The sequence below is a fragment of the Heteronotia binoei genome, chromosome 15 (genome assembly GCF_032191835.1).
Source record: "Heteronotia binoei isolate CCM8104 ecotype False Entrance Well chromosome 15, APGP_CSIRO_Hbin_v1, whole genome shotgun sequence".
In the NCBI taxonomy this organism is placed as follows: domain Eukaryota; kingdom Metazoa; phylum Chordata; class Lepidosauria; order Squamata; family Gekkonidae; genus Heteronotia; species Heteronotia binoei.
In genome coordinates this window covers 51,186,682-51,258,770 of record NC_083237.1, presented here as the reverse complement: position 1 = coordinate 51,258,770, position 72,089 = coordinate 51,186,682, and the positions used below count along the sequence as shown (strand labels likewise).

The 72,089-nt window shown below is 45.9% G+C and overlaps 1 protein-coding gene across 1 annotated transcript; it reads right to left on the bottom strand.

The window, feature by feature from the left end:
* Positions 1-16,659: 16,659 nt before the first annotated feature.
* SP6 (Sp6 transcription factor) lies at positions 16,660-70,641 on the bottom strand. The gene is made up of 2 exons (XM_060256359.1): positions 70,510-70,641; positions 16,660-18,479 (listed from the first exon to the last, which is right to left on the bottom strand). The coding sequence occupies exon 2, from the start codon at positions 18,440-18,442 to the stop codon at positions 17,339-17,341; it is 1,104 nt and encodes a 367-aa protein (XP_060112342.1). The 5' UTR covers positions 18,443-18,479; positions 70,510-70,641; the 3' UTR covers positions 16,660-17,338.
* Between the last annotated feature and the right edge of the window lie 1,448 nt (positions 70,642-72,089).

Below are 72,089 nucleotides of genomic sequence, written 5' to 3'. Positions count from 1 at the left end.
TGTCTTTCTTCTCACACCTGAGTTACCCTGGACACTTAGTAGTGTCTCCAGGTGGGACTTGGGGTTCCCTGGAAATTACAGCTCATCTCCAGACTACAGAGATCAGTTCCCTTGGAGACAATGGGTGCTTTGGAGGGTGGACTCTATGGCATTGTACCTCACTGTGGTCCCTGTTCTCCCCAGGCTCCACCTCCAAATTTCCAGGAGTTTCCCAACTTGGATCTGGCAACCCTACATCCCCACACTATTCCCTGATGATGGCCGGGGCGGGAGGTGGGGGGGGGGGGATGGATGGTGACATGACAACCCTACTGGACAGCTCCCTCCAGCCCAGCACCTCTAGTCACAAGAGGTTTGTTTGAACCTCTTTCGAAAAGTACCCACAACCTTGAGAAACTGAGTCCCACTCTTCCGCCTTCCTCTATCTCTCCACACTTTCAGGTTGGTTGGACCTAGTTCTCCAAAATCCAAAAGACACAAGCAGAAAAAGTTGGAAAGCATAGTTTTATTAGGGGACAAAATGCAAAACCCACACATCCTCACCCTCACTTTACTACACAGCTAAACACAAAAAAACAAAACCCAGTGTATCCCCTACTGGGATGTGTAAGAAATGGGGTGGCCCACTCCCAGGTGGTGGCTAGAAATCTCCTGTGATTACAACAAATCTCCAGGAGACAGAGATCAGTCTGCCTACCAATAATGACTGCTTTGGAAGGTAGAGTCAATGGCACGAGCTTTTGTGTGCATGCATATTTCAGAGAAGTGTGCGTGCACACAAAAGCTCATACCTTGAATAAAACTTTGTTGGTTTTAAAGGTGTCACGGGACTCTGTTCTCTTGCTTTTTGCCACATTGAATGATCAAACCACAAGGATCAGGACTGAGAGGCCCTTATATTCGCACAAGAACGTAAGAAGAGCCCAGCTGGATCAGACCAATAGTCCATCTAGTCCAGCATCCTGTCTACACAGTGGTCAACCAGTTTCTCTGGATGGCCAGCAACAAGGCAGAGAGGCTGAGGCCTTCCCCGATAAGAACATAAGAGAAGCCCTGCTGGATCAGACCAGTGGTTCATCTGCTCCAGCATCCTGTCTCACACAGTAGCTAACCAGTTCCTGTGGAGATCCAACAACAAGACAGAGAGGCTGAGGCCTTCCCTTGAAATTGTCTATTGGTACTGGGCTTCAGAGGTTGACTGCCTCCTCCATCCTTCAGAGCGGAAACAAATTTGGCAGAAAACAATTATCCCACATAATTATTCTAGATCCGCATTTTGCAATATTCGTTGTTGACATTCAGATCTGGAATGATGCAAGTTTGAAAGTCAGGTGGATGAACGTTAAAGATGGAAGGCAAATGAATGCCGGTTTTCAGCAGGTCTTGTGGGAAAGTGACCGCAGTGAGCATGTGACCACTTGGGAAATCCCTCCCCTTTCTCTTCAGATTGTTGATTGAGTGTGAAGCGTATGGGTAAGTCTCCTTGATACCTATCTGGTGACGCTTTAGATGACCACCTTTTCAACTAGCAACATGTATACTTGAACAAGTTAACCATTTTGTAAATTGCTCTCGGTATCCTTCTAGCAAGCGTGCCTTCAACACTCACATTTTCACATATCATATCTTGGCTGCATTATGAGAGGACAAGACTCCTTGGAAAAGATAATAATGCGAGGAAAAGTCAAAAGGCAGCAGGAAAGAGGAAGACCGAACATGAGATGGATTGACTCCATCAAGGAAACCAGGGCCCTCAGTTTGCAAGACATGAGAATAGCTAATGATAGGACGCTTGGGAGGGCATTAATTCCTAAGGTTGCCATAAGTCCAAAGTGACTTGATGGCATTTAATACACACGCACAATGACACCAAGAGGAAGTGTGGGTTTTGAAACTCAACTGTATTTTTTTTTGTCTGCCCTCAGATGGCAAAACATTCCAGGAATATGCCTTGTTTCAAATTTGTAACATCCTAAGTCCTTCCCCTTAGGGTATATCTTGCTGAACAATGCCACTATTCTCCGAAGTAACTTTAGACAGGGACTAGGTCTTTTTTTCTGCTGGAACCCACAGGAGTGGAGCTCCGCCTGGGCTGGCCAGGGCTCCCAGGCCAGGTGGTGTGGCCTAATATGTAAATGAGCTCCTGCTGGGCTTTTTCCTACAAAAAAACGCACTGACAGGGACCAAATTCCCATTCCGATTCTCACCGTTCTCAACTGGCAGGCCACATTAGTTGCAAACAAAACTTTGAATTTAGAAAAGATTGGCCAGCTGATGAAGAGGTGTGCGGGGGTTCCATTTCAAGGAATGCTTTGGAGAAGAGGCAAGTGGATGCCAGGAACTACATCGGCAGGTCCCACAGTGCCCTTAGGCAACACATGAGACATTGCTGCTCTCTTGTTGCTATGATCTCCTCTTCCTCATGCTGCTGTCCACCACCTCTTTGGTATACATAAGGTTAAAATGGTGCCAATGGGCAGTTATGACCAGAGATCGGGGCAGAAGGGAACAAGACTCAAAGTCGCTTATGTCCCTCTATAAAGAGTTAGTGCACGTGTAAATGTTCAGGTCTGCAGAAGGCCATACTCTTGGACTGAGGCCTGGGCCTGATTCCTTATTGAGGCCTATTCACTCACTTTCGAGAAGTCTTCCTTGGATATGAGGTCTTACTTAGATGTTTTAGCTTCTGCTTAGCGGAGAGTTGGCTCATGGAGGGTAGGTCAATCAGTGGCTACTAACCTTGGTGACTAAATGAAATGTCCACATTATGAGGGAATGAGCCTCTCAATCATAGTGCCAGGAGCAAGCAAGAGAAGGCCTCTATGCCCTGTTGTTGAATATCCAGAGTAACTGGTTGGTCACTGTGCAAGACACAATGGTGGATGAGCTAGACTACTGGTCTGATGAGATGGACCACTGGTCTGGGAGAAAATGGCCACTTGGGAAGGTGGACTCTATAGCCTTATACCCCATTGAAGTCCCTCCCTTACATAAACCCTGTCCTCAAGCTCCATCCCTCAAAATCTCATCCCGGAGCTGGCAACCATAGATATTAGATCTTCCTTAGATTTTAGCTTCTGTTCAGTGGAGAGAAAAAAGCACTTGCCTCAGAGAGGATAGGTCAATCAGTAGCTACTAACCATGGTGACAAAACAGAACCTCCACAGCAAGCTCCTTAGCAACATTGCCAGGAGCAAGCACAAAGAAAAACTTGGGCCTCTGTGCCGTTGTCGGTCCTCCAGAGTAACTGGTTGGCCATTGTGGAAGACAGGATGCTGGATGAGATGGACCACAGGTCTGATCCAGCTGGGCTCTTCTTACGTTCTTATGAAGAAGGCCTTGGCCTCTGTGCTGTTGGCCCTCCAGAGGAACTGGTTGGCCACTGTGCAAGACTGAATGCTGGATAGGGCTCTTCTTATGACAGTCAGCTGTGTTCCTTCTGGGCTTATTTGGCTGCATGGAGTGTGTTTTGCCTCTCTGCTCTGGAGGGTGAGCCTCCCGCAGCCATAGCAGAGAGATACACAAAGTTTTAGAACTGCTCTAACCAGAAAGGTGTTTCCGGAAAATAACTCAGCAAAACCCTTCCCAAAATACCTGTCCCACGAATCAGGTCCAACAGGTTCGGATGGATGAATGGGTGGGGGAGCAGAGGAAAACGGGCTCCCCTCTGTTCTCCACCCACATTTGCAGAAGGCTCCGGCCTGCAAACTAGCCATGGCTGAATTTCAAGCTCTACATGGGAGGGAGAAGGTCTTCTACACCTCCCTCACCCCTGTTGCTCATTGGCCTCATTATTCTTTTACTGGGTTTCTGTTAAATGACAGACATACCCAGAGGTGAAAGTAAATTTCATACTGATGTTGTCTCTCTCCAAGGACTCACAGCAACAGATGGGAGGTACTGGTACAGCCACTTCCTTACCACTGCTTCCTTTCACCTCCGGGCATATCGCAGGTATGTTAAGGGACCATCTGCAAAGACATTAGCCATGGAAAGGAAAGCAGTGGTGGTAACACAGGTGCCAAAGGAAGCCTGGAGCATGTTAAAATGGAGCACAAGTGCATCGAGTGATGTGTGTTTTAAAATGCGGCAGGTTTTTATTTATGGTCCCCACCTTAAGGTTGCCAACCTACAGATGATAGCTGCGGAACCTCTGGGATTGCCTGATCTCCAGGCAATGGTGATAAGCAGGTCTTTTGTAGAAAAATAGGCGGCAGAGCTTATTAGCATAACTCACTAGCATATGCTGTCCTCCCCCAGCCAAAAGCAACCCAATGCAAGGCAGGATGCTGGACAAGATGGACCATTGCTCTGAGTGAGGGAGGCCTGCTTGGGCTGGCTAGAGATCCAGCCAGCCCAAGCAGGCCTTGCTGTCCTGGGGCTCCCCTTGGGCCAAACCCCCCCTCCCCCACAGTCAAAAGGCCAGCAAGCCACCTGCCACCCAAAATCACATAAGAAGTGGAGAAAGGGTGGTGCGGGCTTCTCCAGAGATTAATGAGGTCTGCTGGGGGCGTGCCAAAGCCCCTGGTGGCTGGCTGGCTGCCCGCTCTCCTAATCCAGGGATTGTTATGCAGCTGCACCTACTATTCAATGGACAAGATAGGTGGGGAGGGAGAGGCGGAACCCTTGAGAAACCCTTTCTGAGGGTTCCCCCTCCTCCCCCCCTACCTACCTTGTCCGTTGAGTAGTAGGTGCAGCTGCATAGCAATCCCTGGATTAGGAGACCGGGCAGCCAGCCAGCCACCAGGGGCTTTGCCACACCCCCAGCAGCCCTCATTAACCCCTGGAGAAGCCCGAGCCACCCTTTCTCCACTTCTTATGTGATTTTGGGCAGCAGGTGGCTTGCTGGCCTTTTGACTGGGGGGGGCAAGGAGAGCCCCAAATGAGCGAGGCCTGCTTGGGCTCTCCTTTCTTGTGTTGGGTTGCTTTTGGCTGGCAGGGGGGGGCATATGCTGATGAGTTATGCTAATGAGTTCCACCACCTATTTTCCTACAAAACGACCCCTGCATAACAGCCCTCTCTGTTACCCGCTCATGGAACCAGTTACTAGCTCAATGGACCCTGCTCTCCATAAACAGGACAGGAAGCTCCTCTACAGCTCCTCTACATGTTCAGCAGCTTTGCCTAGGGAGGGTTTATTTAAGTGGTGTTCTTTTGATGAAGGCTTCTTCCTGCTTTCTAGATGGGTCAAAGGTCTACCAGCTCCGGGTTGGGAAATATCTGGAGATTTTTGGGGTGTGGAGCCTGAGGAAAGCGGTGTTTGGGTGGGAGGGATTTCAGTGGGATACTATACTGCAGAGTCCGCCTTCCAAAGCAGCCATCTTCTCCAGGTGAACTGATCTCTGATGCTTGGAGATCTGTTGTAATCCCAGGAGATCTCCAGCCACCATCTGGAGGCTGGCAACCTTAGCAAGACATATACAGGCGATAAGGGGGAATTTGTGATTGCTGGGCTATTGTCCCAGAGCTATGAATCCCTGGAGACAAAAGCTACGATGTGTGTGTTTCCTAAAAGGCAGTTTCTAGCTCTCATTAAAACAAATCCTCTAATTATAACTTAAAGGCACAGCTTGACTACCCAATGCTACATACTTTTCTATTGAAACCCTTCCCCCCGCACTGCCTTCTGCCTCCTTGCCAAATCAGATCAATACATAGGGTTGCCAAGTCCAATTCAAGAAATATCTGGGGACTTTGGGGGTGGAGCCAGGAGACTTTGCAGGTGGGACCAGGAGCAAGGGTGTGACAAGCATAATTGAACTCCAAAGGGAGCTCTGGCCATCACATTTAAAGGGACCACACACCTTTTTACATGCCTTTCCTCCATTGGACATAATGGATAGGGGCACCTTTTTGGGGGGCTCATAGAATTGGACCCCCAGGTCCAATCTTTTTGAAACTTGGGGAGTATTTTGGTGAGAGGCACTGGATGCTATACTGAAAATTTGGTGCCTCTACCTCAAAAAGCAGCCCCCCCCCAGAGCCCCAGATACCCGCAAATCAATTCTCTGTTATTTCCTATGAGAAGCATTCTCCATAGGGAATAACAGTTCCCAGCAGACATTTCCCTCCCCTGCTTTCTGATGACCCTGAAGCGGGGAGAGGGCCTTCAAACCGGAGGATCCCCTCCCCCACCTTGGGATTGGCAACCATATCAAGACATGATAAAGTGCTGGATGAGGTCAGGGAGAAGTTTGTGGTTGTTATGGCAACTGCTGCAACACAACTGCCTCCTGTTTCACTCAGAAAGGTTGTAGTCCTTGATAATGCATTCTAAGTTTATGAGAAACATCTTCTTGTTGATCACATGCCATCCTTTTCTAAATCTTTAGGGCTGCCAGAAAAGAAATAGGAGCCTGACCCTATAAAGCATTCTGCTGCACGATTCATCCTAAAGGTAGAATTGCCAACCTCAGGGTGAGTATCAAAACATAGGAAACCAAGGTCTAAGTTGAGCAAACACTTAAAGGCAAACCGTGAGCAACACACTTATAAATCTAATTATGTTCCAGATCATCTTTACTGTATTAGCTTCTTAATTCATCAAACATAAACCATAATACGCAACTTCCCAGTATTCAAACTATACAATTTGTATAGAGTCTCTTGATACAACAGAAAATCCACTCCAATGGCATTGACTCCGAAGTAGACATGGCTTGTATGACAGACATGCGATGCACCGAAGTTCCAAAGAATGAATCTTGTTGTCTTCCCAAACTTAGTTAAATGTAGAGAATAATTTTGAGAATAGGTTCCGCAAAAAGTCGAGTGGCAGGAAGAATTTTCCTTTGAAACATGCATTAATCCAGGAGAGCATGTTGCCATATCTAACCACGTTTGTGTCAAGATAACAAGATTCATTCTGTGGAAATTGTCTTCTAATTGGTACACTTAATTAAGAAGATGCATTCTTCAGAATTTTGAAATTGGAGCATCGCACATCTGTCATGCAAGCCGCATCTACCTTGGAGTCAGCACTCGTTAGAGTGGATTTTGTACTGTATCAAGTGACTCTATACAAATTGTATAGTTTGAATATTGGAAAGATGTGCATTATGGTTTATATTTGATGAATTAAGAAGTTAATGCAGTAAAGATAATCTGGAACATAATTAGATTTATAAGTGTGTTGCTCACGGTTTGCCTTTTAAGTGTTTGCTCAACCTCAGGGCTAGGCCTGGAGATTTCCCAGAATTACCAGATCTCTGTAGACCTCCAGACTAGAGATCAGTTCCACTGGAGAAAATGGCTGCTTTGGAGGTTGGAATCTATGGAATTATACCCCACTGATGCCCCTTCCCCCCCACCTACCCTCCTATACGTACGATTAAAAAGAAGGGTTTGTAGGGCAGGCTGGCTGGATGTCTCATTTGAAATTGCTTGGATGAGGGACAGATTATGTCACTGTCCTAGCTGGTTTTTCTTGTCATTAGTCAAAAGGGAAACTTTGGGAAGGTGTAGTTGAGCTACTCTGTCAAGGCAGCGGGAGCAGCAGCTAAGTGGATCATGACTAAGGGCTAGAAACTTGGTTAAGCTGTTCAAGGAAGCTGAAGATCCTAGGTAGTCAGCATCCACATGTGATCAGTTACCTAGGCTTTTAACTCCAAGCTGAGACGTGAAGTCCCTTCACCCTGCTTGCTTGATATTTATTTTCTCCCCTCAATTCCTTCCAACTTTATTGCATTTTAGTTGGGGGAAATCCAGTCTTTGCTCAGGGGCTTTACCGATGGTGGTGCAAAGGTGGGAACAGAAAACACAACCTATTTGAATTGAAAATAGTGTGGGAGGGGGGAGAAGTAAAAGAAGAAAGCGTTTTGCTTTCTTTGGAACAGATGCTTACTTAAATCCTGGGGGCAGAGTTCGGGAAATTTAGAGAGAATTTTCCTAAGCAAGGATGAAGAATTACACCACAAATATAATCAGAATTTTCAGTTAAACCTACATCCCCAAAATACCAGCTGGAGCATACAACCCTGGAGATTGGGCATCAGGTCGGGGGGTGGGGGGAGAAGACAGGCTGGAAAGCAGTTCAGCAAGCCCTTCTCTGCCCCACACAACTGGGCCATCTCACTGGAATCCTGGCTCAGCCTGCTTCTCTGGCTTCTGGGAACTGTTCCCGCCTCCCCTTTGCCTGCATGAGCTTTCCCTGAGGCGAAGAGAGTTGTAGGCGAGAGAGGAGTGGGTGTGAGAAAGGAGCAGGTGTCTTCGGCATTTGGCAACCGTTCGGCGGATGGCATGTTGCACGAAATGCAGCCGGCAGATTCAGCCACGAGCCAAGTTCTCCATTATTTTTTTTCTCCGTCCAAGAGTGCAGCTTCTCTCCACGACGTTTGGTCTTCGAAAACTTTTGCTTTCTTTTCTGGGGTTGAAAGGCCATCCACATCCTACAGCACAACTATAGCTAAATATTTCTGGAAGATTCTAGCTATCTGCTCAGATCAGAATCCCAAAATTAGAATTGCCAGTCTACAGATGCCAGTCTCCAGGTGGGACCTGGGGATCCGCCGGAATTAGAGCTCATCTCCAGACTACAGAGATCAGTTCTGGAGAAAATGGATACTGTTGGGAGGGTGGGCTCTATGGCATTGTACCCCACTGAGGTCCCTATCCTCCCCAAATCTCCAGGAGTTTCCCAAACTGTTGCTGGCAACCAGGGCTTTTTTTTGTAGCACCAACTCCTTTGCATATTAGGCCACACACCCCTGATGTAGCCAATCCTCCTGGAGCTTGCAGTAGACTGTAATAAGAGCCCTGTAAGCCAGGGATGGCCAACGGTAGCTCTCCAGATTTTTTTTTGCCTACAACTCCCATCAGTCCCAGCCATTGGCCATGCTGGCTGGGGCTAATAGGAGTTGTAGAGGGGAAAAACATCTGGAGAGCTACCGTTGGTCACCCCTGCAAGCTAATTGGAGGATTGGCTGCATCAGGGGTGGGTGGCTTAATATGCAAAGGAGTTCCTGCTACAAAAAAAGCACTGCTGGCAAGGCTACCTCCCCTCCCGCCAATGGCCAGGAAAGACATGGCAACCATAGTCCCGTGGAGCCTAATGTTCTTCCCAAATTACAACTGGGTTGAGAAATTCCTGGGGATTTGGGGGTTGAGCCTTTTGGAGTTTAGTGCTGTTTTGAAATCTTACTGGAGACTTTCTGTCCCATTTGTCCATTGGGAATTCTATGTGCAGCCTTTGGACACACTGAAAAAGAATCTTGTGGGGTTTGCAGCTTTTGGCAATTTATCGATGCATCAGAAACACTTCGGTATTTTTTTCTGAGCCTTTGCCTTTGGTTGAGATATGTGGTTGGAGCACCCGATGCTAGAAGAGGGTTCGAAGCAGGAATAATCCAGTCGACCTCCTGTTCATTGGGGCTCCTTTGATGGAATTGTGAAACTTTGGGGGAATTGTCATTGAACATATTTGTATGATTTTGTTTCAATACATTCTTAGTGATTCGGTCACTATAACTTCGGTTGTGCCTTTTCCTACAAGTGACCTCCTCCACCACCACCTGGAGGTTGGCAATCAGATCCCCTGGAAGAAGTGGCAACTTCTAAGCGGGAAAACTATATGATAAAGTGTAGATGAAACACTTCCTCAAATCCCCCCCCTTCACACAGGCACTGTCCTCAGATCTCCAGGAATTTCCCAGTCTGGAGTTGGTAACCATATCTTCACTTGATGCTAGATTCCTCTGCACACACCCTTCCTCACACATAGACATGCTCACCTTATCCTGGATGACATGAGCCATCACTGAAATCTCAGAACACTGGAAGTTGCTCAGACCAGAGACAATAGGCAACGCTGGGCCAGGCAAGTTGTGTTCTGTTTCCCTCTAAAAACAGATTCAAGGATAGCGTTGTCTCCAATAGTTGTGGTGAATCATACCCAGGGGTCCTGCATCACTCCTTGAACAAGAGAACAAGCCACCCCAGTTTTCACCATCCTCTGAGCATCGAGCTTGTGCACCCATCATTTGCCTGCCACTTTTCTGTCTGTGGGGCCTTTAAAACACGACCGAAACTACAGCCAAGGTTTGGGCCTGCTCATACCTGGTGAAACTTAAAGGGAGTTCACAGTGCAAACGTAGGTCAGGGTTTCATTCCTGTCAGGCCTCACCGGAGCTTAGTTGTTTCAAATGCCTTAAAACATAAAAAGGAGATTTATTGCGCTGGCCCTCAAGAGATTTATAACGCTACCAGCCCGAGCAGGTGACTGAGAAATCCTCTTCGAGTGAAACTTCCTCCTAGGAAAGCATCTTCAGGACTGCAGGATGATTTCAGTCTAAACCCAGTGATGTCAGTGGTAGGGATGCCAACAACCAGGAGGCACCTGGTGATATCCTCCTATTACAATTGATCTTCAGATGACTAAAATCAGGTCCCCTGGAGAAAATGGCTGCTTTGGAGGGTGGGGTCTCTAGGATTATGCCCTGCTGAGGTCCTTCCCCTTTCTAAACCCTACCCTACCCTGCTATCACCACCCAAATCTCTGGATATTTCCCAACCCAGAGCTGGCAACCCTAGCTTGGAGTAATTCTGCATAGGGTTGCCCAATAACATGTATTAGGGTTTCCCTCAGCACTACAACATTGTGCGAAAGGAGAGTAACAACAAGGTATACAAATAAGGATTCCAGCGTTAACATTAAAATGAAAGCCTTTGGTGCAAAGTGCTATTCTTTTTCTAAGCACAAACACATAGGGAGAAAAGGCATCTCGGTGGATTTGAGCATCCAGATATTTCTCGGAACAATGTTCAAATCGCTTGTAGAAATAAGCATTAATCCTGGCCCACAGGATCTGGGGAACCTCTTGCCACCTGTTATCCAACTAAGGTTGCCAACCTCCAGGTAGTACCTGGAGATCTCCTATTGCAACAGATCTCCAAACAACCAAGATCAGTTCCCCTGACAACAGGAGATTCCAGTTGTTTTTTTCTACATTACAACTATGGTAATTTATGTTTGAAAATAGTAGGGGTTTTTTTTATTTTTCTTTGTTGTTAATTTTTATTTTTAATTTTCTGTTAACCCTGGCATTGTAAAACAAGGAGGAACAAAATTTATGTAGTACGTTTATGTAAGCTTATACGTTTATAATGTTGGCTTTATTCCGAGTTGTATGTCTTTTGCAAAGAGTTTAATAAAGTGATATAATTTTTAAAAAATCAGTCCCCCTGGAGAAAATGGCTGCTTTGGAGGGTGGAGTTCATGGCTTTATATGCTACTGAGGCCCCTCCCCTCCCCAAACCCTGCCCTATCCCAGATCCACCCCCAAAGTTTCCAGGTATTTCCCATCTGGCAACCATACTATTGAGGTAAAGACAGGGTCATTGTGGGGAGTACCTATAGGGTTGCCAACTCTGGGTTGGGCAATACCTGAATATTTTAATGGTGGGGTCAGAGGAGGGGAGGGGGAGGGGCTATTATGCCACAGAGACCACCTTCCAAAGCGGCCATTTTCTCCAGGTGAACTGACCTCTTTCTTCTGGGGATCATTTAATAGCAGAAGATCACCAACCACCACCTGGAGGTTGGCAATCCTAGGAGTACCCAATATGGGAAAAAAGAGAAGAAAGCTTTCTGACGCAGGATCGGTGACGCTCTCCACACCATCCATAGGTTCAGCCTCACCGTTGAAACCTCCAAGCTCATAAAAACTGCACAGGCCTTTGTTGATTCGCTGGGGGGCAGGGAGAGGGCATTCAAAGAGTGGAACCATTAGCAACTCCCCTCCTCTTCTCCATTAAAAAAAAGAGAGAGAGACATGGCAGGATTCTTCCTTTAGACTGAGTTATGGTTTTTTTTAACAAGCGTTTCCCAAGCAATTGTAGTTCAATCTCTTCCCCCCACCTTCCTTTCCTTTTCTGGCCCAGACGTGTCCAGACAACTCCTTGCTGTGTGCCTGCGTGAGATCCCACGCAGCGTTGCTCTTCTCTCCGTGCACATCTTCCTGTCAAAAGTAGCAATGTGCCACAGCGCATGGCCAGCAAGTGAAAGGCGACAGAAGTCAAGAACATGGAAGACACTGCCACAGGCCAGAAACAGAGAGAAAGAGAGAGTGAAACCCCCATTGGGGATGATCCAGTACGGCAGATGAACTCCCCGGGGAGGGTCATTAATGGGGAACTAAATATGCTGAGCTCGTGGAATGTGGGAAGATGCTTTGAAGCACTGGAACGCATTGGGCATGGCAGTGGGGGAAGATTCCCAAACAAATTTCTCTCTCTCTCTCTCTTAGAAACGCCTGCAGGATTTCAAATGGAGATTCTGCTCATTAGAATATAAATTAGCAAGATATTTTTTTTATAATTTGGGGGTGCTGTTGGGCAGAAAACACAAAGGTTGGATTTTGGCAAGGCAGCTGGATGCCTGAGTTAACTCTCAGATTGTAATCCCCAAAGACAAAACATCTCAAGAGTTGAGTGTGTTTTCGAGGGGGGGGGTGGGACTCCTTCCAAAACCGGATTGTAAAATAAAAAATTTCAAGTGGTTTTGAAATTAGACTGATCTAAGGCGAATACACCAACCATCTAATTGGAATGCAATTTCATCTCAGCTCAAGTGGTTTGGCGATGGCTGTTGTTCACGGAGCAGCGGCTTAATGGGGTTGCCAATCCCCAGGTGGGGCCTGGCAATCTCCCAGAATTACAAGTCATCGCTAGACTTCAGAGTCTAATCTCTAGACCCCTGGAGAAATGGCTTCTGGCTGTTTTGGAGGGTGGCATTATTCCTGGTTGAGATTCCTTCCATTCCCAAACCCCCATCCTCCTCAGGCTCTTCCCAACCGAAAACTGGCAACCAATGGTAGAGCATTTTCTTGGCATGTAGAAGAAGTTCTATCCCTGGAGTCTCCAGTTTGAAAGGATCAGTTAATACAGGGGTGTCGAACTCGTTTGTTTCGAGGGCTGGATCTGACACAAATGAAACCCTGTCAAGCTGGGCTGTGTCAGGCCATGTGTGTACCTACTTAAGATCAGCTAGCAGAGATATAAACTTTTAAAAGGATGCAGACAAACATGACTAAAGGTCTTTTTAAACTTAAAACATGCTTAAAACATTAGCACTTGTTGGTCTAAAAGGTGCTTTCTTTGTATTTCTCCTGTGGGATCCAGGGAACTGGGCAAAGGAAGCTCTGGCTCTTTCCCTCGTTCCCCAGGGGACCAGAAGGAGGAGCCTCAACCAATGGAGAAAATGGAGGCTTTGCTCTGTAGCTCCTATGTGATTGAGCAAGCATTGCAAAGCGAGTTGAAATGCAGAAGGAAGCAAGAGAGAGGGAGAAGGAAGCAGACAAGAGCCAGTTGCTCGGGGCCTGATAGGAGCCATCAGGGGGCCTGATTGGACCCCCAAGCTGCAAGTTTGACACCCTGGAGTTAATAGATTATATGAAAGACCACAACCTGGAACCCTGGAGAACTACTGACAGTGTGTTCTATTGTTCTGGCTGCTCTTAGTAAAAGCAGTGACATGGATTTTGATGTGGACCAACAAGCTATCTGCAAATGACAGATGCTGCTACTTTTTGTGTGTGTGGTGGTGCTATCTAATACAAAGCAAACAACCACCAGTGGTATATGCCCGGCCCACCCAATATTCAGTTCCTGTGAACATATACCCTACCTGACTGCTGCCAGAACCAATTAAGTAGATCTGAATAAAATTGTTTTTGTTATATGCCTGGTTTGAAGATAGAGTCTTAGCAAGGGGGTCAAAGACAAGAACTGCTTGCACACCAAAAATCCCCCCACAAACATGATGTGTCAAGCACTGACACACATCACTCACCTGTGGTCAGACCCAGATTTTCTGGAGTTAATTTCAAGACAGCAATTGCATAAGAGGTTGACCTGTGCACCAGAGCTGCAGGCATCACGTTTTAAAAGCCAACCTTCTCATTTTCAAAGTGCTTGAAAAATTATGGGCAAGGAAGAGAGCTGAGAGTGAAATTGAGGGAAGGGAAAGGTATATGTGGCAAGTCTGTCTGAATGTGATTTAAGTGCTGGTACAGGTAGATAGAGATGAATCTACCCCGACTACACAGAAGCTATAGGGTAATAAAACACATTATATAATTTGTTCCCAGGGGTGGAATTCTAGCAGGAGCTCCTTTGCATATTAGGCCACACACCCCTAATGTAGCCAATCCTCCAAGTGCTAACAAAATAGAATCCTGTAAGCTCTTGGAGGATTGGCTACATCAGGGGTGTGTGGCCTCATATGCAAAGGAGCCCTTCTAGAATTCCAAGCTCTTGGAGGATTGGCTACATCAGGGGTGTGTGGCCTAATATGCAAAGACGCTCCTGCTAGAATCCCACCCATTTGTTCCTATGCACCACCCTTAGCACCAGGTTCTTTATCTTGCACAAACACAGTGACGTCCTTTTACGTTCCGCAGCTCCCAGAAGTCTTTGGGCTACTGAGACACTTATCGGTTAGCTTCAATGAAGGGTAAACTTGCTTTTATGTTTTTTTTTTAAAAGGACTGGAATTCTAAAATTCTCCACTGAACAGCAGCTTGTATGCTTTTGTGAACTTTGGTCAGCAAGCGGCTTTGCTTGAAAGCAGCTTGAAGGAGAGCTGGTACGGAAGGCCAGTTCTCTATTGTATTTTGTAGTGCCCCCACACCATCAGGTCCCTGGTGAGATCCAGCCGGCTACTTCTTCTCTCCCAACTGCTGAGCTGCTGCTTCCAATCTTCCCCCTCCCACCATGGAGAAAGAGGCAGCCCCTGCCTGCCAGTGTCGGATTAAACCCTGCGGAGGCCCCTGGGCAATCAAAATCTCGGGGGCCACCTCGGAAATTATCTCAGAGTGCCCCCACCACCACCCATGGCCCCCGCTGCAGCCTGCAGGCACCTTCTCAAAAGCCCCTTTAACAAAGCTGCGGAGGAGAGGCAGAGAGAGGCAAACTCGGTGACAACGCCAGCAGCAGCAACACCAGGCAAGTTGGGCAAAGAACGGCTCAGTTGCTGGCTGCACGTGCAGGCTGGGAGTGCTGCAAGCAGGGGGGAAATGGGAGGGGGGGGGAGCTGGCCCGGGGTGCCTAAAAGTGTGGGGTCCATAAACCAGTGCCTACTTGGCCTAATTGTTAATCTGGTTCTGCTGCCTGCCTCATGCTGGTGCTCCCCCAGCGGGTAGGGAGGGAGGCTGTGCAGTGCAGCACTGGGGGCCCGGGTCAAGCCCACGGCCGGGAAGAGCTCTTGGATGAGCTGCTTCCTGCTGTGCCTGGTTCACCACTGCTGCCGTGCTCTGCTCCCTGCCAGGCCAAGAGCTGGGGGAGGCTCTGATGGGGACTGGAGGCAAAGTGAAGCTTCAACCCTCACTTTGGATGCCCCCACAAGCGCCTGAAAAAATTCCTGGCTACTGGGCTGTGTATAATGGTGTTGGGCATGCACTGCACTATCTGCAGTAGGCTCCAAAGCAGAGATAACATTTTCATAGCAGATTATCTTGGTGACACATTCTAGACCCTTTTGTTGGAGCTATTGGTCTTCGCGCAGGGTAAAAACTTCAGCTTCACGAACACAGTTCTCTATATATGTACACGTTTAATTAATTCTCAGCTTTGCAACTCTTGGAGCATTTTCACAGGCGAGGTGGGCAATCCCTTCTAAAAATGTACAGTACTTCCAACACCCGTTATGAACGTTCACATTGCAGTGTTTCGCTGCCTATCTCTTATCGTTTTGAGATCAAGAAAGGCCACTCCTCCAGGGACGGGAGCCCGAATGCTTCATTTTAATTTGAGGGGTGGCAAACACTTGTTTTGGAAGGACTGATTGTTTCACGAGGGACTTAAACCAACCACCAAACATTAAATGTTTATAATATACATCTAGGCTTGCCAACTGTCCACCTGGTGTAGGCAAATGGCCTCCAGAAACTGAGGAATGGGAGGAAAACTGGTCAGAAAATGTCCTCCCATAGTGATGCTCTAGAGTTTAGGGGAAATTTTGAGAGCACCACCCAGAAGCAATGTCACATCCTCCCCAAATTCCCCCTCCCTCCCTCAAAATCTGGTGTTTGCCAAGACAGTGCTGGCGATCCATTCAACAACCCACACTTCAGCAGGGTCTTAAGCAGAACTTTAAATTAACCCATAAAAAAGGTAAAGGTAGTCCCCTGTGCAAGCACCAATCATCTCCAATCTGGGTGACGTTGCATCAAGACGTTTTCACAACAGACCTTTTTTTACAGGGTGGTTTGCCACTGCCTTCTCCAGTCATCTACACTTTCTTCCCAGCAAGCTGGGTACTCATTTTACCGACTTCGGAAGGATGGAAGGCTGAGTCAACCTGAGCCAGCTACCTAAAACCAGCTTCCGCTGGGATCAAACTCAGGTTGTGAGCAGAGAGTCTGACTGCAATACTGCAGCTTTACCACTCTGTACCACGGGGCTCTCTAAATTAACCCATAGTCAGTGTTAAATTAATCTGTCGTATGTGATATAGGGTTAGATCTGACCAACTTTTCCATTGGTGAAAAAGGAAGGACGGGAGTCGTCTTTGGCAAACAAACGCTAATCACATGACCTGAATGGACAAAAGTCATGTGAGATGGGGGCTGTACTAAGAAGGATAATGGGGTGAAGATGTACCAAAATGCTGGCTGGATCTAACCTAGATACTCAATTACTCCATTCACAAGTGTGCACAGCTCTCACAAGGGTACTTTTAGCATCACTTGTGAAGGCATCCATACTAAGGAATAAGGTTTGGGCTCTGAGATGCTTTCGGAACAGGACAAGATACTACTGCCTAGGACCAGGCCTGAATCCTAGATCCTTCCAAAGAAAAGAAACTCAGCCAATGGAAACTTGAATGACGGCAGCTATCACGCTTGCTAAACTGGGGATGGGGACTGAATAGTGGACGGTTACCTCCAAACCCACAAATCTCTCTACAAGCTTAAACTAAAAAACAAAGTCCCACCAAGTATTTATGCACTTGTGTCTTTTCTCTGTATAGAACAGTGTCTACTAAACCCATCCTTTAAGATGGAGACAGGTAAAACCCGTATCCCTCCATCGAGATCTGCCCATTTAACCCGGTCTACTTCAGCAACCATCCTTCAAAAAAGCATCCCTCCCATAACTCCCCCAAAGACACACTCCATGTGAAGACCCTCCCCGAAGCTGCTCAAGGGCTTGGCCCTTCCTAACATCATATTTTCCTGCTAGAGAATAAATAACTTCTCATTTCAAGGACAGAGTCTCGTTCAAGCTCATAGGGTGTGACAACACCCCCGAGCCTTGAGCTAAATAGACAAGTCAACAGGCCACAAGTGACCATTACAGAAAGACGGGGGGGAGGGGACATCCTCACTGAGGAATAACGGCTCAGTTGGGTTGGGAAGCAGCGCTCGAAGAGCTTCCATCGGGCTCCCGTTTGACTTTGGCCGGAGGCTCTGTCCCAGCTTTGCCGTCCCCTTCAGCTTCCTCCTTGGCCCCTTCATGCGTCTTCATGTGCTTGCTGAGGTGGTCGCTTCTCATGAAGACCCGGTTACAAACAGGGCAGGTGAATTTCTTGGTTCCCGTGTGGGTCTGAAGGTGCCTCTGGAGCTCGTCGGAGCGGGTGAAGCGTTTCCCACAGAAGAGCCAGTTGCAGACAAAGGGGCGGTCCCCACTGTGCCATCTCAGGTGAGCTTTCAGGTGCGATGTCTTGGCGTAGGCCTTGCCGCAACCGGGAATGTGGCAGTTATGGAGATGCTTCTTCTTGGAGTTGTCAGGACACTGCCCTATCCTCTCAGCCTCCTGACAGTTGGGGCACCTGCAGGCTGCCTGACCGGAACTTCGGGTCACTGAACGCCTTGAGCTCTTTGGCCTACCACTACCATCCCCGGCCTGCTCGAGAGGATGAGGCTCCTGAGTAGAATCCAGGGGTTTGACCCCTTCCTGGCCCATCAGGTGCGGTGCTGACTGCAAGAGGTGGTGTGGTGGGCCACAGAGCTGATGTTCTGCCGAGCCATAGCCCCCCAGCGCTGGCTGAAGTCCACCCGCGTGGCCTGGTGGTTGGAGACCACTTTGAAGATCCATCCAACTAGACCCAGCATGGAGATCCCACCATGGATTAACGCCACCGTCTTCAGTGGCATTGCTCGGATGTGTAGGCCTGAACCAGGGTTCGTAGTGGTGAGCCATATCCGGAGCTGTCTGGAGGAGTTTGGAGTACGAGCCGGGGGCCAGTTGGCTGTCTCCGTCCAGGTCTAACCTCGGAGACCCATGCAGCTCGTAACCAGGGTTGGTCAAAAACTCCGCGTCAGGCCCAGCTAGAGGCAGGTGCTGGAGTTCTGTCGGCTGCAGAGGGGATGGGAAATCTCCCCCGCTCTCCGGGCTGGTGTGGGGTTGGTAGGGCTGCAACGGCTGCAGCTCCAGGTGCGTTGGGGAGGAACGGGGTGTCTCTGAGCACTGGTTGCCAAGAGAACCACAGACGGCTGTGAGCATTGCCAAACTCCAGTGGTGGGTGAGTTTTTAGACACACCTGCATGGGGAGAAGGGAAGAAAAGAGAAATGGGCCATGAGACAACAGCAGTATTGTGCAAGAAAAATTAACCCTTTCCATCCCACCATAGCCCAGGTCTTAGTTAGGGCTTTAGTAGGTCGTGGCTTGAGATCTCCTGCTATTTCAACTGATTTCCAGGTAACAGAGATCTGTTCCACTGGAGAAAACAGCCACTTTGGAAGGTGGACTGTATGGCATTATAACCCACTGTAATCCCTCCCCTCCCCAACCCCACTTTCTTCAGGCTCCATCCCCAAAATCTCCAGATATTTCTCAATCCAGAACTGGCAGCCCACATCTTAGGGTGGAAGTGGTGGAGTACTGTGGTGCTTTTCTCTGGAGGTTCTACTCTAGTACAAACTTCAGCCCAAGTTTTAAGGGAGAGGCTACGGCGAGAAGAAGAGGACCGATTCAGCCAGTTTGGTGTAGTGGTTAAGTGTGCGGATGCTTCTCTGGGCGAGCCGGGTTTGACTCCCCACTCCTCCACTTGCACCTGCTGGACTGGCCTTGGGTCAGCCATAGCTCTTGTAGGAGTTGTCCTTGAAAGGGCAGCTGCCACAAGAGCTCTCTCAGCCTCACCCATCTCACAGGGTGTCTGTTGTCGGAGAGGGGGGAGGGGAGGGAAGGTAAAGGAGATTGTGAGCCATTCTGAGACTCAGAGTATAGGGCGGGATATAAATCCAATATCTTCTTCTTCTTCTTCTCCCTTGCTCCCTCACCACCCCCCAGCAGATTCTACTTCACCTGGGAGTAAAATGAACACAGAACCCCTTCCCCTGGTGTCCCCTTGAAACGAGAGCACCCACAGCAGCAATTTGTCTTTTAGAAATGGACAGCATGTTGCTTCACACATGATTTATTTATAAGACGCTTTTGTGCCCAATGGGGAAGCCAAGGTGTCTTACAACAGCATTTGCCTCTTCTCTATTTTTTCCTCATATAACACCAATCCTATGAGACAGAGCAAATGCCCCCTGGAACTCAGCAAGCTCTCCCAGATCCTAACCCAACTACTATACTGTGCTAGCTCTCCTATTCCCATTTTGGCCACTGAGTGGGTTTGAAAGTGTAGGACAAAATGGAAAAGATGGAGAAGGACTCTAAAATGGTGCAGACCAATCAGAAATCCCTAGGGCTTTTTTTTGTAGAAAAAGCTCAGCAGGAACTCATTTGCATCTTAGGTCACACCCCCTGACATGACTATTGTTTCACACAGGGGGTTTTTTTGCGGAAAAAGCCCAGCAGGAACTCACTTGCATATTAGGCCACACCCCCTGCTGCCAAGCCAGCTGGAATTGCATTCCTGCTGAAGAAAAGCCCTGGAAATCCCCAATGTCTCAGGGCATTTCAAGCTACAAAATATTCCCCAAAACACAGTTTAGTTATCAAAATTTTCTCCTCTGGGGAAAAACTGTGTGCTCCAAATGCTGCTGGTAGTTTGGGATTATCTGACAAGCACCGTTTTGGGATTCCTCTGCCTGCGTTCCCACTGTGCTGAATCAACTGGTGCTGCCCCTTCATGTTAGTTGCTAAACTGAAGAAGAAAGAAGAGGAGGAGGATTTGTACTCTGCCCTTCACTAGGAGTCTCAGAGCAGCTTACAATCACCTTCTCTTCCCCTCCCCACAACAGACACCCTGTGAGGTAGGTGGAGCTGAGAGAGCTTGGAGAGCTAGTGACTGATCCAAGGTCACTCAGCTGGCTGCATGTGAAGGAGCAGGGAATTAAGCCCAGTTCAACAGATTAGAGTCTGCTGCTGTTAACCACTACACCAAACTGTCTCTCAGTAGCAATGACTTCTAAGCTGTAAGTGTAGTCATACACTATATAGGAAAGCATCCTTGGCAAAGTGCTCTAAGCGTAAACATCATTTAATAACATGGAACTTATTTCTAAGTAGGCCTGTTCAGGACTGCTCCCTCGGCCTCAGTTCCATATCTATAAATGGAGAATACCAGTTGCCTACCTCATATGAGTTACCACAGGAGCAAACACAACCTCAGTGGCCAAGAGCTATGGAAGGCTATGGGTATGAGCTAGAAAATCCTGGGTTCAATTGTCACCTCAGCAATAAATCAAGTCTAATTACAAAGTCCTCGAGTCATGTCCAGGTTACTATGAGGACTGTCAATCACACCACTTGTGAGTCCTGGCTGGAAGCTAAATCCCCAGGCACATGGGGGCCCAATGCAGACTACGACTGTAGCACCACAGACAAGAGGCGTCTCACTCCACCACCACCACCATTTTCTACAAACAGCCCTGGGAGGCATCTGTCCCATTGGGGTCTCTATGAATATAAATGGGATAGATATAGGGTTGCCAAGTCTGTGTTGGAACAAATCTGGGGACTTTGGGGGTGGATCTAGGAGAAGGTGGGGTTTGGGGAGGGGCCTCAGCATAGTACAATGCCAAAGAGTCCACCCTTCCAAGCAGCCATTTTCTCCAGAGGAGCTGATCTCTGCCAGCTGGAGATAGAGTTGTAAGAATGGAAGATCTCCAGGACCCACCTGGAGGCTGGCAACCCTAGGAAGGTTTCCTCAGTGGGACAAACAGCACCCCTCCTGGGGAACATTTCAAGTTCCCCCTCACCCCCCAATGAACTACTTCTATCTGCATTGCAGAGAAATTGTAAATACCTATATTCTTGGATTAAGCAAACATGGCAGCTACATTTACAAGAAAGAGAGAAAGAAAGAAACTGTAATGGTCAGTTCAGCCTTTAGCTATGGTTCCCAGCTCCGGGTCAAGAAATACCTATCAATTTTGGGGGTGGAGCCTGAGGTAGGTGGGGTTTGGGGAAGGGAGGGACCTTCAACGGACTACAATACCAAAGAGTCTAGCTTCCAAAGCAGCCATTTCCTCCAGGCAAACTCATCTCTGTTGCCTGGAGATCAGTTGTAATCCCAGGAGATCTCCCCCTGCCCCTATCCCTTCAGAATTGCACTTCCCAGGCAAGAAATAGTGAACATTATACCAATTTCTGTAGAGTAGATATGCCCTTACAGGAAAACAGGAGAAATTACAAATGCAACCATTCGCGCTGGAAATGTTTTGTAGGATGCCTACAATTTAAAACGGTGTCTTTTGCACTCACTTCTACTATGGCTGTTTCATTCCACCACCACCACTCCCGCTATGGTCTGTTCTGCTTAAACATCAGAAGCTCCACTTCCTATTGGTGGCCCTCAGAAACATTTATGGACCACACCCCAAGCCAGAGCATCAGAAGGCACAGTGACTGCACGTACCAGTGAAGAAACAATACAGATTGCTCCATATGGAACACATCAGATCCTTTATGGAATTAGACTTGGGAGTTCTACGTATCTCCAGATACAGTCTGTTTTCCCAGCTGTGTTTGGTGCATCTGATACTGCATATCCACCTCTGAAATCTTGCTTCTATGTATAGTTTGCATTCAGGGTCAAATTGGAGTGTCTATTTTCACCCTGATGCAGAAAACTGGTGTTCATTCCATTCATGCAAATCAGAAGCTCACCAGTGGCATTTATTTGAGGGCCTGAAGCACCCAAAGTATCTCATATGAACTTGGCAACGCATGGACTTTCTATATGGGTAGTGTACATTGCTTTGACCAGGGTTAGCCCGATTTTGTAAGATCTTAGAAGTTAAGCAGGGTTAGTCCTGGTTGGGTGGGAGACAAGGAAGTCAAGTGTTGCTGCCCAGAGGCAGGCAATGGCAAACCACCTCTTGTTTGCTTCTAGCCTTGAAAACTCTATGGGATCAGTGTAAATAGGCAGCAACTTGACTGCACTTTCCATCACCACTGCTCGTTACTGGGTGCACTGCAGGGACTCAAGCTTTTCCAGTCCATATCGCTGGAAGGCTACCAGTTTGTGTGAATGGAATGTCTGCAGAGTGCTGCTCTCCCACCCCAAACCAGTATCTAGGGCAAAGTGACTCTGGGATCCTTGTCTTGGATGCAACTTGGATAGGGGTGGACAATGGCCATCCAAGGCGACACAATGCACTGAGAGTGCTTAAAACAACATCAGACTGTGTGGCATCTTTGCCTCATCTGTTTGGAAAGCAATAAACATGTTTTCCAGGTGGAAGATGAAAAAGCTCAATAACAGCTTGCTCGTGGGGCTTACAAAGGGCAGCAGACCAGGCGTCGTGTTTGCAGGCTCTCATTAGGACGGTGACTGCAAGCTTAATATAGTAAGGTGCATTCAGCCACTGGATACTGCTGATGACGAGGAAAAAATCTGAAGATCTGCAGCTCCAGCAGCTGATGAACTGCCAGCAGGGTATTCCCCCCACCCTTGCACATCAGTTTTGCAGCTGTCTCATTTTAAAACACCAGGAGCAGAGTTCTGGAGGACCATGAACCTGACAGTTCAATAACAAGACTCTAGAGAGGCCCACAGCCATACTTAACTTGCCTGCAATTACTCCTCACAGGGCCCAATCTACTGGTAAATCCTGTTCTGTATTTTTACCCATGACACATCGTTCCCCAGAAAACTATGATATGTTAGGTTCTAGTGGAGGGTTAGCATTAGACACAGAATGACTGGGCATGGCCCTGACCCAAATCTTTTATTAGAAAGAATGCAAACATATCTTTGGCTGTGAAGTGTCGAGGGCCAGGATGATCTATCTTGCAGCATGAGGGCCCAGTTCTAATGGAGTTCAGATCCCTAGAACCAGACACAAGCCACAACTCTGATGCTTTTAAAATATACAAGTCTAAACGAAGAACTTTTCTATTCCTGGCTTAAAGGGCTAATCCCTCAAAGTCCTCATGTCCCACACATGTCCACCAAGGGCCTCTCAATGAGACAGGGTTGCCAGCAATTCCTCAGAAACAATGAGAGATTTTGAGGGCCGTGCATGGGGATGGTGGCATTTGGGGAGGATGCAACGTCACTTCTAGATGACGTTCTAGGAAATTTCCCACAATCTGTAATAAAGACCATAGAGACGTGATGTGGAAACTCATAGATTGTCAGTATGGAGGCCATTTTCTGGCCATTTTTTCCTCATTTGGGGGGGCAGGGGATTTGGGACTGAGAATGAATTTACCCACTGTGGGCAGGCAAATGACAAGCCTACATTCAGATGTGCTCTGAGACTTAATTCCCAGGCATACATAAGCTCATGTAGATCAAGAATGTGGTAGATGGGCCGAGGGAAAATTAACTTCCCCTCCCCAAGGCGTACACCATTTTTGGACCTGAAATGTTCCAGGGAACCACTATGTGCTCCGTTGGGATTTACAGCTGCGTTTTCATAATACGGCAAATACAGGCATCTGGAAACCATTTCATGTTCAGAAAAAAAGCACGGGGAAAAGGCCTAAGCACCCTCTGCTTGCATGTCACTATCCCACTTGGAATTGATCCTGGGTGTACCTGGGAATTAGGTTCCAAGCATGGAATTCCCATAGCTCACCTGGCCCACATGATCCAGGGTGGATATGATGTCACTGCCATGCATGAATTGGCATCATGTCAGACAGAGATTATCTTGAAAGCCCTGTATTTGCACAACACAAGAGACGCTACAGATGTCATTTCTCCTGTTTTATAGACCTGGAATTGCTATCAAACATACCTAGGGTTGCCAAGTCCAATTCAAGAAATATCTGGGGACTTTGGGGGTGGGGCCAGGAGACATTGGGGGCAGAGCCAGGAGCACAGGTGTGACAAGCAGAATTGAACTCCAAGGGAGTTCTGGCCATCACATTTAAAGGGACAGCACACCTTTTAAAATGCCTTCCTTCCATAGAAAATAATGAAGGATAGGGGCACCTTCTTTTGGGGCTCGTAGAATTGGACCCCCTGGTCCAATACTTTTGAAACTCGGGGGGTATTTTGGGAAGAGGCACTAGATGCTATACTGAAAATTTGGTGCCTCTACCTCAAAAAACAGCCCCCCCCAGAGCCCCCGATACTCGCAGATCAATTCCCCATCATTCCCTATGGGAATTGTTCATGGAGGTGCATAATGGCTGTGGGGGTGGGGCTTCCCCCGCCGGCCAGCTGGCTGGGGGAGGGGGGAAGCCTGTAAAACCGGAAGATCCCCCGCTGGGACCTGGGGATTGGGAAGCCTAAACATACCCTCAACAGGGCCAATCTAAAGTTCTTACAAGTACATTCATGTAGTAACCACACTTGCAAACATGCTGTAACATTCACACATTACTATTTTCTTAATTTAACACTATTTTTTTAAGCGTAGGCTTTTAAAAGGTCGCCCATGACGCTGCCTTTTAGAATCTACAGAATCCTAGTTGGAAGCACGATTCCCCCCCACACCCAAGGATTTTGGAGCATATCCCTAGCAGCAGACACATATCAACGATGGAGCATATCAACGATGCTTTGAAACATATTCACATCCCCTTAAAGGGAAGTCACAACACTTCAAACAGATTCAAGGCAGGTATAGCTGTGTAGTGTACACACTGCAGGTTTCCTTTTAAGCATACAAAAAGACTGGTGGCAGAGGTTGTTGTGGTGAGGTGTGGGGTGGGGAAAGAGATTTAAACACAGCTTATCCTCCTTTTCTTCAAAAGCTTTTCTTAGAGACAGACCCTCTAATCGTCGGCTTCTGAGAGGCAGATAACAGTAATTATCTCATCTGATCTCCAGCCCACTTAGCTGGGACGAGGAACTCTTTTGCCTCATCCTGGTGGAAAGACTTGCTGTGTACTTACTTCCTCCCCCCGCCCCACCCCCAAGAAGAAAATAAGGGTATGATGCCTGCCAACCAAAGGCGCACACAAAAAAAATTAAGGAGTCTAAAGGTTTCTACAAGCCATCGGAGTACCCTCACCAGCCTAACAGACATTTCAAGCTGTAGAAAGGCATGATAGCTAGTAAATGCACTGTCTTTCTGAACATTCTTGCTCCACTGAACAGATATCTTTAATTCCATACGAGGTGCTCTCAGGTCAGTGTTCTGCAAACTTTTTATGTTCAAGGTACACCTACCAAATCAAGAAATTGTAGAGGTACACCAAAGGAAAAAAAAAACAATGTTTATTTAATACATATTTATTATAAAAATTAATATAATATCAAAAACATGTTTAATGAGATATGTGAGCCTGCTTAACTGAGCATAGGCGATCAAAATTTGGAGCAATCTTTGATAAGGCTGCTCTCATCTCCTCGTCGATCGTCCTCAAGCGTTCTCTTTTTTTTTTATTTAATCGTAGTGAGAGTTGAAAACCCCAATTCGCATAAGTAGGTCGTGGCGAATGGTAAGAGAATTGCACTGAGGTAAGAGAAGGGCACTGAGGTCAGTTGGAAAAAATAAAATGACTATCCCTGGGCCGAGAGAGGTCAAGTTCCAAAACACCAGAGCTCGGGCCTTTTCAGCTGCGGCCCCTGCACTGTGGAATCAGCTTCCGGAGGAAGTGCGGGCCCTGCGGAACCTTGACCAGTTCCGCAGGGCCTGCAAGACCGTCCTTTTTAAACAAGCGTACATCGACATCAACTGCTGAATTGCTGTGAATAAAGGATCCGCCATCTGCATTACTATGGAACTATTTAAACTGGCAGAACCAGCGTCAGAATATCACTATTGCTGCCAGATAACTTTAAATTAACTTAAATTATGTATTTTTAAATCTATTAACTGGTTTTTATATGTTTAATCCTTTAATTGTTAAATTTAAAGTTTTTATCTATAAATGTAAATGTATAAAATGTTGTTAGCCCGCCCTGAGCCGCCTAGGCGGGGTGGGCAGAATACAAATAAAATCTATTATTATTATTATTATTATTATTATTATTATTATTATTATTATTATTATTATTATTATTATTAAGAGAATTGCAATAGCACGCTTTGAAAGCAGTGGATACTCTTTTTTTATATGCAGCCAAAAATATGCCTAGCTCCATTTTGGAAAATAATAGTTTTAATGTCCAATCTGTTTTTAGCTCCATGAATTCTTCCTGCTCGTTTATCAGTAAGTGTCCAAGGGTAGTGCTATCTGAGAATGGATTTCATACCCAGTCCATACGATGCAGGTCACACTTAGGAAAGTAACTGTTCATTTTTTCTGTTAATAACTCCAAGTGTTTCACTATCAAAGCCTGCACCTTTTTTTCTGAATCGGCAGCAATGACATTTGGGAACATTTCATTACTACCATTGGTAACATGGCTGATCCATAACTCCAACTTAGTGCAAAAACTTTCAATCTTGTCCAATGACGTTAAAATATTAGAATTCCTGCCTTGCATTTTTTTTTGTTGAGCTCATTTAAATGAGCGAATATGTCCACCAGATATGCGAGTTTTGCTACCCATTCTTCTTTTTTAAACAGAGAAGCAAAATCTGATCCCTGGGCATCTAAAAACGTCTGAGTTTCATTTTTTAGTTTGTAAATCCGAGAAAGCACTTTTCCACGAGAAAGCCATCGTACTTCTGTATGAAACAGAAGTGACTGATGATCTGCTCCCATTTCCTGACACACTGCATTAAACATACGAGAGTTCAGGGGTCGCGACTTTATGTAATTGACAATTTTGACAACTTCTTGTAAGACAGACAACAATTCCTTAGGCAGAGATTTCGTCATCAGTGCTTCCCTGTGTAAAAAGCAATGTAAATTTTTAATATTAGGATTTTTTTTTAGAAGCCCTGGTTACAAATCCCTTAATTTTTCCTGTCATAGCTGCTGCTCCGTCTGTGCAAATGCTTATGCAGTTGTGCCATTCCAAATTATGCTCAATTTATGCTCGGAGAGCCGGTTTGGTGTAGTGGTTAAGTGTGCGGACTCTTATCTGGGAGAACCGGGTTTGATTCCCCACTCCTCCACTTGCACCTGCTAGCATGGCCTTGGGTCAGCCATAGCTCTGGCAGAGGTTGTCCTTGAAAGGGCAGCTGCTGGGAGAGCCCTCTCCAGCCCCACCCACCTCACAGGGTGTCTTTTGTGGGGGAGGAAGGTAAAGGAGATTGTGAGCCGCTCTGAGACTCTTCGGAGTGGAGGGCGGGATATAAATCCAATATCTTCTTTTTCTTCTTCAATGAAGTACTGGTCTGTTACTTGGAATATTTCTTCTCCAGTGGTAGAACCGGGTAGTGGCAGACAAAATAAAAAGTCCTCTTTTATTTCATATTCGTCAGTGTACCTCACATTTGAGATGAGATGCGCGTGACCACTGATATCAGTAGACTCGTTGACTTGTAGGGCAAAAACTTCACTAAGCCTTAATTTTCCAATTAACGTTGATTCAATGTCGCAAGAAATATCATTAATGCGACGTGAGATCGTATCTACTGATGCAGGTATTTTTTCGATTTCCTTAGCGGCTTCTTGGCTAATCATAATCCTGACAACTTCTTTGCAGACAGGTAAAATTAAAGTTTCAGCGAGAGAATGAGGCTTCTTGGATTTAACTAGCATATTAGCGATCACGTAGCTTGCTTTTTGCGCTTTGTCTGATGTTTTGAAAGACAAACTCATGAGAGTTTCCTGTTTCTTAGACTGGTCTTTCAAACGTTGAAAAAAGGCTTTTGTCTTTTTGAGCCACCGATGGGTGTTTAGTAGTTAAATGTCGTAAAAGTTTACTGGGCACCATCGAATCATTACCCAAAGTTTCTCCACAAACAAGACATTTTGGGATTGGGCATGATTTGTCTCCGCAATATATAAAGCCATAACTTACATAGCTCTCATCATATTTTCGATTAACAAGCTTAGGTTTTTTCTTCGTTGACGCTGCCTCTTTTTGGGAATCATTAGATTCTCTTGAAAAACTTACGGTACGTTTAACGAATTTATCCATTATATTACGTATTATGGTCTATTTATTTGTAATCAATTACTGTATTTTTCGCTCCATCAGACACACCTGACCACAAGACGCACCTAGTTTTTAGAGGAGGAAAACAGGGGAAAAAAATACTGTACCAAATAGTGACCTGACTTTGTACAACATAATTACGATAATACTGACACTAAAGTTTAATATGGCAGGTGTTTTATCATATATTTAATGCTCAAAATGGAACATCATATGTATGGGGTAAATCAAGATTTAATTAGTGATAAAGTTTATTTATTTTTTAATGAGGAAGGAGTCTAATATTCTGCTTTTTTTAATCATGGAGCTATACTAGTCACTGTTCTACACTTTGACCCTTCAATGTTTTACTCGGAAATTTCTGTAGTTTCAACAAGCATTGATTTTACCATAATCTGAAGGACTAAAAAGTCACTTGGGACTAGAAGGTTACATAAAGCAGACATTCTAAAAGGTTTCATAGAGCAGGAAGCTGAATTTTAAGAATATAAGAGAACATAAGAACATAAGAGAAGCCATGTTGGATCAGGCCAATGGCCCATCCAGTCCAACATACAGGCTCTCATGTGTTCATGCATACCTCACGGGATTGTTGAGCATCTGACAGCTGTGAAATTTTACCTGTTAGCCCCGTGAAGGATAGGGGCACCTTCTTTTGGGGCTCATAGAATGGGACCCCCTAGTCCAATCTTTTTGAAACTTGGGGGGCATTTTGGGAAGAGGCTCTAGATGCTATACTGAAAATTTGGTGCCTCTAACCCAAAGAACAGCCCCCCCCCAGAGCCCCAGATACCTGTGGATCAATTCTCCGTGGTTTTCTATGGGAATAAATCTCCATAGGGAATAATAGAGTTCCCAGCAGACATTTCCCTCCCCTCCCCCCGCTTTCTGACGACCCTGAAGCGGGGGGAGGGCCTCCAAAACGGGGGATCCCCTGCCCCCACCTGGGGATTGGCAACCCTAGGTCAATTGCCATTTCCCAGTGACCTCGGAGGGATTTTAGATCCTAACACCAGCCTGTGAGGGGCAATTGTCTCTGCCTGCACAGCTCAATGAAAACAGAGGTCTAGTTTCAGAACACACTTTACAAGCCTCCGTTCATTTATCCCCCAAACTCTGCTAGGCTAGGAGACTATCCAGTATTTTCTGTTTTAGCAAAACAGGGAAGCTCAGGCAACTCACCAAAAAGAACTTTTTTGTGAAATGTGAAATGTGGTTCACAAAAGTCCCTGTCACAATAATAGGGGGCAGGGCCGCTCCGAACGTTGGGCTCGTCCGAGGAGGGGAGAGAAGAGGGAAAAAAGCCCACAGAGACCCCAACGGCGTTTCCCGCTCGCGCTCTGCCAGGCTCCAATTGGCCGAGGCCTCCGCCCACGCCCCCCTCCTCCTACCTTGCCATTCAGCTAAGCTTCAACTGCTCCCTCGGCACAGTTTTTTCTTTTTTACGTATGGTACCTCCCCCCTCCTTCCAACACGTTCCCCATTTATTTTTCATCCCTGGCTTACTCTCTTTTGCCCCCCCCTCTATTTGCAAAACGCATTCCTCCCCCCCCTTTACAAACCCCTCCTCCTCTCCCCCCCCCCCGCGACTGCAGGGTTTGCAAAATAACAATTGCTCAAAAGGTGACAGGTCGACGGCACCGTAGTGTTACTGACGAAGCAAAGGAAGGGGGGGGGAGAGAGAAAAGCACCCCTGCTTGTGCTGCTGGCATCGCTCGGCGGCACCATTCACACTTCGCACGCAGTATCCTCATCCCTCCCCTCCCTCCTCTCTGGGTCCAGCGAGCCGGGGGCCCAAAGATTCCCAGACGGTTTGGCCTCCCTTTGGCAACTGTCTGGGGGAGAAAGAGACGGGGGGATCTTTTGCAGTTTGGAGGAAGAAGCTTCTTGCATGCATGCTCCAGGCTCGGCGGTGGCGTTGTGTGCACTTTGGAAGGGAGCGGGGTGGGAAATGGCAGCGATGGGGCAACGAGTCTAGCTTCTCCCCTGCTCGCTCTGCAGGACCGGTGGGGAGGGATGAAAGCCAAGGAGGGAGCAGAGGAGCATGAGCAAGAGCCATCAGAGGCTGACAGACCGCTTCGGCGGGCCGCTGCGCCAGTCCCCTTTGGCGTACAGACATGGGACTGGCACCTAAGAGACCGGCTTAAAGCCATCTACCAGCCCCCCCAACGGCGGGGACCACCCTCGCTCCCAATGAGCCCCACCGCCATAAGCCTCGAAAAGGCTCATTTGGTGGCACCTCCCGCCGGGAGAGTGGCACCCACACCAAACAAACTCCAATCGAGAGCAGAGGCGCAGAGATAGCAGAGGGAGCCGGCGGAGCTCGCCAGGGGGGTACCCCACATGATGATCCACAGCCCCAAAGGGGCACAGGAGTCAACCCTATTCAAACCAGAACAACTAGCGGCCCCCACGTTGGGGGAGCGGCGAATAGACCCCTCCCCCCACCTTCCGCATCATGGAGACAGCGATCTACCTTGGGGACTTCTGGCGGGGGGGGCAGCCAAGGAGGAGCAGGCCCAACAGCTGCGGACACCGCAGAGGAGCATCCATGCCGAAGGCGACGCACGAAGAGCAAGTGGGAAGCGGGATGGGGGGGGAGAGCGGCTGGCAACCGGGCAGTCCTCCGGCGGGGCGCTCCTGGAAAGGGGGGGCCCGGAGACGCAGCGCCCTACCGACAGGTGGAGGAGCAGCCAAAACAGGTGACAAGCCTAGCAGGCACAATAGAGACCATAACTTTCTGACAAAACTTGACATTTTTCCGCGGCACACCAACTAATAACCACGGTACACCAGTGTGCCGCGGCACACACTTTGCGGAACACTGCTATAGGGAACAGATGGTCAATAAACACAACTGAATGAATGAATGAATGAAGGAATGAATGAATGAATGGATGGATGGATGGGTAACCATATCTGTCATCGCCACAGGAAGCTAACCTCTAGCTTAACATCACCCAAATTTCTCATAATTGTGTTTTTGCTTGGAAAAGTTGCATATAATTGAATATGGTAGAAAACAAATTAAGAAATGTACATCAAACAATGGTAAACAAGCAATGACGAGAACTTCAGGAACATGTATACGAACAAGATTTGATTCCAATAGCACAAGTTTTTCCAGGGAATCAAAGCTACTTTTTGACAAATACTGCCTGACAAAGTATCTGACAAAGGGCATTTTAACTTTTGAAAGCTTCTACCCTGGAAATCTTTTGTTGGTCTTTGAGGTATTACGGGACTCGAATCTTGCTCTCCTACTGCAAATTGAATTGCCAACTCCAGGTTGGGGGGGGGGGATACCTGGAGATTTGGGGAATGCAGTTTGAGGAGGGCAGGGTTTGAGGAGGGGCTTCAATGAGGTATAATGCTATACAGTCCACCTTTCAAAGCAGCCATTTTCTCTCAGTGAACTGATCTCTGTGGCCTGGAGACAGGGCTGTAACTAGGCGGAGGCTGTGGGGGAAAGGCCCCTCGCAAATCTGCTAGACACACCCTCTCCTGATTCCCTGACCCCACCCCCCTCTCGTTTATGCTTTGTTAAATAAATTAGTGTTCCACAGTACCCCCTCTAGAAAAAAAAATCCTAGGTATGGGCCTGACAATGGTAGTCTCAGGAGATCTTCGGGTTGCCAAGTCCAATTCAAGAAATATCTGGGGAGTTTGGGGGTGGAGCCAGGAGACTTTGGGGGTGGAGCCAGGAGAAATTAGGGGTGGAGCCAAGATCAAGGCTGTGACAAGCATAACTGAACTCCAAAGGGAGTTCTGGCCATCACATTTAAAGGGACGGCACACCTTTTCAATTCCTTCCTTCCATAGGAAATCATGAAGGATAGGGGCAATCTTTTTGAAACTTGGGGGGTGTTTTGGGGAGAGGGCACTAGATGCTATACAGAAAATTTGGTGCCTCTACCCCAATAAACAGCCCCCCCCAGAGCCCTAGATACCCGCAGATCAATTCTCCATGATTTTCTATGGGAATAAATCTCCCTAGGGAATAATAGAGTTCCCAGCAGACATTTCCCTCCCCTCCCCCCGCTTTCTGACGACCCTGAAATGGGGGGAGGGCCTCCAAACTGGGGGATCCCCTGCCCCCACCTGGGGATTGGCAACCCTAGGAGATCTCCAGTCACCAACTGGAAGTTGGCAGCTCTAGCTGCAAAACAATACGGCTATCCACTTTAAACTATTTATTCTTGTTGTACAAATAAATATTCTGATCTGAAATGATAATTAAGCTTTACATTGGATCCAGCCAGCTTTTCTGTTCAACCTCAACCCATTAACCTCTGTATAACAGCCTCTGTTCCATATGAGTTTGGTACATGCCAGTCTCACAATCCCCAGAATAGCCTTTTCTGTGGTCAGAGTGGGTCTCTTCCCCCCTTTTCACAATTACGTAAAGGACTGGATTCAAACCTGTGTACTTCCACTGAGAATTGCTGAGAGACACTACAATAAAGATGCTAAAAATACCACAATGAAATTTCTAGGTATCAGGGCCAGGTTAACAATTAGGCCAAATAGGCACTGGCCTATGGGCCCCCACGCCTTTAGAGACCCTGGGCTGGCTTTTCTCCTGTTTCCCCCCTGCTTGCAGCCTTCCCAGCCAGCAACTGAGCCGCTCTTTGCCTGATTTGCCTTGTGCAGCTGCTCCTGGCATCGTTGCCCAGTTTGCCTCTCTCTGCAACTCCCACACAGCGTTGACAAAGGGGCTTTTGAGAAAGTCCCCTGCAGGCTGGCGGGGCTGGCACTCTGACATAATTTGCAAGAGGGCCCCCAAATTTTTGACTGCGTAGGGCCTCCATGGGGTTTAATCTGGCACTGCTAGGCATCATGGCGATAGGCTTCCCAAACCCCCCACCCTGCTGGGGGACCCCTGGATTAGCAGCCTTTTCCCCCGATCTCCAAAAATGTGGAAGCGGGGGGGGGGGGAACGGCACGGCCTCTCTTCGCGAGGTGCATGCTGGGACTCGTAGTCCTTGCTTCCTCTCCGGCTGCTACAGGCGTCTCCTCGGGGAGTCTGGCTGGCGGGGGGGGGGGGGGGAGCTCTGCCCCCAGAGGACCATGTGCGTTTCTACCTCCGGAGGCTTCAGTCGCTGATTGAAAGGCTTCCTCTTGGGATGGGGTGTCTGTGTTACTTTGAAGAAGTTGGCAGCAACTCATGAGTAGAGAGGCCAGTCCCCCTTCAGTGTTGCCAGAAACGGGGGGGGGGGGGGGAAGTCTGCTGAGTACTTCATTATTCTCTATGTGGAGATCAATTCTCATAGGGTATAATGGGGAATTGATCCGGAGGTTTTGGGGGCTCTGGGGGCGCTGTTTTTTGAGGTAGAGGCACCAAATTTTCAGTATAGTATCTAGTGACTCTCCCCAAAGTATCCTCCAAGTTTCAGAACGATCGGACCATGGGGTCCAATTCTATGAGCCCCAAAAGAAGGTGCCCCTATCCTTCATTATTTCTATGGAAGGAAGACATTTAAAAAGGTGTGCTGTCTCTTTAAATGTGATGGCCAGAACTCCCTTGGAGTTCAATTATGCTTGTCACACCCTTGTTCCTGGCTCCGCCCCGATGTCTCCTGGCTCCACCCCCAAAGCCTCCTGGCTCTACCCCCAAAGTCCCCAGATATTTCTTGAATTGGACTTGGCAACCCTACATGGTGACCTGGTGTCTGGGATATGTCAAGCTCTGAATTAGGCTGTGAATGACTGGCCTGTGGTCACCTAGTGAACTACATGGTCCAAAGAGGTATTTGAACCCCAGTCTTCCAATCCCAACACCCAACATTCTACCTGCTATGCCACATTGGTTCCGCCACCTGTGACATATATGCTATTTGTTTTATTGTATTTTATGTTTTCAGCATGTGGTTTTAATTATTTTAAATTTTGTTGTTGCCCATCCTGAGCCCGTTCGCAGGAATGGGCAGAATACAAATTTAACATAAATAAATAAATAAAAATCATATTCCAGAAAGGGAAAGTGTTTTAATTTTTTTTTTTGAAATGTTAGTCTTGAGAACTGGATTCAAGAATATGCAATTATGGCAAAACTGACAAACTATATTAATCAAAAACCAAAGATGAATTTGAAAATAACTAGTGGGTTTTCTATCACTATTATAATAAATCAACTATTATAATCAATGTAGTCATACATTTCAACGGTTTAATATTAAAAAATATTATATGATAATCTCAATAAGAAATAACAAGGGCATTATTATGTGCTTTCTACTATATCAAATTGTTGTGGGAAAATTCTATAAAAATTACCATGAGGTTATTCATTCTATTTCATGCAATAGGTAAGATAGATGTCAGGATATATAATATATTATGAGAAAAAGGTAGAATATTTCAACTAGATTGCTAAATTGTTTAAGTTATTGCATCATATATATCTTTAAACTATGGTACCATATATAATCATATGTCATAATGCCGTATATATTATGTCAAATATTTTAAGCTATGAAGTCATACTTTTATTTTTCATCCTGCAAGAGTTGTTATTGTTGCATACATATATATTCTGACTAAGGAATGTCAGAATTGCTCTCTACATTGTGTCCTTTATTACTTTTATGAGTTTCTCCCCTTTTCCTTTTTTTCTATTTTGTACTCCCGCAAAAATTAAAATAAAGATTATTATTATTATTCAAAAACTGAAACGGTAGAGCTCTTAAGTAGGAACATTTGGAAGCAAATGCTTTGTTGTTGTTGTTGTTCAGTCACACAGTCGAGTCCAACTCTTTGAGACCCCATTGGCAAAGTCACGCCAGGCCCTCTTGTCTTCCTACATCCTCCGAAGTCTGCTCAAATTTGTGTTTGTTGCTTCTGGCTTTCTCGTATTGTTTCAAATCTAGGTTTGAGGAAAGATGTTGAAGATGACATGGATGCTCTTTGGCAAAGCACCAGGAAAAAAGAGAGGGCGGCTGTCCCATCTAATATTGAACATAGTTCACTAAATGATAGGATCAGTGTTGATAGGATCAAAGCCGATGGAGTATCCCACGGGTTGTTTATGGCTTTCTTCCAAATTCCAAGATGTGACTCACTTACTATAAGGAAAGTGTGCTATGAAGGACAGCAAATCTGCCCTAAATTTTGAAATTAACTTATCAGGATTTTATCTCAAGAAATGCTCTTTCCAAAAGGAGGCCTGAAGATTCCTTCAGGGATCATACTGTGGCCTGCTCAGCGCTTCATTTGGTATTCTGTGCACGTGCAGTTCAAAGAGAGGGAAATAATCTTGCCCCCCCCCCCAGACACTTCAGGAAAAGGGAATAGAGGGAGAAGCTAGAACCCCATCTCACTTAGGGTTGCCAAGTCCAATTCAAGAAATATCTGGGAACTTTGGGGGTGGAGCCAGGAGACATTGAGGATGGAGCCAGTAAAAAAGGTTGTTTCAAGCATCATTGAACTCCAAAGGGAGTTCTGGCCATCACATTTAATGGGACTACACATCTTTTAAATGCCTTCTCTCCATTGGAAATAATGAAGGATAGGGGCACCTTCTTTGGGGGCTCATAGAATTGGACCCCCTGGTACAGTCCTTTTGAAACTTTGGAGGGTTTTTCGCGGAGAGGTGTTGGATACTATGCTGCAAATTTGGCGCCTCTACCTCAAAAACATTCTCCATTATTCCCTATGGGAATCGGTCTCCATAGGGAATAATGAGTGCCCAGCAGACATCCCGCCCACCCCCCCTGCTTTCTGATGACCCTGAAGTGGGGGGAGGGTCTCCAAGCCGAGGGATCCCCTGCTCCCACCTGGGGATTGTGTATCCAAATTAGAGAATCACGGTAAAAATGGACAGGGAAAACAAAGCATAAAGCTGCCGTGATATTCAACCTCCAAAAAATTAAACCAGGAGTACAAAATTATACAAAAGTACCAAATATAATTGTTTTACAGACAGTGAAGGCAATCACTTTCAATCCCTCCAAGGAACAACATTTCATTAGGACTCCAATTCCTCCTTCTCAAGCAAATGAATGCCAGATACAAGAAACTGATGGTATAATATTTTGCAGTCAACAATCCATAAGGAAACAGGATTGTACTATTATTCCTGTTTCGCGTTGTTAGCTTCTTCAAGTTTCTCACAATTGATATTTATATACTGGGTAAGAACGTCATGAATTTCAAACACAGAGTAACACTCCAACAGTGAAATCTGGAGTGTTACTCTGTGTTTGAAATTCATGGCGTTCTTACCCAGTATATAAATATTGTGAGAAGCTTGAAGAAGCTAACAACGTGAAACAGGAATAATAGTACAATCCTGTTGCCTTATGGATTGCGGACTGCAAAATATTATGCCATCAGTTTTCTTGTATCTGGCATTCATTTGCTTGAGAAGGAGGAATTGGATTCCTGATGAAATGTCGTCTGATGAAATGTCGTTCCTTGGAGGGATTGAAAGTGATTGCCACCACTGACTGTAAAACAATTATATTTGGTACTTTTGTATAATTTTGGACTCTTGGTTTAATTTTTTGGAGTTCGAATATCACGGCAGCTTTATGCTTTGTTTTCCCTGTTGGTTTTTTGTTGGCCACTGGACTTTATGCTTTGTTTTCCCTGCCCACCTGGAGATTGGCAACCCTATTCTCACTCCACATTGTGGATCTGACACAACTCAGGTCCCTGCAGACCTTTTAAATACCATTCCAGGCAGCGGCTGTGTTTACCCAACTTGGTACAAAATACACAGTTTGGGGAGAGACTTGGGAACCCTCCTTAGATCTTTAGACACATCAAATTCTAAATCAAATCCAAGGAAAAACCTGTCAAATCCCTCCTCAATCTCTGAGCTGGTGCAGATGATCCCACACCTAAATACCCCTAATAAGTTCAGGTGGGTAGCCGTGTGAGTCTGAAGCAACAGAACAGAGTTTGAGTCCAGTGGCACCTTTAGGACCAAAAAAGTTTAATTCTGGGTATGAGCTTTTGTGTGCATGCACGTATCTGATGAAGTGGGTATGCAACTGAAAGCTAGGGTTGCCAGGCCCCAGCAGAGGATCCCCTGGTTTAAAAGGCTCTTCTCCACTGCAGACCAGCTGACCAGCAGGGGAAAACCCTCCCCTCCCAGTTTGGTGTAGTGGCTAAGTACGTGGACTGTTATCTGGGAGAACCGGGTTTGATTCCTCACTCCTCCCACTTGCAGCTGCTGGAATGGCCTTGGGTCAGCCATAGCTTTCGCAGGAGTTGTCCTTGAAAGGGCAGCTTCTGGGAGAGCTCTCTCAGCCCCACCTGCCTAACAGTTTGTTTGTTGAGGGGGAGGAAGGTGAAGGAGATTGTGAGCCACGAGATTCAGAGTGAAAGGTGGGCTATAAGTCCAATATCTTCTTCTTCCTCCTCTGAACAGGGATGTCGGGGAAGTGACCCAGAAGTTACATCACTGTTTCAAGGATGTTGCATGGGGAATGCTCTTGTTTTTTTGGGCAAACTCTATGGTTTAAGCTCAATTAAAGCACAGAGTTTGCCCAAAAACAGAGCATCCCTCTTGCAATGTCCCCATCCACCCCAAAACACTCCAGCCCCCCCCCCCCAACTCCCGCTGGATGGGCAAGGGGACCTGGCAACACTACTAGATCCAGAATTAAATTCTGTTGGTTTTTTGTTGGCCACGGGACTCAAACTTTGTTCTACCCCTTATAAATAATTTCTCACGTGAGTAGTGCCATCAGCAGCGAAACACCTAAAGACAAACTGAAGATAGCAACTGGGCTGGAAATAACACAAATGCTTTGTATCTAGTCATGGAAGCAGTTGGTATGTTCCCCACTTCAGATTTTAATTTAGGGGATTTTCCACCATTATCTTGGCAGTGTGGGAGCTGGTTTTATGGAGCCTGTTATTCCCAGCGTTTATATATATATTTTAAGTGGTTTTTATGTTTTATGTTCTATGTTTTATTAACCTACTGTTTTAACTGCTGCTATGTAATGTTTTAAAGCCAAACCTATGTTAGTTTTTATATGCTGTAAGCCGCCCTGAGCCACTCTGGTGGGAAGGGCGGGATACAAATCGAAATATAAATAAATAAATAGCATGGTCACGTTGTAAGATAAGTAAATTTATTCTATGTGGCTTATACGTTAAGCAAGTTTGGCCACCCTGGGTCTAGGGTGTGTGCCTCAATATTAGCCCGCTAGATAAGTTTTGGCTTCTTGTTTCCTCCATCTGCTGGCTACTGTATGCCCCTTGCAAGGGTCCCCCCAGACCACACTCCCTCTAGAGGTGCCAACCTCCAGGTGGGACCGGGGGATCCCCTGGAATTCCAGTTCATCTCCAGACTACAGAGATCAGTTCCCCTGGAGAGAATGGCAGCTTTGGAGGGTGGTCTCTGTGACACAACGCTCTACTAAGGTCCCTGTCCTCCCCAGGCTCCATCCTCAGATATTAAGGAGTTTCCTAACCTGGATCTGCCAACATCCCCAGATGGTGGCCAGGGGGGACCTGGCAATCCTAGGTGAGCTACCTGTGCCCAAAGACATGGTCTTCCCTGTGGTTAATGGAACTGACAGATTGATAAAGCTTCCAGAGATGGTAATCCCTGCTAAAGTTGCCAACTTCCAAGTGGGACCGATAGTACAACAGATCTTCAGACTACAGAGATCAGTTTCCTCGGAGAAAATGGCTGCTTTGGAGAGTGGACTCCATGGTACACCCCCACTGAGACCCCTCCACTCCTCAAACCTGCCCTCCCCAGGCTCCACCACTGAATCTGCAGGGATTTTCCAACCTGGAGTTGGCAACCCTATGTTTGAGAGCCAGTTTGGTGTAGTGAGAGCCAGTTTGGTGTAGTGGTTAAGTGTGCGGACTCTTATCTGGAAGAACCGGGTTTGATTCCCCACTCCTCCACTTGCACCTGCTGGCATGGCCTTGGGTCAGCCATAGCTCTGGCAGAGGTTGTCCTTGAAAGGGCAGCTGCTGTGAGAGCCCTCTCCAGCCCCACCCACCTCACAGGGTGTTTGTTGTGGGGGAGGAAGGTAAAGGAGATTGTGAGCCACTCTGAGACTCTTCGGAGTGGAGGGCGGGATATAAATCCAATATCTTCTTCTTCTTCTTGACTCTGCATAGTCTTTGAAGAAAGCAGTTTGTGCCTCCTTCAACCCTCAGACGGAGACTACTCCAATCTTGTTGAACACAGGACTGTACCAGTTTGAAGGGACTGGCAACCCTACTAAATACCAGTTACTAGTATTTACAGGATCTGTGTCGAATACCAGAGGGTAAAGTAAAACAGGCTAAATCAGCACACAGTTTGGAGAGACAGTTTGTGCTTACAGAGCGCTAGGCTGATAAATTATGGTAATCCTTTCTCAGAAGACTTTGGAAGTCTCAGAGTCTGTCTTGTATAATAAAGGAGGCTAGCGTACTCAATATTTGATGAAAAGACTGAAGATGTCTCCTAGGGATGCTAGCCTCCAGGCGAGGCCTGGGGATAAACAGGTTGCTTAGCTGTAACTGATGATCTTCAAGTGGTTATCCGTGCATTCACACTGATGGGAACTACCAGCGCTTGCACCAACTCCGATGGTGCTTTGCAAGTTCTTACAGAGGGATCTTTCATGTCCTCGCTCTGAGCATGCTCGGGAATTCCACCGTGCATGTCAGAGGAACGCAGCAGAATCCCACCAGTTCCTTTTGACCACTGAGCAACCCAGGAAGGCAGGCCCAGCTGACAGCAGAGGGGAATGATGGGCGGGTAGTGTGAATGCACAGATAACAACTCAAAGATCATCAATTACAGCTAAGCAACCTGTTTATCTTCATCATGGTCTCTGCGCTTCCCACTGATGGGAGAAGAGCAAGCTATAGCATAGCTGGAGGTGGGCGATGTCAAAAGTTGGTTGTAGGCAGATTGAAGAATTGAAGTCTTGACAGCTGCTGTCTTGAATGGACATCAAGTACGTAGTGCTTTATGAAGGTGTTCAGTGTGAACCATGAAGCCGCTTGGCAGATCTCATGAAGAGGGACTCCATGCAGAGAGGCAGCAGATGTTGCCATTGCCCAAGTGGTATGGCTTTTCAGGGGTCGAGGGAGCGGACGCTTCGCTTGTAGGTAACATAGCTTGACCATCTCAACCAACCATTTAGAAAGTCTGTCTGGGGATAGTTTGTGCCCTTGATTATGGTCCGCATAGGTAACGAAAAGATGGGGCGTACATCTGAATGGTCTTGTCCTATCGAGATAAAACAGTAACACTCTACGAATGTCCAGGGAGTGCCACTGCTGTTCCCCATCCATGGACGAGTTTGGAAAGAATGTGAGTAGAACTATTTCCAAGTGAGTATGAAACTCAGAGACAACTTTAGGGAGAAAGTCGATGTCTGACGTGAGGACCACGTTATCTGCACGGAAAGGAGGATCAGATCGGAGACCCATCAGTTCACTGACCCGTCTTGCAGAGGTGATGGCCACTAGAAAGGTTGTCTTCCACGAAAGCAGGGAAAGGTCTGCCTTGGCCATAGGTTCAGAAGGCTGACAAGTGAGCATGTTAGGGACCATAGGGAGGTCCCAGGCTGGAAGGAGGGTACATGTGGAGTAGTCCTTTAAGAAAGCGTTGGCTTTGAGGGTGAGAAAAAACTGTGAAGCTATCTACTCCAGAATGATAAGCCAAGGTTTTCTGAGCAGGAATGCAGTTCTGGCTGGCTTGGTGTAGGGGGTGTGGCCTAATATGCAAATGAGCTCCTTCTGGGCTTTTTCTACAAAAAAAAGCCCTGCACAAGGGTATGAAGAGATGCAGTTCTGATATTAGCAGTGTTTGAGGAATGGAATGGATCTCTGATTCTGCTGACTAACTGAATCCCAGGGACTGAAGCTGAAGTGTGATCACCTGGCACTCTCTTATAAATACCATATATAGATACAGATAGAATCATAGAGTCAGAAGGGACCTCCAGGGTCATCTAGTCCAACCCCCTGCACAATGCAGGAAACACACAAATACTTCTCACTAAATTCATAGGATCTTCATTGCGGTCAGATGGCGATCTAGCCAGAGGCCAGATTGAAGGCCACCCGGGATCGGGCCTTCTCTGTCGCAGCCCCACTGCTCTGGAATCAACTCCCTGAGGAGGTGCGGGCCCTACAATGCTTAGATCAATTCCGTAAGGCCTGTAAGACCCACCTTTTCAAGATGGCCTTCAACTAGTGACAAAGCTAGGAAATGCTGCTGAAAATGCTTTTAGTTACTGAACTCCACTGAAGATCTAATGTTTATAGCGCCACATTGTTAAATGTTAATTTTAATAATCTATAAATTGTTTTAACCATGTTTTTATAGTATAACTGATGTACAGTGCATTTTATGTTGTGAGCCGCCCTGAGCCTGCTTCGGCGGGGAGGGCGGGATAGAAATAAATAATTATTATTATTATTATGTTTAAAAACCTCCAAGGAAGGAAAGCCCACCACCTCCCTAGGAAGCCTGTTCCACTGAGGAGCCGCTATGTCAGATATGGATAGCTATTCCAAATCCTATCTGTTTCAGAACTTCGCTGTTTTTACACAGTGATGATTCTCCATATAGCTCTTGTTACTGCTAAAGTTGCAAAGGCATTTGCAGTGGAGTGTCCACATGGCGGTTCCCCCCCTTGCCTCAGCTACACGGCTACCATTTCTCCCCAGAGCAATTGAAAAGGCTTGGGGAGGCTTTAAAAAAAGAAAAAGGCATCAACAATTCCTAGATTGCTACAGTGCAATAACATTAGAACAACTGATTGCCACAATCGACTAAAACTTATCTGAATTCCCAGCTTCCCTTTATTTATTTATTTTAAAAGGCAGACTCAAGCCCTTTTTGTTGTGCAGTTAGAAGGTGTGCCCCTTGACCCTTGTACCTCCACAATGAAACAGGACAGAGAAAGATTGCACTAAAGCAAGGGAAAATTCTGAAAGTGGATAAGAGGATATAATGTGGATGCTCGGAGAGGAGGGGGAAACCACACCAGTTTGGAAGCCAAACAAGAGCAAAACCTCCATGTGGAAGCAAACCTTGAACTTACAAAGTACAGTAGGAGCCTGCATATCCAATTTTTCTTCTTCTGAGGTCTCCTCACTCAAATCAGATAGCCAAGACAGCATAGCTGCTAGAGCATCGGACTAGATCTGGCCTTGCAAATTCCTGTGGCTCAGATCAGATATCACTCCAAACCATGTTTGCAAAAACTATCCTGAACTCAAAGTATCCAAATATGCAAACCATGGTTTAGAACTGCTTGCCTGTTTTCATCTTCTATCTGCTCCAGCATTCCTGCTCCTATAGCACAGGGGCCTCTAGAGATTAAACTACAGTTGTAATGGCGATTTGTTTCATTATGGCATCCATCACACAATTATCCTCAGTATCACCAGTCATCCCAGCTCTGACTGCTGGCCCCACTTCTGAACGTAAGACCATAAGAAGAGCCCTGCTGGATCAAACCAGTAGTCCATCTAGTCCAGCCTCCTGTCTCACACAGTGGCCAACCAGTTCCTCTGGAGGGCCAACAACAGGGCACAGAGGCTGAAGCCTTCCCCCTGATGTTGTCTCCTAGCATTGGGATTCAGAGGCTAACTGCCTGTGAACATGAAGGCTCCCCTTAGTCACCATGGCTAGTAGCTACTATTAGACCGATCTTCCATGAATCTATCTAATCCCCCTTTAAAGCTGTTCATTCCTGTGGCCATCACTACATCATCTGGCAGCAAATTCCACATTTTAAACACTCTCTGTGCAAATAAGTATTTCCTTTTGTCGATCCGGGTTTGATTCCCCACTCCTCCACTTGCATCTGCTGGAATGGCTTTGGGTCAGTCAAAGCTTTCACAGGAGTTGTCCTTGAAAGGGCAGCTGCTGTAAAAAGCTCTCTCAACCCCACCTACTTCACAGGTCTGTTGTGGCGGGGGCGGGGGGGGGAGGTAGATTGGGATATAAATCCAATCCAGAGTAGATCGGGATATAAATCCAATATCTTCTTCTTACCTTCTTACTGCCCATCAGCTTTGTTTGATATCCTAGTAACTGGGGAGAGGGAGAAAAAATTTCTTTGTTGACTCTTTCCACCCCATGCATAATCTTGTAAACCTCTATCATGTCCCCCCCCCCTTAGTCATCTCTTTTCTAAATCCAAAAGTCCCAGACTCTTCAGCCTTTCCTCACAGGGAAGTTACTCCAACACCTAATCATCTTGCTTTCCTCCCCCCGGGGGGAGGGGGGGGGGCTCTTGCTATCATAGGAATTCCTTCACACACACTGGGTAAATAAGTATGGTGTTTAAGATTACATACCCTTCAGCATTTTCATCGATGAAAATAGGACCATGCTTGTAAACCCTCTATTTTCACAACAAGGATCCCTGCTGGAACTTTACCCCTACTATTATTAAGCTTTGTTGAACATCCTACTCTGTCTGCTGCACAGTGTAGTCACCCTCCAACAGACTGTTGAGTTAGTGTAAAAACAAAGACTGATACACGTGTATGTTTTGCTGCATATTGGAGACATACACACACCTCCACTGATGGATTGGTATAAACAAATACAGGATTTTGAAGCAATGTCAAAATTAGCATATTATTGTAGAGTGAGATCCTGGTAAAAACAGATGTATGGAGGAACCGGTCCTGTTCATAAAGCCCTAGGATAATAAAGTTCCAGGATAAAATATAACCATGATCTTTCTCACTGTCGAGATTGGAAAATCTTACTAGGCATGTGAGCAGTAATCAATTTTTTTAGGATAGTGGAGAAATTAGTCAACGTCTAGTAAATGCATTACTAGAAGATGTATTATTTAATGTTAATACTTTGTCTTTTGTTGTTGTTCTTATCTAGAAGCTTGTTAATAATACTCTAGTAGCTAATCTCCTGCTCGGACCTGGATAGAGATGTGAAGGCACAGAAAAAAAAACAGAAAAACCATTTTTCCCCCGAAGCCTTTGTTTTTTTTCTGAAAAATTGGAAAAATTGAAAAAAAGAAAAGAAATTGATTATGGAACGTTTTATTTTAACATGATGAATAAAATATTAAGACAAAGGGTTCAAATATTTTCCAAATCATTTCTAAAAAAATATGTATGGTATCAGATTATTCTAAATTCTGTGCACTGAGGACAAGCAAGTCCTAGGTCATGACCATTCACTGAAACTTAGTCCTACAATCCCTTCTATACACTTCCCCCCTCTTCAGTTCTTTTTATGAGAATGGTTTTTTTTATTTTGATTTAATACTGTGGAGAGGAAATATGAATTGTTACTTCTGGATTTTTAAAAATTGTTTTGTGGAGGGTTTTTTTGTCTGTTCTATATAAACTAGTAAGCAGTTCAGGAGATTGTTGCTCCATTTGTTACCATTACAAATAAATATTATTTTAAAAGTAAATTCTGTTTGTAATAATTGTTTGGATACACTATATTTTTAATATGCTGGTTGTGATCATTTCATGCCAAGTAAAACTGCCCATAGTCATATTTTAAGTTCCTAAAGTAACAGAATGACTTTCAATCTGGAAAAGAAAAAATAAGTGCTAATGTAGCATTTTTTTTTGTCAATTTTTCTGAAAATTTCCATTTTTTTCAAATATTCGGAAATTTTACATCGCTAGACCTGGATAGCCCAGACAAGACCAATCTCGTCAGATCTCAGAAGCTAAGCAGGGTTAGTTCTGGTCGATATTTGTGATGTGAGACCACCAAGGAATACCAAGATCACTACACAGAGGCAGACAATGGAAAAAACCAACTCTCCACGTCTCTCCCCATGAAAATCCTACGGGGTTGCTATAAGTCAGCTGCGATTTGATGGCAAAAAGCCCTGTGACAAATATTTATTGCAAGTTGACATTGTTTTAGTTCCCTTTATTTCTAAATACTGAATACAGATCCTACTTGGGAAGCAGTTCATGAGTTTAACAATATGTTCTTCATGCTGCAAAGTCAATGCCTCTCTCGGGAAAACGTATATTTAGGACTGCAATGTCGTGTTCAGCACCCATGGTATTCTTTTTTCTTTTCTTTTGTTTGTTGTCCATTAGGATGAAGATGGTTAAATATGTGTAGCTGCTTTAGTATGTGAGTTTGACATTTACTTCTGATTTGAAGAATAATAAAAAGGGGGGGGGGGAATTCCAAGTATTTGGTGGTTTGGCTGGCTGCTGTTGAAATCGATAAAGGTATTTCCCAGTTTGAGCGCGTGTAGCCAAAATTTTTAGTGAGTTGACAGCTTCAGTGTATCTCCTTGATAAAGCCTAAAGGGAAACGAACAATCAGGTCGATGGGTTTGTTGGCCAGGACTGTAGAGATTTCTGTCGCTCCCCTTACATCATCATATATGCTTGTGGAATATAATTATCTTATCTGGAAGGACTGTGGAAATTTTTCTGGAAGGCTATTGAGTCTGAAAGCTGCGCAGAGTGGTAAGCTGCAGTACTGCAGTCCAAGCTCTGCTCACGACCTGAGTTTGATCCCGGCGGAAGCTGCGTTCAAGTAGCCGGCTCGAGGTTGACTCAGCCTTCCATCCTTCTGAGGTTGGTAAAATTACCCAGCTTGGGTAAAGTGTAGATGACTGGGGAAGGCAATGGCAAATCACACTGTAAAAAGTCTGCTGTGAAAGTGTTGTGATGCGACATCGCCCCAGAGTTGGAAACGACTGGTGCTTGCACATGGGACTACATTAACCTTTACTGAGTATGAAGCATGGATTTATTCCTTCTTTGAAAGTGATGTTTACTCATAAGTTTACACATCGGCTTCCGAGCAAGGATTGCCTTTGAAGAACACTGAAGACTATTTCATTATAAGGACATGTTTTCCTTCTGTAAATGCTTCCTGTAAACTTTATCTGCGATTGGTAGCCTACTTGTTTATATCAGATTTGTTCTATTTTGATAGTACTATGATGACAGATCGGATTTTTGCAATATAAATTAGATTACAAAATTGTTTACATATGTTGTAATTGCTTAGTAAATGGATGTTCTGCAACAGCCAGGAGCTCTTTTTCACATTCAACCTCCAGGTGAGGCCTGGAGATTTTTCACAATTATAACTGATCTCCAGACTACAGAGGTCCCCTGTGGCCACCGGTGGGAAAATGGGGGCATAGGGTTGTCAGATCCAGGTTGGGAAACTCCTGGAGATTTAGGAATGGAGGCTGAGAAGGACAGAGACCTCAGTGGGGTACAATGCCACAGAATCCATTCTCCAGAACTTCAGTGTTCTGCGCACAAAAAGGAAATTTATTGGCAAAAACAACAAGAAGATGACTGCAGATTTATAGCCCGACCTTCTCTCTGAATCAGAGACTCAGAGCTGTTTACAATCTCCTATATCTTCTCCCCCCACAACAGACACCCTATGAGGTGGATGGGGCTGAGAGGGCTCTCACAGCAGCTGCCCTTTCAAGGACAACTCCTGTGAGAGCTATGGCTGACCCAAGGCCATTCCAGCAGGTGCATGTGGAGGAATGGGGAATCAAACCGAGTTCTCCCAGGTAAGAGTCCTCATACTTAACCACTACACCAAACTGGCTCTCCAGACCAAACTGGCTTAACCACTACAGACCACCCTGGCATAAAAGGGCAACTAGAATTTATGATTTTACAGTGTAAATGGATCCAATGAGGTGGGAAGCACTCTAAGAACATAACATAAGAGAAGCCATGTTGGATCAGGCCAATGGCCCATCCAGTCCAACACTCTGTGTCACATAAGAACATAAGAGAAGCCATGTTGGATCAGGCCAATGGCCCATCCAGTCCAACACTCTGTGTCACAGAAGAACATAAGAGAAGCCATGTTGGATCAGGCCAATGGCCCATCCAGTCCAACACTCTGTGTCACAGAAGAACATAAGAGAAGCCATGTTGGATCAGGCCAATGGCCCATCCAGTCCAACACTCTGTGTCACAGAAGAACATAAGAGAAGCCATGTTGGATCAGGCCAATGGCCCATCCAGTCCAACACTCTGTGTCACATAAGAACATAAGAGAAGCCATGTTGGATCAGGCCAATGGCCCATCCAGTCCAACACTCTGTGTCACAGAAGAACATAAGAGAAGCCATGTTGGATCAGGCCAATGGCCCATCCAGTCCAACACTCTGTGTCACAGAAGAACATAAGAGAAGCCATGTTGGATCAGGCCAATGGCCCATCCAGTCCAACACTCTGTGTCACAGAAGAACATAAGAGAAGCCATGTTGGATCAGGCCAATGGCCCATCCAGTCCAACACTCTGTGTCACACAGTGGCCATATATATACACACACTGTGGCTAATAGCCACTGATGGACCTCTGCTCCATATTTTTATCCAATCCCCTCTTGAAGCTGGCTATGCTTGTAGCTGCCACCACCTCCTGTGGCAGTGAATTCCACATGTTAATCACCCTTTGGGTGAAAAAGTACTTCCTTCTATCTGTTTTAACCTGACTGCTCAGCAACTCTGGAAGGACAACAAGGACTTTGAAGGGCTGCATAAGCATGGGGGGATGGCATCAAGGCTCAGAATTCAAATCAGGGCCAGCAGCCTCCTGGGGGATTCAGAGAAAGTTACAGAGCAGTTCTCAGGCAGAGGGGGGAAACTCTGCTGTTGACTAAACAGCTCTGCAGATGTTCTGTTCCCACAAACTGGGAGCCCGGCAACTGCATTGGTGTCAGCCCGTGTGAGCTGAGCAATGCGCGGTTTCCCATGCACTTCCATTCACGTGAGTCAGAATCCTAGAAAAATTTTGAGCCCGGATGAACCTTCCTCATGCTTTTCACTACTGGTTAAGCTGCAAAATGTAAGTCCTCCTCACTTGTCAAACATAATTTCATGTAAAGACATTCAATGATTTGTGGAATCATCCTGAAAGATTCTGATAAGATATATATTTTTTAAAGATTAGTGATATGATGATTCCAAGGCTGCAAAGGAGGACACCAGGTGTGTGTACAGAGAAAGTTTTATCTAGCTTTTCTCTTTAAAAAAAACAACGCCCTCTGATTCACTCACCTAAGACAGGGAAGGAAGAATCCACCTTTCGTCTTTCTGTGGGGCTCTGAAAAATGGTTAGTCAATTTAGTGCTCTGTTTGTATAAGTCAGGGGTGGCCAACGGTAGCTCTCCAGTTGTTTTTTGCCTACAACTTCCATCAGCCCCAGCCAACATGGCCAATGGAGAGCTGGGGAGAGCTACTGTTGGCCATCCCTGGTATAAGTCAACTAGGAGCTGCTATGAGGTTTATGGGACAAAACCTGTATACGAATTTCTATACGAGGCTTATAATATATTGTCATGCTATGTTTATGAGAATGTTCGGCTGCTGCACAAGATGCTGGCAGCTCAGTGAATCAGCTCCCAAGTGAATCAGCTTTAAAAAATAGGCATGCGGGGCCCCGATTTGGGTTAAGACTGTGGTTTATGGAGGAGGCCAAGTTCTCCCTCATACCATCTTTTTTTCCCCTTGAGATGGCCACGAAGGGCAGCTGTTGGTTGCACTGGGGGACCTTTTCTCTTGGTCATGAGGAAGAGAAAGCAGAAGAAAGGTTGCGAACGAGTGTTCTGCTAAACATAGGTTCTGTATTCGTACTGCAGATCAATCCAGGAAAGAACTACTTGGACTCGGGTGAGAAAAATAACCCCAAATGCGAACGTGGGTCTGCTTTCTTGTGCAGGGCCCATCGAAAACGAATCAACGTGTGGCAGCTAGATGAGGCCCCAACATGACCTTTTATTTATTTCTGCCACCAAGCCACAGTGGGCTTATAGCAACCCTGTGGGGTTTTCAAGGCAAAAGACATTCAGAGGTGGCTTGCCATTGCCTGCCTCCTTGAAGGTCTCTCCTCCAAATACTAGCCAGGGCCAATCCTCCTTAGCTTACAAGATCTGATGAAAACCAGGCTTATTTGGGTCAGAGGCCAGGGCTAAAGAAGCAGCAGCAGCAGCAGACAAAGACGAAGACAAAGACAAAGAAGACGACCACCATAGCGGGTGGTGATTTATCTAGGCTAGATTACCATCTGCTCCAGGCATATGCGTCCTTAATCACTGATTAGGGTTTGTAGAATCTTTCGGGCTCAAGTGCCGTGTTCTACTGGAGAAAGTTTTCCTTCCAGACGTTTCGTTCTCAGCTGCGGAGAACATCCTCAGTGGCGTTGCAGCCGGAGCAGGCGCTCAGACCTTCTTGGCTGCTGTGCATTGAGTGGGGCCAGGGCTGCTGGAGAGCTGCTATTTCTAGGCTGGAGGGGGTGTGATGAAAGGGCAATTGGTTTGTGGATGTGCCCACTGTTTGGTGGGGCTTCCTGGAAGGGTAGTGATAAGGAAACTGGCTGTTGAATGTGACCATTGTTCTGTGTTAATTGCTGGGAGGGTTGGAAGGGGTTTGAAGATAAGGAAGATGGTTGTTGACTGTGCTGATTGTTCTGTGGAATTTGCTGGTTGTTCTGAGACTTTCTGCAATTTATAGTCTGTAGGATGTTTTGCAGAGCTGGGTACCAAGATTGGTGGATGAAAATGCCTTCTTCCTTTCTGTTAAATTTCTGCTAAAATTGTGCTGGTGTTTGTAAATCTCAATAGCTTCTCTGTTCAGGCGGGTATGATAATGTGAGACCGTAGAAAGGTCTCACATTATCGATGGGCCCTTAATCACTGACTTTGGCAAGAGCAGAGGAGCCCTTTAACTCACCAGAAAAGTTTCCTGGGGGAGCACTGCCCTGCACTGAAGGCCAGGAGGAACTGAGCTAAGTGTCACCTGTAATGCTGGCAACACCGCTGGGTCAGCTCTGCTTGGTCCTGGGCTGTGACAACCATGACAACGGGTGTCATTGCTGCCATGGCCCAGGTAGTGTGAATTCTGTCGCTCAGCAAGCCCCACAGAGGCTGGTAGGTTCCGTCCCTTCAAGGCCTGAGTTAATTATCATCCCAGTCCACTCCTGGGCTTTGGTGATTGTTCCAGTGCGCAACGAGAAGAGAGTTGAGCACTGGTGCACTCTGGTGCAATTTGCGGCTAAGAGTAAACGTTCAGATGATTGACTTGCCATAAGCAGACAGAGCTATCAGCAGGTGGAGTAGGGAAATGCTCTCATCATAATCACCAATGACCTGCACATACTCAAGAGCAACATGGATATGAAGATTGTAAATTTGCAGTGATTGACAAATTTGAATCCAATATGTTAATGTTAATACTGGCATTCAAAAGTGGTTGTTGCAAAGGAAACAGTTTTGGATCCATAAATTTAAGAATGCAAGTCCCGGTGGTCTTAATTCAGTTTTAGAATTATCTTATTTTGTGTAATATCTCTTAAAGACAAACGGAAACTGTCAGAGAGGTGGGGTAGATAAAATTCATGCTGTGTGGTAAACCATTTTGTGAAGGCACTTTCAGCCTTGGAGATTGCAGAGCTGTAAACCAGATTATTTATTTTGTGAACTGTTGCCTCACTTTATGAGAAATACTGATATTGTTGGTGAATATCTGGAGGCTTTTGACATCTGGAGGCTTCTTATACTTGGTTTCATGGTAATCATATGTTATGTAATTACTTAAAATTATTGTATATCTATTACAGATTTGAAACTTTGGAATTTACTTAAAAGAAATAGTGACATTATTGGTTGGTGAGTACTGGGAGCCTTTTGTTACCCTGAGGCTTTTTTCACTGGCTTTCATTATATTGTATGTATTTTATTGTAAATTCTTTACAGATATAGAATTGTGGAATCTGCTTAGAAGAAGGTTTCTCTTCAAAACATGGAAATTATCTAAGAAACACGTCAGCATTAAAAAGGAAGATTCCTATCTGCTATTAATGGACTTTCTATAATACCCAATAAAGAAAGATTCCGAAGTGCAATTAATGGACTTCTATTATTGTATGATGTATACAGGGGTCATTTTGTAGAAAAACAGGTGGTGGAGCACCTACTGTTCAATGGACAAGGTAGGTTGGTGGGGAGGAGGAGGGGGAACCCTCAGAAAGGTTCAGGAGCTGTGCTCCTATGAGCTCCTGTTGAATTCAAGGCCTTTATATATAAAGAGTACTGGAAGGAAGAACCTTGTTTCTTCTGTTTCTGAGAGCCGGCGTGGCGTAGTGGGGAAAAGCGGTGGCTTCGGAGCTGGCGTGATCAACTGGGTTCGATTCCCCGTCTCCCACCCCACGTAAACTGCTGGATGACCACGGGCCAGTCACGTTCTCTCAGCCCCACCTACCTCACAGGGTGCTTGTTGTGGGGAGAGGAGGGGGAGGTGGTTGTGACCCGCTTTGAGCCTCCTATCGGCGGCAAAAGGCGGGAAACAAGCGCCGACCCTTCTTCTAAAAAAAAAATGCTGTGAGCCACCCTGAGCCACCTTGGTGGGAAGGGTGGGATATAAATCATAAATAAACTAAACTAAATAAACTAAATATATATTGAGTAAAACCTTGAACTTCTGTCTAATTTCATTGTGCTATTGTGGTTATATAATCTATAACTATATTATATTTTGACTGTTTATTCAAATTGCTGTCGTACTGCTGTTGCACCCACAGGATATATTGTTCTTACTGAGCTTTGGTTACTGTGGCTGGTCGAGCTGATGTTTTGCACATTAATAAAACAGTTGTGTGAACAGGGCGTATTTTCCTCTGCACAACCTCTAGCCCTCCATAGCCAGTACAGAAATGGTTGTGGCCACTTTGTCTCTTTTAAAAAGTAACACCTGTCAAAACTCTCAAGTTCAGCATGGGTTATGCTATTCATCTTTTTCACTTGTTGAAGATCAAAAAGATTTTGCATATGATACGGGGAGGGCTGGTTCGGTGTGCTATTTAAAGCCTCTGTTGTGTTTTGTGGGTTCTCAGTGCAAAGTTTCGTGTGTTCTATTTTGGGAGTTGCTGCAAATACGTCGCAACTTGCCCCGTGCCTTCGAGCCAGGGTGCGATAGAATTCCCCGAATCCTCCCCTACATCCTGTTGCGACCTCTGAGGTTACATGGTATAACAAAGGCCTTTCAAGAGCCTTTCTAGATGGCTGAATGATGGACCAACAGCCTGCCAGTCTTAATCTGAACATCCTCTGGAACATACAGAGTTGGATCCAGTGATTTCCTTTCAAGTCTCCCTTCAGCAAAGAATGATTTTCGTCTACAGCAAAAGATTTAGCAGAGGACAGCCATTAGCCCCAGCTTGACGGTAGGAGATCCAGTCAGGATCAGGTTTTCATGGACGTTGGGAGAAACAGAATATCAGGGCCCCTTTCCCCTGGTACAGGTCCTTTTTCTCTAACCACACCCTTCTATTTGGCCCCACCCCTCTGGCTCTACCTCTTCTTCTTTTACTACTTTTACTTTTTCTACTACTACGACTTTTCTATTTCCGTTTGTTTATTCTGGTAACGAGAAATAATCAGGGTTGCCTGCTCTGGGTTGTGAAATACCTGGAGATTTTGAGGGCAGAACCCGGGGAGGGCAGGGTTAGGGAAGGGGTGGAGCTCCAGCAAAGTATAATGCCATAAAGCCCACTCTCCAAAGCAGCCATTTTCTCCAGAAGAACTAACCTCTATAGTAGGATTGCCAAGTCCAATTCAAGAAATATCTGGGGACTTTGGAGGTGGAGCCAGGAGACTTTGGGGTGGAGCCAGGAGCAAGGTTGCGACAAGCACAATTGAACTCCAAAGGGAGTTTTGGTCATCACATTTAAAGGAACTGTGCACCTTTTAAATGCCTTCCCTTCATTGGAAATAATGAAGGATAGGGGCACCTTCTCTTGGGGCTCATAGAGTTGGACCTCCTGGTCCAATCTTTTTTGAAAGTTGGACAGCACTTTGAGGAGAGGCATCGGATGCTATGCTGAAAATTTGGTGCCTCTACCTCAAAACACAGCCCCAGATACCAGCGAATCCGTTTTCCATTATACCTTACAGGAATCAGTCTCTGTAGGGCAGGGGTCCTCAAACTTTTTAAATAGGGGGCCAGTTCACTGTCCCTCAGACTGTTGGAGGGCCGGACTGTTGTGGTGGCTGCCGTTAATGTACAAGGCCGCGGGCCGTCAGTTCTCCGTCTTCTGCATCTCTCTCCCTTCCCCACACCACACATCCCAGCCTGGGAACTCACCTCACCTCGGTATCGCCTCACACTCTGTCTCTGCCGCCTCAGCCCAGTGCCGGAAGTGTGCATTGCTAACGTGAGTTTAGGTCAAATGTCACTTCCGGTCTGATTTTGCCATAACCCGGTGGGCCGCATAAACGTCCTCAGCGGGCCGCATCTGGCCCGCGGGCCGTAGTTTGAGGACCCCTGCTATAGAGAATAATGAAGCGCCCAGCAGACATTCCCCCCCACACTTTCTAATGAACCTGAAGTGGGGGGAGGGCCTCCAAACCAGGGGATCCCTTGCCCCCACCTGGGGATTGGCAACCCCACTCTATAGTCTGGACATCAACTGTTCATAGCATTGCAGGTTGGCAACCCTATTTATTCTTGGTTACCCTTTCTTCCTTTTTACAAAGAGAGAGATGAAGATAAGCCTTCCATGATTCTGTTTGGAGTGCTAGTCTGTAAAATCAGTATCTGGCCTTTGCTTGTCCAGAACTGTCTGCAGAAGGCACTTACACAAGATTCCAGTGGGGGGGGATATAAAAGTAAAAAGAATGCCTGAGGATAGTCCCCAAAAAGCAATGGCTGAACTCCTTGGCATGCCACTAGCTGCACACATTAGACACCAACAATCTCTTTTCTGCCACCCTGCCCAACACAATGTTTCCAAGACCTTTTCCTGTTGTTAGATTCAGGTGGGTTGCAGTGCTTATCTGAAGCGAAAGAATGTTTGACTCCAGTGGACCTTTAAAATCAACAAATTTTAATTCTGGGTTAAAACTTTCATGTGTATGAACACTTCTTTAGCCAGAATTAAACTTTGTTGGACTAAAAGGACTCAAATTTTGTGTGTGGGGGGGGGGGCATGAGATCTTCACTGATTTGCTGTTAACAAACATCGGGGGAATGTGTGCGGCTAGGGTGTTGAAACTGTTCCTTGGGGAGAGCTTAGCAGACAATTGCTTTCTCAAATAATCTACGTATCTCCATAAAATACAGAAGCTTTACTGTCGTGCGAAGTTCGCGAAAACAAAAACAGTTACTTCACAACGGAGGTAGGCCTCAGCACCTGGCCTACCTCAGCCAGTGCTGACACCGGCACAGGATCCACCCCATACAGTTTGTGGATGCTATGCTGCAAATTTGGTGCCTCAACCTCAAAAAACAGCCCCAGATACCCATGGATCAATTCACCATTAGATCCCATGGGAATCAGTCTACATAGGGAATAACGAAGTGCCCAGCAGACATTTCCCTCCCCACCCCACTTTCTGATAACCCTGCCCCAATTATTAAAAGATGTGCTGTGGTTCTTCTGGTAAAATCTGATATTCTAAGAACAGAAGAACTAGAGATGGAGATGGGAGGTATCTTACCACCCAGTTCAGCAGTGTGGAACTTTCTTCCAATCCCATGAAGTTTGCTTTACTTAAAAAACTTACTTCAATGTTCATTTCCCTTTTCTCCACAAAGGGCTTTTAAAAAGGTAAAGGTAATTCCCTGTGCAAGCGCCAGTCGATTTCGACTCTGGGATGACGCAGGGCCAGCTCTGCCGCTAGGCAAACTAGGGTGCCAGCCTTCTGAGGGCACCAAATTGGGCACCACCAGAAAGTCCAGGGCTAGCCCTGGGGTGACGTTGTATCACAATGTTTTCAAGGCAGACTTTTTATTACAGGGTGGTTTGCCATTGCCTTCCCCAGTCATCTACACTTTACTCCCAGCAAGCTGGGTACTCATTTTACCGACCTCGGAAGGACGGAAGGCTGAATCAACCTTGAGTCAGCTACTTGAACCCAGCTTCCGCCAGGACGGAACTCAGGTCGTGAGCAGAGCTTGGACTGCAGTACCACAGCTTCCCACTCTGTGCCACGGGGCTTCTTACACCAACATACAAAGTGCAATTTAAGCATGTTTTTTAAACAAATAACCCGCTGTATCTTGGTCTGACCTTGGATCCAGAGAGCCTGCTTGCCCATGGCCATGAGTCACAAGCTAAGAGCCCTTTGGCTCCTGCCAAAAGGTTCGTGCCTCTGGCCATGGCTAAGCTTTACACCTGGACACAGAAACAGGCTTCCTTGCACTGGAGAAAGACTTCAAAAGTAGCTCAGGTACAACCTCTTACACATGGATCCACCAAAGCTGCTGAGTAAAAACAGGTTATTTATTAAATGAAAAATGAGTGCCTGCAGGTTAAAAAAATCCCCTTTCAGTGGGCTTTTCCTGCCCAGAAGGGGAACGCTATAGACTGAGTTCACGCATACCACAAAGTGTCTTATAGACCTTTCCCCAATCACGGCACACGTGGAAAACAGTTTTTAAATGTACCACTGTCAAGACGGCTAGCTGTGCTGGAAGGATGATTTATGGTCACGCTGAGGCATTCCTGTGCTTTACAGTGCACCCAGACATAGTGGAAACCTTTCAGTTGGGGTATCTCTAGACAATAGCGTTGCCAAGTCCAATTCAAGAAATATCTGGAGACTTTGGGGGTGGAGCCAGGAGACTTTGGGAGTGGAGCCAGGAGACATGAGGGGTGGAGCCAAGATCAAGGTTGTGACAAGCATAATTGAACTCCAAAGGGAGTTCTGGCCATCACATTTAAGGGGACAGCACACCTTTTCAATGCCTTCCTTCCATAGGAAATAATGAAGGATAGGGGTACCGTCTTTTGGGGCTCATAGAATTGGACCCCCTGGTCCAATGGTTTTGAAACTTGGGGGATATTTTGGGGAGAGGCACTAGATGCTGTACTGAAAATTTGGTGCCCCTACCTCAAAAAACAGCCTCCCCCAGAGCCCCAAATACCCGCGGATCAATTATCTATTATTTTCTATGGGAATAAATCGCCATAGGGAATAATAGTGTGTCCAGCAGACATTTCCCTCCCCTCCCCCCGCTTTCTGATGACCCTGAAGCGGGGGGAGGGCCTCCAAACTGGGGGATCCCCTGCCCCCACCTGGGGATTGGCAACCCTACTAGACAACATAGTAGAACAGGTTCAACACTCATTCCCCTCTTATTAGGGACATGTAGCTCTGTAAAGGGGCTAGGGATCTCTGACAGAGAAAGTTTAATATATTTCCCTGGACTGGTCACAGTTCCCTCAGAACTCTCTCAGCCCCACCTACCTCACAAGGTGCCTATTGTGTGGGGAGAGGAAGGAAAGGTGATTGTAAGCTGCTTTGAGACTCCTTAAAGTAGAGTAAAGCAAGGTATAAAACCCTACTCTTCTTCTTCTCCTGGGTCTTTGCCCAGGCACCTGCTTAACGTTTTGTTGAGGTGTATGGTTCTTGTATTTGATTTGATTGATTTGATTTCTAGCCTGCCCTCACAAACAGGCTCATTTAATGATGTAACTACCTGTTATTTTTATTGTTATTTGATTCTCTCTTGCCATCATCATTCTTATTTGTTCACAAGACCCATTTAGTGACCATTGCCTATTTTATCATTTTATTCTTGCTTTTGATGTTCCTGCCTGATGTTTACTTAAGGACTTCTTCCTGTATTGTGCTAAACTGCCTTGGGGATATCTTAAGGGAGAAGTGTGGTATACAAATAGAAGTATTGCTAAACAAACAAATAAAAGCAATGTAAATAAAATTTGTGATGTATATCAGGCGTTCAAGTGTCAATCCCAGGCCATTTAAATTCACTGCTTAGAGAAATCTGCATTCAATGTGGGAAACGTAGTAAAATGTTTTAAGAACATAAGAAGAGCCCTGCTGGATCTGATCAACGCTCTATCTAGTCCAGCATCCTGTCTCACACAGCAGCTAACCGGTTCCTCTGGAGGGGCAACAACTAGGCACAGAGGCCGAGACCTCCCTCTGATGTTGCCTCCTGACTGTGGAATTCAGAGGTTTACTACCTATGAATGCGGAAGTCCCCCTCAATCACCATTTTATTTATTTACTGGGTTTGTATCTCACTCACCCTGTCTCCGGGCTCAGGGTGGATAACATCTTGATAAAAACATTCTAAACATAAATACAAGAAGCGTAATAAAATAGCCAATAATATATATTATAATACACTATGTTAAAATTAACACCGTAACAAATAACACTACAATAAAAGATGGCATAAAACTCAGGGAGGAGTGGTGTACTATCTGCCTAGCCTAACAAAGGAGGGGAGAAAAAAGGAGAAAGAAGAGAGAGAGGCTAGTAGTCCCCCTTGGTAGCCACTGATAGACTTAGTCTCCATGAATCTGTCCCCCTTTTAAAGGTGTTTATTCCTGTGGGCATCATTACATTCTCTGGTAGGGAATACCACATTTTAATCACTCTCTGTGTAAAGTAGTATTCCCTTTTGTCTATCCTGAACCTACTGCCCATGAGCTTCATTGGATGTCCTCAAGTTCTAATATTTTGGGAGAGGGAGAAAAATTTCTTTTTGTCGACTCTCTCCACCCCATGCGTAATTTCATAAACCTCTATCATGTCCCCCTAAGTCATCGCTTTTCTAAACTGTAAACTCCCAGACTCTTCAGCCTTACCTCACAAGGAAGGCGCTTCAACCCCCTAACTATCTAAGTTGCCCTCCTCTGTACGTTTTCCAGCTCTATAAGGTTTTATGTATTAAATTCTTTATAGTTTCCACCTCAGACAGACAGACATCTGGAGTTACAACTTTAACCAACATTTTCTATCAACGTCAACTCTAATAAAAGTTAAAATAATGTTAATGTACTTGCTCTTACTCAGCTATTTCATTGTACTTGCTCAGCTATTTTTTGCAGGAACGGTATTTGCATGTTATTGCAAGCAACCAACTTGCCTTCTTGAAGACATGGGAATTGTTATCAATAGTCAAACTAACAGCGGTTCAAAATTCTAAGAATATTTTAGATGACAAAAATCAGCAACAACTGGCTACATCTTTTTAAAAAAACCTTTAACTGTTAGAAAGGAAAAACTATAACTGTATACATGTTCTTCATTTGTGTTTAATTGCTGAATTGGGATCTGCTATTTGTATACCAATATTCTTGTTTGCTCTGAATATTGCTTCTGATTATGTACTGCTGCATTTTAATGAATAATTTTAAAAAAAGAAGCAGCCATTTTAATATCTAAAATAGGTAACTCGAAATAACGTTAGAAGGATGCTTTTAAGCTGGAAGTGAGGATGTATCTTTGGGGTGGACATTAATGTTCACGTTACTTTAGCAAACCAACCCAATTAATAACCCATCTGGACATGTTGCTGGTTGTGTGCACTAAAGCCACATGTCCATGGGCCAGCACACAAGGTAAGTACATGTAAAGAAGACAGAAGAAGCTGCATTCAGTCCGTTCACAGGTAAATGCTCTACCGTGACCCCAAGTTATAATGAATTTCAACCTTAAATTCAGTACATGCAAGACCACAGTTTTCATTTTTCTCTGAAGTCTCCCAAGTTGTCACCCTCAAACAATGTCAGCATGTACTTCGTTCTTGAGGATTAAAATTACAATCGGGGTGAAATCAAATCCATATAGTCCGTTTGACTGCACTTTTCTTCTACTCTTTCTGACCTTTCTTTGACACCCTTCAGTCCTCTTGCCTCTATCTAGACGTCTGCCAACAAAAAACCCGCCCTTCCTGGCATGCAAGTAAAGCAACACCTCCATCAAAATATAACTCAAAAGCGGCTTAAGAATATAACAGAAGCCATGTTGGAGCAGACCAAAGGCTCATCCAGTCCAACATTCTGTGTCACACAATGGCCAAAACCCAAGCGCCATCAGGAAGTCTACCAGCAGGACCTCCCATCCCCTCCTGCATCAGGCACAAACACAAAATTCTTTGTGGCCCTGCCTGCCGATACCTTTTGGACCTTACTTCCCAGATATATCCCTAATGATGTCCTCCATTCTCTCACTGGTTATGCTCAGCTATCAGAAAGCCATCCGTTCGGCACATTCTCTTTGGCTGTCCGGAAGCCTGAAGTCTCCTTCCAGAAAACCTTCTCTTTTCCCCATCGTTTAATCTGCATGATAAAACAGTCTTGCTGGTCCCAAGCATGGGGGCTGATGCTCAGTGCCTGGATAGCAAAACTCCAGCTGCCCTGCGTGGAAATAAAGTGGAGTACTGGGGCCACAAATAATTGCAAGAGGAGAAATTGCCTCTTTTCTTCGAGGCCCTCATAAAAAAAAAGCACTGGAGGTCTTTTTTGCAATAGGTACATTTCATTGCCATTTGGCAGATGCATCTGTGTATCATGCAGAAGGTCTCTGGTTTCATAACTGGCCACTAATAGGATTTTTTTAAAAAAATCTTTAATCGTTCATAGCCCTAGCTGAGCTTTGTGTCTGAATGAAAAATTCTGAACCTCAGATTTTGACTGCTGAATAGCCTAAAAAGTATCTGCAGGCGCTTGCTGAAGAATCTGCAAGATTCTTCTACCACTGGGTAACAGCAGCAAGTACTGGTCCCAGTAGTCAAAATCTGGGCTTCGGGCTTGCAAAGCTCACAAGTCCTTGCTTCCAAAACCATCCATGCCTTTTATAAGCCCTAGCCGGAGATGCTTTTGGGCTTTGAAGACTGGGCTCTGTTTCTCAGAAGATTGGCAGAACACCAGGGCAGTCAGTGAGACAGAAAGCTTGCTTTAAGATGTAATTACTCTTTTAAGGAAATAGCTGTGCTAAATTCAAAAGTTCTTTCTGAGTGTGAGCATGGGTTTATGGTGCACCGTCTGTGATCACTGAAGACCATATATATGATTTTTTTTTCAGAGATATGTTGCGGTTGTGGTTTAGGGAGTAGGGACCACAGAAACTGAAGCAGGTTTTAATTTGAATATCCGTGATACAAGAAGGCTAGAGATTGAGGGGGATCGAATCCCTTATGTGCCAATGGATTGAGCCCCTTATGTGCCAGCGAAACAAGCTGAACCTAGATATTTGAGTCACTAAATTTGTAATGGATTCCATGGCAGCAAATACTCTTTCTAAAGCTAAATTTCTTCTTCAAGCCATAAAGGTTTGGGAAGCTTGTGACAGGACATCTTCTTTAATATAGTATAGTTCATTCTCTCTGGCTTGAATTCTTCCTTTTATCCCTAGCTGGGATCGACTGAAACTACTCAAGACCTGAGAGGGAGGGAGGGAGGGAGGGAGGGAGGGAGGGAGGGAGGGAAGGGAGGGAGGGAGGGAGGAAGGAAGGAAGGAAGGAAGGAAGGAAGGAAGGAAGGAAGGAAGGAAGGAAGGAAGGAAGGAAGGAAGGAAGGAAGGAAGGAAGGAAGGAAGGAAGGAAGGAAGGAAGGAAGGAAGGAAGGAAGGAAGGAAGGAAGGAAGGAAGGAGGGAGGGAGGGTCAGTCTCAGGTAATATACAACTAGGAGACAAAGCTTTACCATGAGGTAAGATAAGGTGGTTGTCTCAGGAGATGAATATTGGGTGCTGTGAAATGTGGCAGAATGGGAGGCCGAGTTCAGAATAATGGGAGACAATGCATTCAGGAAAATCATCTAGGAAAGCTCCGCTGAAAATGTGCTCCATAAATCTTAGTGGGCCTGTCACAGAAGCAACATTCTAACAGCGGTTAAAGGGTTTGAGTGGACAGGGCTGAAAGCTTCTCTGGCTTCCCTCTGGCTAAACAGCAGAATGCTTCAACTATTGCTTCAGACCTTCATGTTCATCACACGGTTATAACTTACTTGGCTAGGAGCTGCATTCCCTATATCGTTTTGTCATGCTCCCCCAGAACGAAAATTGCCAACCTTATTTACTACTGTTTCATCCCATCATATATTAGCAGCAACATTTTCACCCCCAACTGAAATTAAGCCTATGTATTCCCCCACCCCGCACACAAACCAACAGGTTATAAGCTTCTTTCGGCAAGATCCTGTCTTTTGCTTATAATTAAAGCACCATGTACATTACTTTTAAATGAGCATTTGAGGAACCAAGCGCATGACCCAATGGGTACACTGAGAACATGTGCTGAATGAATCTGTACAGCATTTGGTATTCAGCACTGAAGAATCTGTGCAACAAACTGATCACTGGCCCATCATTCAGCTCAGCCCCTACCGACTGCACATGTTCAGACGCCCATTCTGCACGCAGTAAAGCAGTTACTGACACAACATTCACCTTCTTACTGAACTCCGCATAGCCCACATTGTGAACTCACCAGCTTCTAAGAACTGGTCTCCATCTGTCGTGTTAAAACCTCAACACTTATTGGGCTGAACTTAGGGTTAGGGTCTGGCTCAGGAAATATCTGGGAACTTTGGGGATGGAGCCAGGAGCAAGGGTGTAACAAGCATGACTGAACTCTGAAGGGAGTTCTGGCCATCACGTTTAAAGGGACTGTGCTCCTTTTAAATGGCCTTCCCTTCACTGGAAATAATGGAGGGTGGGGGCACCTTCTTTGGAGGCTTATGGAACTGGACCTCTGGTCCAATCTTTTTGAAACCTGGTTTTGTTTTTTTGAGATGAACCTGAAGGTATGCCTCTACCTCAGAAAACAGCCCCCCAGAGCCCCAGATACCTATGGATTGATTCTCTATTATACCCTATGGTGACCAGTCTCCATAGGGTATAGTGGAATGTCCAGCAGACATTTAACCCCCGCCCCCTTTCTGATAACCCTGAAGCAGGGGGAGGGTGTCCAAACCAGGGGATTGGCAACCCTAGCTGAACTGCCAAGCTGATTTCTTCTGCCTGGTTATTTGGCAAAATCCTCCACCATCATTTAACAAAAAAATCCAGTCTCAAGATCATGGATAAAGGCATTCTGTTAAAAATCTTTCCAATGTGGGTTGAGCCAAAAGAAAACAGCTAGCAAAAAAGGAGGAGGGATGTAAGTATACATTATGAATGGGGAGAAGAAGCCCTCATTTTCACTGAGCTGGGTACCCACAATGTGGATTGTTGCACCAATGTGCCACGTAAGTGCAGACAGGAAAATCTATTTACTTATTTAGATATTTATACTTTGCTTTTGTTCCCAATGAGGAACCAAAACAACCTACAACATCCTTCTCGCTGCCTTCATTTTATACCTGCAACAACCCAGTGATTCCCCTTCATTACAATGGGGAGCACACATTTTCTGGTAATACCAGTGTGCCTTCCTCATCTGCAAACATGTCTTCGATCTCCTAAAGTGCTGCCGTATTTTAAAATAAAAATAGCCCCAAAAACTTCCAAATTGCATTTGTTAACATTTTAAGTACACAAAAACGTAAGAAGAGCCCTGCTGGCTCAGACCAGTGGTCCATCTAGTCCAGCATCTTGTCCCACACAATGGCCAGCTAGTTCCTCTAGACGGCCCACAATAGGGCATAAAGGCCGAGGTGTTCCTCTGACAAGAGTGTAAGAGCGCTGCTGGATCAGACCAGTGGTCTACCTAGTCCAGCATCCTGTCCCACACAGGCCAACCAGTTCCTCTGGAGGGCCCAGCAACAGGGCATAGCCACTGATAGACTTAACACCCATGAATCTAGCTAATCACCTTTTTAAGCTGTCTATGCCTGTGGCCATCACAACATCTTCTGACAGCAAATTCCACATTTTAACCATTCTCTGTGTAAAGTAGTATTCCCTTTTGTCTACACCAGTGCTATCAACGCAGAAGGAAGATATTTTCTCCCCATCGATGGCTCGAAAGCAGCAAAGGGTCTTGATTCTGAATGGAAAAACCCCCGTTTTAGTGGAAAGAGTTCAAAACCCTTCCGTCTTCCACTGCCCACACGATTCAAATTCAAAGCTCTCTGTGGCTGAATTAAAATTTTAAACGAAGGGGATTTAATCACAGGTTCTGCTGACTTATACAATCTGGAGTAGTCCATTCTCAATAGATCTCAAAACCAAGCAGGGTCAGCCCTGGTAAAGATTTGAAAGGGAGCCCTCCAAAGAATGCCAGGGTCGTGACGTGGAGGCAAACCACCTCCAAATGTCATGAAAACCACGGGGGTTGCCATAAGTCAAGCTGTGACTTGATTGCAAAAAAGCCAAAATCACAGGTACATTAGGCATAAAGGTAAAGGTAGTCCCCTGCAAGCACCATGTCGTTACTGACACATGGGAGGACATCGCATCACAACATTTTCTTGGCAGACTTTTTAAAAGGTGGGCTGCCATTGCCTTCCCCAGTCATCTACACTTTCCCCCCAGCAAGTTGAGTACTCAGAACAGAAGAACTTGTTAGAGATGGAGATGGGAGGTCTCTTACCACCCAGTTCAGCAAAGCGTGGAACTTTCTTCCAATTCCATGGAGTTCGCTTTACTTAAAACTTACTTCAATGTCCGTTTCCCTTTTCTCCACAAAGGGCTTTTTAAAAAGGTAAAGGTAGTCCCCTGTGCAAGCGCCAGTAATTTCCGACTCTGGGGTGATGTCGGATCATGACGTTTTCACAGCAGACTTTTTGTTATGGTGTGGTCTGCCATTGCCTCCCCCAGTCATCTAGACTTTACCCCCAGCAAGCTGGATACTAGTTTTACCAACCTCGAAAGGATGGAAGGCTGTCAACCTTGAGCCGGCTACCTGAACCCAGCTTCTGCTGGGATGGAACTCAGGTCGTGAGCAGAGCTTGGACTGCAGTACTGCAGCTTTACCACTCTGCGCCACGGGGCTCGGTACTTTAGGTGTAGTTTTTTACTCTAATATATTGGTTTAATACCGAGCTGTGGTGTAGCAGCTCAGAGTGTGAACTCAGGAAATCTTGCCTTCTCAATAAACTCTGGGGATAATCTATGAGCCTCAACCCGCCCCCCACTTAGTTACAACATAAGAATCATGATAACAACCTCCCTTGCAGAGCTGTTGTAAGATCAGTAAGTGAACGCACGTGAAGCTCTTTAAAGTCTTGCAATGCACCAGAAATTACTGCTAAATCACGGCCATTAGTGAGAAGACAGAATCGAGCGACGGTAACAAATGTATAATACTTCATGCATGAATTAGCCTTTCCATTTTTCCCTTGTCTTCCTTAATGGGAGCAAACCTTTGAGTCATTTATGATGCCTGTTTTACAGACAAGATCGTGGTGTGCCCAAGGCCTCCCAATGAATCCATTGCAGAAACTGGGAGTGGAGCCAGGTTTCCCAGATCCACATCCGATTCCAAAGTTGCAATCCTAATGCGAAATTACTTGTCTTAAATCAAGGGTAGAACTGTCAATCAGTTGCATAATGCCAAACCTTGTTTACTGAGAATTAAGCATCACCGAATGCAAGGGGACTGTCTTCCTGCTAAGTATATTCACGTAAGAGTGCTTGGGAACAGCATCTAGAAGGTTAAAAGGTTGGACTAGGATCTGGGAGACCTAGGTTCGAATCCCCACTCCGCCATGGAAGCTTGCTGGGTGACCCTGAGCCCATCACACACACTCAGCTTCACCCACCTCACAGGGCTGTTGTGAGGATACAACGGAGGAGAGGAGAACAATGTAAGCAACCTTGGGCCCCCATTGGGAGGGAAGGGCAGGATATAATTAAATCAACAAGCAAATAGGGGACCATTGAGAAGAGGGTGTAGCTCAGTGGCAGTGCATCTGTTTTGCCCACAGAAAGTCCCCAGTTCAAATCCCGCATCTCCAGTTAAAAGGAACAGGTAGCAGGTGATGAGCAAGGCCTCTGCCTTGAAGGACCACTATGTCAAGAGAAGACAATACTGACCTTGCCTGCCAGAATAAATACTTGTGTCAATGAGTGCAGAAGTCAGTCAGTCGGTGGTTAGAAGCAAACATGTTGGTCTGCTTAGAGAGAGAAAGACACTTCCCGTCAATCAAAGAATCTGGGGGGCTGATGGATTGAGAAGGCCCCCTAAGCAAGTGTGTTTGTGTGCTTTACATATTACCTAATCTCGTAGAGACAGTTATCCATGCTGGAAATACGCATCTCGAGGATAGCCTGTGTCCTAACTTCACAAACTGTGGGCCAGCCAATGCACATGGCACCTCCCGGGATCTATTTCAACAACTGCCCAAAGGGAGTCAGTTCTTATCCACAAGAGCCAGGAGGTGCACTAGGCGGTACCTGGGCCAAAAGTGACTCACCCATTCATAGTCACACGAATCAGAGAAGTCCAGGCCTACCTTCAAGGTCAGTTGAAGAGTTTGTGAAGACAGCGTGTGTAAAAGGGACACTGAATCCTTGAAATGTGCTACAGAAAAACATTATGCATTACATTCTCTAGGATGCTGTCTAGGAATATTAAGAACGCTTCTTGAAAATTAATTTTGGCATCATGAAGAAATTTTTTTAAAATACAGAAATGTCCCTCATGGGGAAATGAGAGGACAAAGAGATTAAAACATGAGACCAGTGGCACCTTAAGATCTACCAAAATGTATTCCATCTTAGAAACTAAAATGACTAAACTGAGGCTATTAGAAGACGAGAATCAGTGGAAAAGGCAATGATGCCAGGAAAAGCTGAAGGCGGCAGGAAAAGAGAAAGGCTCAACATGAGACGGATGAACTCCATCACAGACGCTACGGCCCCCAGTCTGCCAGACCTAAGCAAGGCTATTAGCAACAGGAATTTTTGGAGGTCATTCACTCATAGTGTCACCGTAAGTCAGAAGCGACTTCTCAACACCTGACACGCACACAAGCCGTCCCATGAACAAACACCCCAGTGCATCTGATGAAGTGAGCTCTGTTTGTCCAGTGGATTCCTGTTTTATTTTGCGGCTACAGGCTAATCTGGAATTTTCATCTCACAAACAGCCTACTTTGATCAGAGGATTGCTTCACACAATTGCACAGCGATAACGCCATTATCTGCAACCAGGTGTTTAACCATTAGGCAGTGCTGGCCAATCCCTTCTCCTTTGCAAGGGAACATATTACATATGCTCACAGACACGCAATGATCACAGCTACAGAGCATGTGCAAAAGGCTGACAAGACACACTTTCCAAACCTAACGCGTGAAGCAACACTGTTGTCCTCATCCCCATGTCTATAAGGGTGGCCCAACCATCGTGCAGACCCCTCCATGCGGCAGATTTTAAACCCCATTAAAAAGGGATATAAATAGTTCCGACCTATGCGTCAAAACCTGTAGAAAAGCCATCTACTGGAGAAGGTGCCAGTTTCTGCATGGCAAAGCTGCTTTATATGCTATCACACTACTGGTCTGTCAAGGTCACTGTTGTCCATTCTGACTGGCAGGGACTCTTCAGGGTTTCACATCAAAGTCTTTCACATCATTTACTATCCAATCCTTGAACCAGAAGAGTTAGCCGCGTGAGTCTGTTGCTGCAAAAATAGTAAAGATTCCTACGGCACCTTTAAGACTAACAATGAAGAAAGCCGTGTTTCTTAAAAACTCATGCTACAATAAAAAATTGTTAAGTCTTAAAGGTGCTACTGTATCTTTACTATTTTAACCTTTTAACTGGAGATGCTGGGGATTGAACCGGGGACCTTCTGGAGATGCTCTGCTATTGAGCTGTGTCCTCCCCACTCTTCACAAGGCCCGAACTTTGCCTTACGAAGTATGCACTGACACATTTAAAAGCAGGGTAGTTAGGAAGAGCAAAAGTGGACGATGCATGAACTGTTGCCACGGCAGTACTTGGGAAAATGCCCATCAGCAGGCAGCACCATCTTGATCGAAGCACTGCTGAGACCAGGCCCGTAGCTACAGGAGAGCCTCTGCAGGCCCTGCACCCTAACTTCCACCCGAGGCCCACCCAACTTAGAGCCCCCCCCCCCCATCCAAGTAGGACAGGTGGGCAAGAGACAGCTGCAGCGGGTCTTCCTGCCTCTCGCAGCCAGCTTTAAAACTGCTGCAAAAGAACAGAGACCAGCCTCTTGGCACTTTCAAAGCCCAAGCAATTAATAAGAGGGGAGAAAAAGTAAGTCTTTGGAGGAGAAGAAAGGGCAGGGGTTGGAGTGGAGGAGCTGGGGGGACTTTTTAATTTTACCAGCCCCCCCCCCCTCCGTTTCCCCAATGCCCCTCTACTGAAAGAATCCTGGTTATGGGCCAGGCTGAGACAAGATTCACCACTGTTGAAATGGATTGGCCCTGTCCTAAAACTCAATGGTTGGATAAGGCCCAGTCTCAGTTTCTTATCTTCTGTAAGGCTCCGCACCCCCCACCCCCCATGTTACCTCTTCCATGCTACCTCCTTTGTGCCACAGATGTCCTTCAGGAGAGAACAAAACTCCCACAAATCGCTAGCCATACTTCAGAGAACTACTGGACGAGTGCCTGGTGCACAGACTTGAGGGCCATTTCGAGCCAGCGTGGTGTAGTGACTAGAGTGATGGACCAGGATCTGGGAGACCCATATTTGAATTCCCTCTCTGCCATGGAAGTTCGCTAGGCTACCTTAGGCCAGGCACTCGCCCTGATCCGAATGTACCTCATAAAAATAAAATGGAGGCAAGCGGAATGACATTACGCCTCTGAGTCCTCTGTCAGTGAGGAAGGTTGGGTACAAATGAAGTAAAATAATACATTTTCACACAACAAACCCAGTTTGGCCACTGTCTGAATGGCCAATTGTGGCTCTCAAATGAATGTACACCTGTATAGTGTCCTCTTTACCCCAAACACATGTTTATAACATTCACACTTTGCAGTTCTCAGCAAAATCACTGGAGACGTGGTCAATGTCCCTGAAAATTACACATGCAAAGACGGCCGCAGCTTCTTACAAGATCAATCAGACAAGAGGTGGGAGGAGGTCCAACTGCATTGTTCCTTTGCTAAAGATTCTCTTAATTACGCCAGGTAGCTCAGATCTTCCTTCATAAGCCTATATCTGCACAGTGACAGTATTCTTTGGATCAGAGTGTGGGTCTATTTCTGTTGGTACCAATATGACTGTCAGCCACCTCTGGACGACTTAACCTACCCTCTGAACTACTTCCACTGGCTGTTGTCAAAGAGCAAGCATATGCAAAAGAGCAGATGCTGGTTCTACGTTCTGGGATTGCGTTACTGAGGGCCTGGAGGTTACGACAATTCCCTGTTCTCTTTTGTAATAAAAAGTTGGATTCCTCCTCTGCCACATGTTTCAGATGCCAAAAGATTACATCAAGCGATCAAGCAGACCTTGTTTAAAAACAAAAAGCCATGATTGAAATCTAATTTTCAAAATTAACTTTTGGTTTCCAGGAAGCAAGCCAACCAAAACACCCCCCCCCCAAACCCACCGATCCTTAAATTCCTGAATTAAAAAAAAATAAAACTTAGAATGCACTTCTCAAAAAACAAAAGGCTGTAATTATTTTGGATTGATTTCCTAATCCCTCTGTAATCTGTATCTCTATCCAAATTCAGTTTCCCTACATTATAATGAGAAATTTTGAAACGGGAGAATTCTTTTCTTTTTTTCCATGTTGGATTTTTTTTTTACTCCTCTGGGAGACCATCCTGTTTTCCCACAAGAGATATTTGCAGAGAACTGAACTGCCAAAATACGGGAACTATTTCATATGATAGCCCAATTAAACTAAACCCAAGTAAACCAATTCCTGTTTCTCCACATTAGAAACAGATGGGGGGGGGATTTATTGTCATATGTGATAACTTCTGTTTTTTCATACCTCCTAGTAGGCCATCACCAGGTTCCTTCCTAACAGTGCAATCCCAAACAGAGTTGCACATTTCTAATCCCATAATTCTGGTTAGGTATAACACTGTTTAGGACAGCATTGACATACCTTCCTATTTGCCATTCTTTATCAACTCTTCCCATGTTTTATAAATTCACGTATATTTTCCTGCCTTTTGGTTTATCAGTGTAGATCTAAATGTTTTTCTCTCCAATTGCTTGGCCATTGTTAAGATTTATAAATTTTATCATTTTTCAAAAAATAAAAATATTGAAAAATGACAAATCAAGAGGATTTTTTAAAATGCGATCCCTGTTTTTATCAGCCTCCTTACATTTTCTAATTGCGTATATTCCCCCCCTTCTAATTCATTTTTTTCAGTTATATATATATATATATATATATATATATATATATATATATATATATATATATATATATATATATATATACTTTTTTTCTTTAGCTCTTCTGCACATTTACCCAGCCAGTAAGCGCAACTGAGTTTAGTGGGACTTGCTGTCTGGTATATAAATCCCCTGATTCTGCTCACAGGCCACTTCGAACAACAGGAATGCAAAGTTGATCCATGAAGGGGGGGGGAAAAAGAAATGGGGACTGTCAGCTAGGAGCACAATGAACGCCGAGTGGGTAATGCGGACATTTAAAGTAGCTGGCAAAAATATTACCACATTTGAAACAAAATAGTGCCTCTCGGTGATTCTTAGGAGAGGAAAACAATTCACTCTTGCCTGGAACTGGATCCACCTGTCAGGTTGAATATGCGATCGCCAAATTCTAGAGGCACCGTCTGGCTTAGGGAAAAGACTTGCCTTCCAAAACTCCCAAGCAGAGGAGAGATTCAGGTGGGGGGAGGCGCGTTGGTCTGAAGCACCACGACAACTTTTGGGGCCTTTCTGCACTAGTCCTTTAATCCTGGTTCAACCCTGTCCCTGAACTGACATTCTATACTACACTCAAGTTCACCCCTGTTTTTATTTTGGGGGTTCTTCCCCCCATTTAATTGTGGTCACCCCAGTTTCACCCCACAGTTGTCCCAGGGGATATGGATGCTGTAATAATCAGAGATAAATGCAAGGTGAATGGCTTCGAGTCGAACTCAGAGGGGTTGAGGTCCAAGGCTGTGCTCACACACACGAAATAATGCCCTTTCGATGCACTTTCCAACTGGATTTTACTGCGTGAACTGGCAAAATCCAGTGGAAAAGTACATTGGACATGGATTGACAGTGCATCATTTGGGCTGCGATCACGCACACTAAACGATGCACTTTCAATCCATGTCCAATGCACTTTTCAACTGGATTTTGCCGGTCCAGTTGGAAAGTGCATCAAAAGTGGCTTGAAAGTGCATTATTTCGTGCGTGTGATGGTTCGCAGCCTTAGTGTGTGTGATCGCAGCCCAAGTGCACCAAGTCCCTTGGAGTCCAGCGCGGCACCTTTCAGACAAACCGAGCTTCATTCTGGGTGAAAGCTACCGCGCGCCCAAAAACTTATCCCCGGAATTAAAAACTCGATTGGTCTGAAAGGTGCCGCGCTGGACTGGGAAAAGTTGCTCTGGAAGCAGAGGCGCGAGCGAGCGAGAGAGCGAGAGAAGGCGGGGAGGGAAACGCGTTGGGTTACCTACCGGTTTAGAGTTGCAGAAAGGAGCCGCGAGTCTCCGGCCAGTCTTCCCGCATTGGCTTCCCGGGCGACGGCGGCAGCTCCTATCTCGACACAGATCCAAAGCCAGACTGGGCCGGCGAGGCGAGGCGCTCCCCGGCCACGCACCGCCGCTGAGAGAAGAGGGAACTCGTCCGAGGGGGAAGCCGGCAGGCAGGCAGGCAGAGCAGGCAGGCAGCTGCAAGCGCCACTACTCCGGGACTGGCGGGCTGCAGCGCTCGCAGGAGGGAAGGAGCCCGGTCGCAGCCAAGCCCCGCCCCGCCCACCCCGCTACCTGCCGCCTGGCGCAGCACCGCCTTAACCCTTCCCCGCGCGGCCGAGGGAGGACGGGGCGCGCAAGAGCGCTCCGCAGGTCCGACGGCGACGGAGAGGAGACTACAGGCGGCCTGCTTCCCCCCCCTTGCAGCAGGTGCGGCGCGGCGCGAGAGAGCAGGCCGGCTGCACCTTCGAGACTGTTGCAATGCAAAATCCCATCGCCTCCCCCCCCCCACCCCTCAATTGCAAATAATACAGACAACCCCGATTGCAAATAGGACAGACAGGAAAGGAAAGGTCCCCTGTGCGAGCACCGGTCGTTTCCGACTCTGGGGGGAGGTCGCTTTCCTAATGTTTTCACGGCAGACTTTGTGCGGGGTAGTTTGCCATTGGCTTCCCCAGTCATCTACACTTTCCCCCCCAGCGAGCTGGGTACTCATTTCACCGACCTCGGAAGGATGGAAGGCTGAGTCAACCTCGAGCCGGCTACTAAAAAACCCAGCTTCCGCCGGGGGATCGAACTCAGGTCGCGATGAGCAGAGCTTAGGACTGCAGTACTGCGGCTTTAACACTGCGCCACCGTACAGACAAGCCTAAGAGAAGCCTGTGTGGTTTATTCAAGATTTGATTGGATTGACTCAGCCTGCAATCATACACCCTAAATGATGCTCTTTCCGTTCACTTCCCAACTGGATTTTACTGTGTGAACTGGCAAAATCCCGTTGAGAAGTGCATCAAAAGTGGATTGAGAGTGCATTACCTAGCACAGGGGTGGCCAAACTTCCTTAATGTAAAGAGCCTTAATGTAAAGAGCCACATAGAATAAACAGGCTGGCCAATGGGGCAGCGGGGGCTTCAAGAGCCACACAATATGTGTGAAAGAGCCACATGTGGCTCCCACGCCACAGTTTGGCCACCCTTGATCTAGTGTGTGATCACAGCCTCATTCTGCATAACCTGCTTTGAATCCAAGTGAGAAAAGCGGACTATAAATGATTTATATTAAAAGGGAGGAAGGAATGACACTTTAAAGACACTTTAAGAAGCATTCTAATATAAAATATATAATTGCAATATAATATAAATTGAATATTTTATCTTGCAATATAAATATATATGTTCTCTATCAGTCAGCTAGCTAGCTATCTTGCCTGTTTTCCAATTGCAATATAATATGTCTTGCATATTTCTTTGCCATTGCAGAATGCTGCACAAATAAAGTTGCCCAGTGGCATTTAAAAGACTATTGCAGTATAAAATATATAATTGCGAAATAATATGCATTGCATT

Excerpts from the sequence above, each read along its gene's own strand:
- SP6 (XM_060256359.1), bottom strand. The coding sequence starts at position 18,442 with ATGCTCACAGCCGTCTGTGGTTCTCTTGGCAACCAGTGCTCAGAGACA.